Here is a 72,089-nt window from a genome sequence, read left to right on the forward strand (position 1 = left end):
ATGCGTAGCCGTTATCCCCATCTTTTTACCACTTCAGGTATGTCTCTATGCTCGTTCGAGGATGAACGATTATTTTAAGAGGGGAAGGATTTAACGACTCGGCCATTCCTTTTGAGTGTATTAGCCCTAATACTCTATTTACTGCTTCCCCCGTATCTTTTTCTACTTAGGTGACTTGCTGGGAGGTTGTATTTTTGGTTTTGGAGTGATTTAGGACACTTAATCCTTAAAACAAAAGCTTGAGTTCTAAAATTTTGACTATAGTTGGAACTGTATGAAGACGACTCCGAAATGGAGTTTCGTCGGCTCCGTTAGCTCCGTTGGGTGATTTTCAACTTAGGAGCATGTCCGGATTGCGTTTTAGAGGTTTGTAGCTGAATTAGGCTTGAAATGGCGAAAATTGATTTTTTGGGAAGTTTGACCGGAAGTGGACTTTTTGATATCAGGGTCGGATTCCAATTTCGAAAGTTGTAATAGGTCTGTAATGTCGAATATGTCTTGCGTGCAAAATTTGAGGTCAATCGGACATGGTTTGATAGGTTTCGGCATCGCTTATAGAAGTTTGAAGTTTCAAAGTTCATTAAGTTTGGATTAGAGGGTGATTCGTGTTTTTATTGTTGTTTGACGTATTTTGAGGGCTTGATTAAGTTCGTATGGTATTTTAGGACATATAGGTATGCTTGGTTGAGGTCCCGAGTGGCTCGAATATGTTTCGGGGTGGGTTTTGAGCGAGTCCAGCATTTTCGGTACCTTAATGTTGTTCTGGTACCTTTGGAAGTGCAAGGGCACATTTTGGAGTGCTGAGGAAAAGCCTCAAGTGCGGACCTGGGATGAAAAGTGCAGACCACAAAATTCTTCTCGTGGCTGCAGATCGGAGATTCTGCAGGTTCGATGGTCTGACTTCGGAAGCTTATATCTTTTAATCTATAAGGAATTTGGAGATGATCTAAAGACAAATGTTGTAACTCATTTGTGTCCAATTTCCAGAAAGCTATGGCCAATTTACTAAAGCCTGGTAGTGTAGATTTTGCTAAAGTGCGGCCGCTCAATTTGGATCACGGCTGCAGAACCTAGGATGTGCGATCGCACCAAAAAATGTGCGGTCAGCACATTGGAGGGAAGACCGTCTACTATATAAACGAGAATTAGGGTATTATTTCACATTTGGACTTTGGGAGCTCGGTTTGTGGTGATTTTTCATGGGTTTTCAATAAAATCATCGGGGTAAGTGATTCTAACTCAAATTTGGTTAATATACATGAATATGTCATTAGTTTCATCATTTAATTAGTACTTTGAGATGAAAATTTGGGAAAAATTGTAGAAACCTCATAAATATTTAAAGGCCGTGTTGTGATCAGATTTGACTAATTTTTGTATGGTTGAACTCGTGGTCGAATGTGTATTCAAATTTTTGTGACTTTTACCCGATTCCGAGACGTGGGTCCGGGTCGACTTTTGGGGCGATATTGTAATTTCTTGCTTAAGCCTTGATTTAATTAAGTAGATTAGTTTCTTATAGTTATATTATGGTATGTAATTGCTTTTGGCTAGATTTGGGCCATTCGGAGTCAGAAAATCGTGGAAAAGGCATTCTCACTGATTGATTGAGATTGGTTCAAGATAAGTGGCTTACCTAACCTTTGTGGGGGAATCCCGTTAGGATTTGTCACTGTTGTGTTATGTGAGTGTCGTGCACATGAGGTGACGAGTGCGTACACGGGCGAATTGTTGTAAGAATCCAATTTTTACCGAGTTGTAACCTGTTTTCATCTTAATTGAGTTATACCAGCATGTGTATTTATCCTATTTTGTTTAATATTGCAGGTCTACGTGCTTCAACTGTTTATTTGAACTTTGTGCAGCATGCCTAGTTGATTTCATGTCTTTCCTTGACCTGTATCAGTCTTAACTATAGAACTATTGCTGTTCATTGTTGTATTTAGCGACTTTAGTCGTGTGTTTACTTTTTGGGACTACGAGACAGTACCTCGGGAGATCCCCCTGCATCTTTACTTTTGAGACTACGAGGCGGTATCTCGGGAGATCTCCCTGCACATTTACTTTTGAGACTATGAGGCGGTTCCTCGGGATATCTCCTTGTATCTTTACTTTTTGGACTATGAGACGGTATCTCGGGAGATCCCCTATTGTGATATCCCTATGTGTTTTACTGTTATTTTGCTGTGTTTTCCTCTTTGTTAAATTCCAGTCTCTTATTATATTGCTATATTCTTCTGCTTTATTTATTATATACTAGTGGGCCCTGACCTGACGTTGTCACTACTCGACCAAGGTTAGGCTTGGCACCTACTGGGTACTGTTGTGGTGTACTCATGCTACTCTTCTGCACATGTTTTGTGTGCAGATCCAGGTACTTTTTATCAGCCACATCATCAGTGAGCAGTGACAGTTTGGAGACTTCAAGGTAAATTTGTCGCGTCCGCAGACCTTTGGAGTCCCCTTCTATTCCCTCCTATGTCATTTACCTTTCATACTTCTTTTCTTAAAATTTGGTGTATAGAGATACTGGTTTTTCTTGTGTAGCTTGTGACTTATGATATTCCGAGTTTTGGGAAAATAATGTGTATTACTAGAGTGTTAGTTATTGTACATACCGAGGGGCATTGTTATTAGTTATTTACTTATCTGTTGCAGTTAGTTGTTAAGTTTCTACTTCCATTTTTGTTATTTTCGCAATTGGTTAGGCTTATCTAGTCGTAAAGATAGGTGCCATCACGACGTCTTAGTGGAGGGAGATTTGGATCGTGACATATAATAAGCCAAATCCTGGCATGAATCAATAAAACTTGCTGCGACATGAATCCCGATACCATGAATATCACTCACAATAAACCCTCAGCCTCACTCAGTCATTTAATCTCTCCAGTCTCTCAAGCTCACATGAATCATGCTAATAAGCCCAAAAATGATGATGTGATGTATCAAATAAAGGACAACAGTGAGTAAGGCATAATAAGTAAATAATAACTGTGACTAATACAAAATGGCAAATTAAGCAAATAACTCAACATGTAACACGACCTCTGTGGGTCCCAACAGTACAAACACGTAGCCTAAGCAGGATTTCTAATATGATCGGCAGCTCAATTTCTCTAACACATGGTGAAAATATGGATAATTACAAGATTAATCAACTATACAGTTCACATAAAATCGACTAAGTCACAATTCCTATGCTGCACGCTGACACGCCCGTCATCTAGCATGTGTGTCACCTCAACACCAACCGCATAATAAAAAATTCGGGGTTTCATACCCTCAGAACCAAGTTTAGAAGTGTTACTTACTTCAAACTGTGTAAATCTCTACTCCAACACGCCCTTGTCTCGCGAAACAACCTTTGAATCCTTGAATCTAGTCACAAACAATTCAATACAATCAACCCAAGCTAAAGGAATCAATTCCATATGAAATTACTAAGTTCTTAATCAAAGTTGAAAGAGTCAACTCAAAAGTCGACCCCCGGTCCCACGTCTCGGAATCCGATAAAAGTTGCTAAAATTTAACACCTATTCAACCACGAGTTCACCCTTACAAAAATTACTCAAATCTAATACCAAAATCTCGATCAAATCCCCCAAAATTCGGCCTAAGAACTTTCCTATATTTTTCCACAATTTTCCAACCCAAATCACTAATTAAATAATGGAATCAAAGACAAAAACATGAAATTTAACCAAAACTAAGTAAGAATCACTTACCCCAATCACTCCATTGAAAATCACTCTAAGAATTGCCTCTAATCGAGCTCCCAAAATCAAATTTGTGATATGAACTCAAACTCTCATTTTGAAATATTTAAGTTTTGCCCACATGACACTTTATCGCGATCCCGGAAAATGCTTCGCAATCGCGAAGCACGACTCAGCTACCCAGAAAATTAACCTTACGCGAATGTGACACTACACCTATGCACGCGAATCAATGCCTCCTCAGACATGCGATCGCGAAGAACAAACGCGTGGACTTAGCTCTTACCTCATTTTCTCTTCGCGAATGCAGCCTTGCCCATGCATTCGCGATGCACTGCTTCTCTAAGCTAAGCGATCACAGACCTCTCTCACGAAAGCGTAGAGTAAATATTTTGTTTCCCACAACAAGCCTTCGCGATCACGGACCTATCCACGGGATCGCATATAAGGAAACCAGAACTAGACACAAGCAATCTTCAGCAGTCTTCCAAGTCCAATTTTCAGTCCGTTAACCATCTGAAATCCACCTGAAGCCCCCCCGGACCTCAACCAAACATAGAAACAAGTCCTAAAACATCATACAAACTCGCTCAAAGCATCAAATCACATCAAACAACGCTAAAACCACGAATCGTGCATCGATTCAAGTCTAATGAACTTCTAACTTCTACATTCGACGCCGAAACCTATCAAATCAAGTCTGATTGACCTTAATTTTGCACACAAGTTATAAATGACACAACTAACCTATTCCATCTCCCAGAACCCCAATCCAAGCCTGGTAACCACAAAGTCAACTCTTGGTCAAACTTCCAAATTTCCAACTTTCGCCATTTCAAACCTAATTTAACTATGGACCTCCAAATCACTATCCGGACACAATCCTAAGTCCGAAATCACTCAACGGAGCTAACAGAACCATCAAAACTTCATTCTAGAGTCGTTTACACATAAGTCAACATCTGATCAACCTTTTCAACTTAAGCTCCCTACCTTGAGACTATGTGTCTCAACTCTTTTCGAAACATCCCGGAAACTGAACCAACTACCCTGGCAAGTCAGATATCAACTATTAAACATAAAATGAGCAGTAAATGGGGGAATGGGGCTACAACTCTCAAAACGACCGGTCGGGTCGTTACATCCTCCCCCTTTTAAACAGACGTTCGTCCTCGAACGGGTCTAGAAACGTACCTGGAGTCTCAAATAAGGGTATATATCTGCTTCACATCTCCCACTCGGTCTCCCTAGTAGCCTGCTCGGTTGGATGACCTCTACATTGCACTTTTACTAAAGCTATGTCCTTTTACCTCAATTTTACCTGCCAATCCAAAATGGCCATGGGTTCCACATCATAAGTCAAATCACCATCCAACTGAACCATGCTGAAATCTAAAACATGAGACGGATCATCGACATACTTCCGGAGCTTTGATATATGAAACACTGGATGAACACTCAATAGACTAGGTGTTAAGGCAAGCTTATAAGCCACCTCTCTAATCCTCTGAAGCACCTCAAACGGCCTAATATACCGAGGGCTCAACTTGCCCTTCTTCCCGAATCTCATAACACCCTTCATAGGTGAAACTTTGAGCAGTATCTTCTCCCAAACCATGCAAGCAACATCGCAAACCTTTCGATCAGTGCAACTCTTCTGTCTAGACTGCGTCGTGTGAAGCCAATCCTGAATCAATTTAACCTTGTCCAAAGCATCCTGAACCAAGTCAGTACCCAATACCCTAGCCTCACCCGACTCAAACTATCCCACCGGATACCGACACTGTCTCCCATACAAAGCCTCATACGAAGCCATCTGAATGCTTGACTAGTAGTTGTTATTGTAGCAAACTGTGCAAGCAGCAGAAACGGATACCAAGAACCCCTAAAATCTTTGACACAAGTGCATAGCATATCCTCCAATATCTAAATAGTGCACTCGGACTGTCCGTCCGTCTGAGAGTGAAATATTGTACTCAACTCCACCTGTGTGCCTAACTCCTGCTGCACGACTCTCCAAAACTGTAGTGTAAACTACATGCCCCAATCTGAAATGATGGACACTGGCACACCGTGAAGGCGAATAGTCTCGCAGATGTAAATCTCATCCAACTGCTCTGAAGAATTAGTCCCACTTGGAATGAATTGTGCGGACTTGGTCAACCGATCCACAATCACCCAAATAGCATCAAACTTCCTCGAAGTCTGTGGGAGTCCAACTACAAAATCCATGGTGATACGCTCCCATTTCCACTCTGGTATCTCAAGCCTCTGAAGCAATCCGCCCGGCCTATGATGCTCATACTTCACCTACTGATAGTTTAGGCACCAAGCTACAAACCCCACTATATCCTTCTTCATCCTCCTCCACCAATAGTATTGCCTCAAGTCCTGGTACATCTTCGCGGTAACCGGATGAATGGAATACCGCTAATAGTGGGCCTACTCAAGAATCAACTCACGTAGCCCATTTGCATTAGGCACACAAATTTGGTCCTGCATCCTCAACACCCCATCATCCCCAATTGTAACATCCTTGGCATCACCGTGCTGAACCGCGTCCTTAAGGACAAGCAAATGGGGATCATCATACTGGCGCTCTCTGATGCGATCATATAAGGAAGACCGAAAAACCACCCAAGCTAGAACCCGACTGGGCTCCGAAACATCTAATCTCATGAACTGGTTGGCCAAGACCTGAACATCAACTCCAAGCGGTCTTTCACCAATAGGAATAAATACAAGGCTACCCATACTCACCACCTATCCAGTCAAGGCATCGTCTACCATATTGGCCTTCTCGGGATAATACAAAATAGTCATATCATAGTGTTTTAGCAGCTCCAACCATCTCTGGTGCCTCAAATTTAGATCCTTTTGTTTGATCAAATGCTGGAGACTCCGATGATCCGCAAATACCTCACAAGACACACCGTAGAGATAATGCCTCCAAATTTTCAATGCAGAAACGATGGCTACCAACTCCAAATTGTGAATAGGGTAGTTCTTCTCATGAGGCTTCAACTAACGGGAAGCATAAGCAATCACTCTACCCTCCTACATCAAAACACACCCAATACCAGTCCGAGAAGCATCATAATACATCGTATAAGAGCCAAAAGTTGAAGGCAAAACTAGAACTAGAGTTGTGGTCAAGGCAGTCTTGAACTTCTAAAAGCTCTCCTCACACTCATCCGACCACCTGAAAGGAGCACCTTTTGGGTCAATTTGGTCAAAAATGATGCAATAGACGAGAACCCATCTATGAAGCGGTGATAATAACCGACCAAGCTAAGAAAGCTCCGAATCTCAGTAGCTAAGGACGACCTGGGCCAACTCTAAACCACCTCGATATTCATAAGATCCACCTTAATCCTCTCACTGGACACCACGTGGCCCAAGAATGCTACCGAACTAAGCAAAACCTCACACTTGGAGAACTTGACATAAAGTTTCTCATCCCTCAGTTGCTATAGTACAACCCTCAAATGTTGGGCATGTTCCTCCTGGCTACGCGAGTATACCAGGATATCATCAATGAATACTATGACAAACGAGTCGAGTTATGGCTAAAATACATTGTTCATAAAATGCATGAATGCTGTTGCGGCTTTGGTCATTCCAAAAGACATCACAAGGAACTCATAATGACCATAACGGGTCCTGAATGTTGTCTTTATAATATACGAGTCCCAAATCTTCAACTGGTGATATTTAGACCTCAAATCAATCTTAGAGAACATCTTTGCTCCCTAAAGCTGGTCAAATAGATCATCAATACGCAACAAAGGATACTTGTTTTTTATTGTAACTTTGTTCAACTGCTTATAGTCCATGCATATCTACATTGTACCATCCTTCTTCTTCACAAATCGAACCGGTGCACTACAAGATGAACATTAGGCCTAATAAACCCCTTATCAAGAAGTTCCTGAAGTTGTTCTTCTGATTCCTTCAACTCAGTTGGTGCCATTTGATACAGAGGAATAGAAATGGGCTGAGTGCCCATACCAAATCAATACCAAAATCAATATCCCTATCGGGTAGCATGCCCGGTAGGTCTACAGGAAACACATTCAGAAAGTCTCCCAACACCGGCACAGAATCAATGGTAGGAGCATCAGCATCCACATAGGCCAAATACGACAAACACCTTTCCTAACCATCCGCTGGGCCTTTAAATAAGAAATTGCCCTACTGGGAACATAGTCTAAAGAACCTCGCCATTCGATCGTTGGAAAACTTGACATCGCCAACGTCACGGTCTTAGCATGACAATCCTGAATAGCATGAAATGAAGACAATCAATCCATACCCAAGATCATGTCAAAATCAACATACCAAGCAATAAGAGATCAACTCTAGTTTCCAATCCCCAATAGTCACTAAACATGACCGATATACACGGTCCATAATAATAGTATCGCCCACTAGTATAGATACATGAACAAATGAAACTAAGGACTCACGGGGCATATCCAACTAACAAGAAAAATACGATGATGAATATGAATAAGTGGAACCAGGGTCAAATAATATAGAAGTATCCCTATAGCATACTAATACAATACTTGTGATTGCTGTGTCTGAAGCAACGACATCCGACCTGGGAGGAGTAGCACAGAATCGAGCTTGACCGCCACCTAATTGGCCTCCCCATCTTTGGTGACCCCTAGCTGCCTGAGCCTCACACCGAGCTGGCTAGACGGGTGGTGAAGTAACTGGTGATGAAGTCTTTGCCTGACTCCTCTATTGAACTGGACCTCCCATAAGGCGGGGATAGAACTTCTTCACATGACCCAACTTTCCACACTCGAAACATCCCCTTCAAAAAGTAGTGGCAAATAGTGAGGTGGACCCTAAGAACCAGAATAACTACTAGAGGAACCTGGTGCAGATGAACCATGAATTGAAGGTGCACGAGATAAACTCTAAGTTGGGAGAGCATTGGAGATGACTGATCCAGTCTAGCACTGTAGGAACCATGGCTAGATGATGCACTACGATAAACTAGACGAGCCATCCAAGCGGGCCTATAAGGACGACGCATGTTATAGTAGGACTACCCTCCAGAAGGAACACCACTGAAACCACCCGAACCATGAGGCCTCTTTGCCTCCCTCTCCTCACGCTCCTGGCTACGAACCATCTCTAGCCTCCAAGCAATGTCAACCACCTCATCGAACATAGCACCTGATACACTCTCCCGAGTTATAATGAAACGGTACTGGTAGTAGAGGCCATCAATGAACCTCTTAATCCTCTCCATCTCAGTAGGAACCAACCAAACTGCGTGATGAGCCAACTCTGAAAACCTCATCTCATACTGGGTCACAGATATGCCATCTTGATGCAGTTGCTCGAACTACCTACACAGCTCCTCCCTGCGGGTTTATGGCACAAACTTCTCTAAGAAGAGAACGGAGAACTCATGCCATATAAGTGGTGCTGCACTGACTGGCCTGTGCCTCTCACAGGCCTCCCACCATCTAAAGGAAGCCCCAGAAAACTGAAAAGTAGTAAACGAGACCCCACTGATCTCCAAAATACCCGTCGTGCGAAGAATCCGCTGGCGCCTATCGAAGAAGTCTTGGGCATCCTCTGACTCAGGCCCCCTGAATGATGGAGGTTGGAGCTCCCAAATCTCTCTAGCCTCCTCTGCCAATCATCAACCATAATGGGACCCACTTGGGCCTGAGCAACTACAACCGGCTCGGCTGGTAGTACTCCCGGTGTCTGAAGTCTCTTCATCACCTACTCTAGAGTACGGGCGGTAGGAGTCTGAGTACCTCTCCTGGCCTGAGAAGTGGCCGGCGCGGTCTAACCACAAATCGCCTGAGCAACGCTAGTTCACATAGTTAATTTTTGAGCCAAAGCCTCCTAAAGGCTTGGAATCATAATGGGCACAACTAGGGATGTCAATGGTTATTTAAAAACCGACTATACCGACAGAACCGTACAATACTGAACTGATTTTTATGTTTCTTCTAATAAAATCATAGATTTTTAAATAAATTTATAATCATACCGATAATTAGAGTAGGCTTTTTATTTTATGAAAATAAACCAAAAAAATACCGAACCATATCGAATAAATTTACAACGTAAAAAATATATTTATATGTTATGTTTAAAAATAATAAAGTATTATATTTTTTTTGGGCCTTTAAATTATGAAACAGTTACAAGCCAATAAGTAATTAAACTCAACATCCTAATTCTCAAACTTATTATACAACTTCTATCGAAACTAAATTATTTTCATCATATTCACTAGCAAGACGCAAGGTGTTGTAGCGATTATGTGTAGCAAACTACAATGTATTGAATATGTTCCCTTTCGTATGATTTAGATTTATCTTTTTGAATGTTTAATCTTCTAAAGACTTTATTCCACATTTTTATGGGGATAAAAAAATTCTACAATATAGGGATTAATCCTACCGCAATTTTTTCCCAACCAAACATGTGATAAACTCTTCTGAAACTTAGTCTCGGAATTAATTATTCATTATCCCTCATACCAAACGAGTCCAAAAAATATCTAGAGAGTTTTGCTAAGACCTATAAAAGTACACATGTTATTGCATTCTACTTTTACTAGTAACTTTTACATGATATTTTAAAAAATTATCGAAAATTAACTGAATCGTACCAATACCGAAGAGAAACTGACATGATTGAGACGGTTTTGAAAAGTCTAATTTTGATTATACAAAATAGAATAACCGAAAAATTGGTATGGTACATATTTTATAAAATAACTGGCCGAACTGAACCATTGACACCCCTAGACACAGCTGATGCCTGAGCTGGCCCTACCAGCTCAACCACATCTGGAACTTGCTTATGAGCTGGAGCAACTGGTAGATCTGCAGGTGCTGCTCTAGCTATTGTACGAGCTGCACCTCTGCCCCTACCGCGGCCCCGACCTCTCGTCTCCCTAGCAGGTGATACTGGTGGTTGTCCGTCCTGTCCGGTAGCACATGTCCTCATCATCTGTGAGAGAATAGAATAACAGAAGTTTTAGTTCCCGGAATCAACAAATCCGCACGACAAGAATACAAGAATGTGATGTTTTAGCATCCTCTTGAAGATAAGTAGAGATGTCTCCGCATCGATCCATAAGACTCTACTAAGCCTGCTCATGACTCATGATACTCATATAACCTAGGCTCTGATACCATCATATCACGACTCAAAAACCAACCTATGGTGATGGCACCTATCATGGTACTAGGCAAACCGACTACTCAGACATTCCCAACATTTTCAAGTTTGAAATATACCAAAACAGTTTAAATAAATAAAAAATCTCATAAAACGGAATAGAATATCGTAACTCAATACGTAAGTTTTCTCAAAACCGTGTGGCACTGAGTATATGAGCATCTACATAATGACATAGTCTGGTACACTGTCTAGAAAGTAGAACTGAATAAATAAATTGAAAGATAGGGGAGGAGAGTCAAGGTCTATGGACACCAAAGCAATTACCCTGATTGTCTCCGAACGTCTGAACTCTGTGAATTAACAACCACCGTGACCGGAAGCACTTGGATCTACACACGAGGTGTAGAGGGTAGCGTAAGTACAACCAACTTAATAAGTAACAAATCTAACCTTTGGACTTAAAGTAGTGATGAGTTTTAGTATTACAACCTACATATAGCATTAACAGTACGAAAATTTATGAAAAATATGATAGTGATATCTCAGACATTCATAATCTACAAGTAATGATACAAGAATTTTGACATGCTTTCAGGGATTGCAATAAAACTCAACATAGAACAGGGCAGATCCATCCCAAATGCAAATAAACCAGGGCAGATCCAACCCAAATGTAAATAACCGTTAGCATATGTGCCCATTATGAATATGCAGACTTCGGAGGGGCCTATCCAGCCCAAGCGCTATAATAAGTAAATTCCTGGCATGAATTAATAAAACATGATGCGACGTGCAGCCCGATCCCACGAATATCATCACAATAGACCCTCAGCCTCACTCAGTTATTTAATCTCTCTAGTTTCTCGGGCTCACAAGAATCATGTTAATCAGCCCAAAATTGATGATGTGATGTATCAAATAAAGGACAACACTGACTGAGGCATAATATGCAAAGAGTAACAGTGACTGAGTACAAAATGGCCAATTAAGCAAATAATTCAACATGTAACACGACCTCTATGGGTCCCAACAGTACCACCACGTAGCCTAAGAAGAATTTGTAACATGATCGACGGCTCAATTTCTCTAACACATGGTGAATAAGGATAACGACGAGATTAATCAACTATACAGTTTAATGGAATCAACCAAGTCACAATTCCTATGGTGCACGCTCACACGTTCGTCGCCTAGAATGTGCATCACCTCAACAACAATCACATAACACGAAATTCGAGGTTTTATACCCTCGGAACCAAGTTTAGAAGTGTTATTTACCTCAAACTGTGCAAATCCCTACTCCAACATGCCCTTGCCTCGCGAAACGGCCTATGAATGCCTCGAATCTAGTCACAAAATATTTGATACAATAAACACGTTCTAAAGGAATCAATTTCATATAAAATTACTAAGTTCTTAATCAAAAGTCAAAAATTCTACTCAAAAGCTAACCCCTGAGCCCACTTCTCTAAATCCGATAAAAGTCGCAAAATTCAAATACACATTCAGCCACGAGTCCACCCATACCAAAATTACTCAAATTCGATACAAAAATCTCAATCAAATCCCCCAAAATTTGGCCCAAGAACTTTCCTCTATTTTCCCCTAATTTTCCAACCCAAATCACTAATTAAATGATGAAATCAAAGACATAAACATGGAATTTAACCAAAACTAAGTAAGAATCACTTACCTCAATCACTCCCTTGAAAATCTCTCCAAGAATCGCCTCCAACCGAGCTCCCAAAATCAAATTTGTGATATGAACTCAAACCCTCGTTTTGAAATATTTAAGTTCTACCCAAACAACCCTTCATCGCGGTCGCGGAAAATGCTTCGCAATAACGAAGCACAAATCAGCTGCCCAAAAAATTAACCTTACGCGAACCGACACTACACCTGCGAACGTGAACCAGTGCCTCCTCAGACCTACGCGATCGCGTCCCTCTTCAAGCGATTACGAGGAACAGATGCTTGGACTCAGCTCCTACCTCATTTCCTCTTCTCTAAGCTAAGTGATTGCAACCTTTCTCTCACGAACGCGTAGAGTAACAATCCAGCTATCCACAACAAACCTTCACGATCGCGGACCTATCCACACGATCGCATAGAAGGAAACCAGAACTGGACACCAACAATCTTTAGCAGTCTTCCAAGTCCAATTTTCACTCAATTAACCATCTGAAATCTACCCGAGGCTCCCGGGACCTCAACCAAACATAATAACAAGTCCTAAAATATCATACGAACTCGCTTGAAGCGTCAAATCACATCAAACAACGCTAAAACCATGAATCCCACATCGATTCAAGCCTAATAAACTAATGAACTTCCAATTTCTACATTCGATGCTGAAACCTATCAAATCAAGTCCAATCGACCTCAAATTATGCACACAAGTCATAAATGACACAACAGACCTACTCCAACTCCTAGAACCCCAATATGATCCTGGTACCGCAAAGTCAACTGTCCATCGAACTTCTAAATTTCTAATTTTTGCCATTTTAAGCCTAATTCAACTATGGACCTCAGAATCACTATACAGACACACTCCTGAGTCAAAAATTCTCCAATGGAGCTAACAGAACCATCAAAACTCCATTCTAGAGTCGTTTACACATATGTCAACATCCGGTCAACCTTTTCAACTTAAGCTTCCTACTTTGATACTAAGTGTCTCAACTCATTCCGAAATATCTCTTGAATCGAACCAACTACCCCGGCAAGTCACATAACAACTATTAAGCATAAAATGAGAAGTAAATGGGGGGAACTGGATATGACTCTCAAAATAACTAGTCGGGTCATTACTCTGCTGAACATTAAGTTCTAGGAAGATAAAGTTTGTGAGGCTTGTACAAGGGGGAAGCAGGTAAGATCCTATTTTAAAAGCAAGAAAATGGTAAGTACTACTAGGTCGATGGAACTGGTCCATGTGGATATATGTGGACCAATGAGGACAATGAGCAGAGGTGGTAAGAAATATGTTATGGTGCTTGTTGATGATTACTTTAAGTTTACTTGGACAAGGCTTTTAACATCTAAAGATGAAGTATTTGACATGTTCACTTCATTTGTTAGAAACACTTAGAAGTAACTAGGTAATCAACTTGCATCAACTAGGTCTGATCATGGTATTGAGTTTGAGAATGCTAAATTTCTTGAATTTTGTGATGAATATGGCATAGATCATAATTTTTTTGCTCCTAGAACTCCACAACAAGAATAGAGTAGTTGAAAGAAAGAATGGTACTTTGGAGGAAATAGCTAGGACTATGCTACTTGCTAGTAATTGCCTCAAAGCTTCTGGGCAGAAGCTGTGAATATTGCATGCTATATCATAAATAGGTGAATGACAAGACATCTGGTTGAGAAGATTCCCTATGAGTTAATTAAAGGGAGAAAGCCAAATATATCCCACCTTAGAGCATTTGAATGCAAGTGCTTTTTGCATAATATTGGAAAAGACTCTCTAGGTAAGTTTGATCCCAAAAGTGATGGGGGAGTATTCTTGGGATACTCTTCACATAGTAAAATCTTAAAAGATTTATAACAAAAGAACTATGTGGGTAGATAAAAGTGTACATATTATTTTTGATGAAACTAATATTCTTTCTGAGAGGCAAGAACCAGATGATGAAGAAATTGGGCTGGTATGAAACTCAAATGAAACAACAGTCCATCCTGAAGCTGCATCATAGGAAGGAACATGTGATGGAACATGTTCTTCCACCCTGGGCAACCTGACCAGAGGAACTGAACAAAGAGGAACTGATCTTTAAACCTCGAGGGAACCTGTCCATGAACCTGTTCCTCAACAACAAAACATTGAAGGAACATCTAGAGAAAACTAGTTGGTTGTGAAACCTTAAAAGTATCAAAGTTCTCATTCCATTGGGAACATAATCGTTGCTCCAACCTTTGGTATCAAAACCAGATCTTCTTTAGAGAATCTCTGTGCTTTTGATGCTTTCCTGTCTCTTATGCAGATTGGGTAAGTGCAATGTAGGATGAACTCAACTAATTTGAGAGAAGTCAAGTTTGGCTTTTGGAACCAAGACCCTAGGATGGAACAATAATTGGCACTAAATGGGTCTTCAGAAATAAACTTGATGAAGATGGAACAGTAACAAGGAACAAGGCATGATTTATGGTTCAAGGATATAGTCAAGAGGTGGGAATAGACTATGATTAGACTTTTGCTCCAGTTGCAAGATTAGAAGTAATTAGTCTCCTAATAGTCTTTGCTGCTTACGTGGAATTCACTCTACATGAGATGGATGTCAAGAGTGCCTTTCTCAATGGCTATTTAAAGGAAGAAGTGCGCGTCAAGCAACCTCCTGGTTTTGAAAGAAAAGAATGTCCTGATCATGTGTACAAGTCCGACATGGCACTTTATAGGCTCAAGCAGGCTCCAAGAGCATGGTATAAAAGATTATCTAAATTCTTGCTTGAGCATGTCTACAAGAGAGTCAAAATTGACAATAATTTATTTTTGAAAGAAAAAGGTAAAGATCTTTATGTAGTTCAGATATATGTTGATGATATAATCTTTGGAGCAACAACTCATAGGTTAAGTAAAAAAATTGCTAATCTAATGGGAAGTGAATTTGAAATGAGTATGATGGATGAGCTTAATTTCTTTTTAGGCTTACAAATTAATTAAAATTCAAATGGAACTATGATCCATCAGCAAAAGCATGTGAAAGAGTTGCTCAAAAGGTTTAAAATAGAAGATTCCAAAGAAATTGACACTCTTATAGCAACAACCACGAAATTGGATTTGGATGAACATGGTTTATCTATTGATCAGAAGATGTATAGGGGAATAATTGGCTCTCTGTTATATCTCACTCCTAGTAGACCAGACATTATTTTTAGTGTAGTCCTTGGTGCTAGATTCCAGGAAAATCCAAAGGAGTCTCACTTAAAGACTGTCAAGAGGATTTTGAGATGCCTAAAAGGCACCACTGATCTTTGCCTATTGTATCCAAAGGGTAGTGATTTCAATTTAGTGGGATATGCTGATACTGATTATGTAGGATTTCTTGTGGATAGAAAGAGCACTTTAGGTATGGCACACTTTCTTGGATCATGTCTTGTATCTTGGGCCAACAAAAAGCAAAACTCCATTGCTTTGCCTACTGTTGAAGCTGAGTATGTGGCTGCTGCCTCATATTGAGCTTAATTATTATGGATTAAGCAACAATTAATAGATTTTAGAATTGATGTAGGTTGTATCCCTATGTTTTGTGACAACACTAGTACAATTAGTATGCCAAGAACCCGGCTCATCATAAAAGAACTAAATACATAGATGTTAGGCATCATTTTTTGAAGGACAACTTTGAGAAGGGTTTGATCACTGTGGAATTTTGTACTACTAATAAGCAAATAGCTGACATCTTCACAAAAGCTCTAGGTAAAGATCACTTTGAAAGGAATAGGTTAGAATTAGGGATGACTAAGATCACCTAAAAGGAACCAGTTGAAACTCAATGACCGGTCAGATAATTTGTGAATTTTGTAAATAATTAGATTAGATATTGCTCAATATCGTACTTTTATTAGTATACTCTTGTTCTATGTGCTAAAATATCTCACTGATATCTAATGATATTACCTTTATTTTCTTGAAAAATTCAATTTTACACAAGAGAATTTTCAGTGAAGAACCTGGTTCATAAAAGTTATAAGGTATATATTCTCCACTCCGCATATTTTGAAATAACTGTATTTGGATCATGATCTAAAAAGAGTCCCACTTTATCCCAACCTCTTTATGAACCAATCTATTACAAACAAACAAGTTTCACCAAACAAAAACCCACGCGCCATAATTACCTAAATTTTTGGAGAAGAGTCCAACGTCTCTTCAAACTGACACTCCCAAGTTGATTAGACTTCTAGTCTTCAAAAGCAGCCATTATACACTCCATTTCTTCCCTCTTTAAATTTATTTGATCTTACTTGTTCCTTCACTCCTAATCTTTTAAAAATCAAGACTCCAAATTCTCTTATCATTCTCTCAACCCTTTTACACTAACCTAATGGCTAATACATCTGAGAACCCATCATCACCACCCAATGAACCAGCACCCACACCTTCAACCACCCAAACTCCCAAGAAAGGGCATGTCAAGATGCTTGCTCGTAAAATAGTAGATGGTAATGAACAAGCCAAGAAACTAAATGAGAAGTTTAAAGCCAGTCAAGCAGAGGAACCCCAAAAATCAAATGAGTCCTTGAAGTCTGCAACTAAGGGGGAAGAATCAGTTTCATTTGAAACTAAACATGTAATTTCTGGGCTAAAAGTTTCATCTGATGTTATTTCTGAAGTTGCTGAAAATCTTGAGAAAAGATTTTTTCTGGTTGGTACTATTGCTAATGTAGAATTGGAGTCTTGAAAAATAGGTGGTAAAAGGAAAAAAGAAAAAATAAAAAGTGAGTGAGGGTGTTAAAGTAGATGTGAGGGGAAAGGAAGAAGGAGGAGTGGCTGAATCTTCTTCACCCACTCCTGTTCGTCTGACTGAAGAAACATGAACTATGTTGTTATAGAGTGAGAAAGTTGTTGAAGAAGAAGAGAGTCTGAGAGATGAAGGAGGAAGTGGGTCTAGATATTCTAGTGTAGCATAGGGGTTGGTTAGGCTGAGGAAATGGTTCTAAGAACATGTACCATCAAGGAAGGAATCCCTTCATGGCCTACTGAAGAAAGTGTCTGATAGCTACATTCCAAATAAGAAGAAAAGTTCAGGAGTTAAAATCCCTGGAACTGCTTTGGATTGTAGGAAGAGAAAGGTTGTATCTTCTATCCATATAGAGACTCCTCCCTCAAGAGGAAGAACTACAAGGAGTCAGAGAAAGCAGAGTGAGGCTGACCTAGAAAAGGCCTTAGTTGAGAGTAAAAGAAAGTTGCGGCTAAACGAAAGAAAAATATGGGTGAACCAAGTGAAACTATTGAGATATAGGAGATAAACTTGGTGCTTCATGATGAGGATGAGCTAGAGAAAGCGGAGGTTGTGATTCCAAGCACCAAAAAGTAAAGACTTCTAAAAAGAAGCCTCCTGCAAAGTCTGTTGATATAGAGAGCTCTGCCTTGGCAAAAAGAACTTGGTTTGTTAGGAAATCAAGAAAAGTGCAAATTGTGCACGATGAGAGCATATAAGAGGAGGCTGATGAAGAAAAGGACAAGGTGGTCAAGTTTGGAAAAGAACAATTCTGAAAGGGAGGCTCCTCACTGATTTAGAAGAGGAAAGAATGGTGTTGCTGCTGGAGAAGTTGGAGATTCGGGGCTGGAAGGACATGGTCCTTCAATTGGAAAAAAGGTTAGATTGATCTGAAATTGTGGAATTCTTTGCTAATTATTAAATCGAAAATGAAAGGGTCAGCAGTGTAGTGAAAAGTGTGAAGGTGAGCTTTGATGATAAAAAGCTAGGAGAGATTCTAAGGATACCTGTTGAAGGTTAAAATGACTATAAAAAGTTGAAGTTTCCTAGTCTAGAGAATCTATCTACCTCACTTGCCATCACCAAAAAAATTGATGATAGGGACTTAGAGCTACAAATCAGGGTTGTTTATAAGAGTGAAAGTGCTCTTTGAATTTGTCAACAAAATGATTCTGCCCAAGCACATTGCTACCTTGATGGACCTGGTCCTTATGGAGTTCTTTGATAGTGGGAGGCAGATAAATTGGTCATGGTTCATCATCTAGCTCCTTAATAGGGTGGTCTATGGCATTAAAACTCATGTCATCCCCTATACATTCACACTCACTGATGTGCTTGCTCACTTTAAGGTTCCTCTCAAGAAGTGGGATGTTAGCACAAGTAAAGATTACTTTGGGGCCAACACCTTGACTGACTGTGACTATGAAGTCCTTATTGCTCCCAAAGAACCTAGTTCATCCAAGAGGGTGCCTAAAAACAACAAAGTGAGAGCATTTGAACAAGAGACTTGGGCTAAGGTTGCTGAAATTGAGAAGCTGAAGAAGAGGCTGGCTAAAGTAGAAACCCAGAGGGGCTCTCTCAGTTCTGAGCTTGCAAAGGAGAAAGAAAATAATGAGGGCATTCTTCAAGAAGTGTTAAAGTTGCTTCAAACCAGAAACCAAGAACCTGGTGTTTCCAGTCTTAAACCCTTCCTAACCTAGTTTGTAACCAGTGACCCCAAGACATGGTTCAATACTTTTATTTCATTTTATGCCTTGTGGAAGAATCTTATCAATAATAATCATTGCTTTTGCTCTTATTGTTTGTTGATATTTCTTAGATGGTAATATCCTTAGATTGATAAGAGAAAATTTGAATTCATGATCGCATTTGAAGTAGCCTCAGTGGCCATGAGTAAGATCTGCTAAAATTTAGTTACATAGCTTAAGTATGAAGCTTTTCGATGATGCCAAAAGGGGGAAGATAAGTTGTGCTTTTGTTTTGGACTGTGATGTTTATAACCTAATAAACCTGGTCCTTGATGATTTGTGACTTTAAAATAGAAAGTGTTCTAACATTCTATTGATGTTGAGCTCAGTTCAAACATGTTCCATGCTTATGAAGAGTACATAGTTTGTCATTATCAAAAATGGAGAATTTGTTGGCCTTAGGGTCTTGTTGTTTTGATTATTAATAAAGAAACATATGCATGAACCAGGTCCATGGACAGTGTGCACAGGGCATGGGCAGATTCAAGCACAAGGCATGTACGTGAAGGGGATAAGTATAAGTCATTATATCTTATATTCTCTGAACGAAAAGGTTGCATAATTGATAAGGAGCATGACTCATTACTTGAAGAGAACTCTCTCCTAGATAAGGGAAGATATAGAGATTGAAGTTAACCAGAGCTCTTCCACCAAGGAAGAGTAAAGCATTAGAACTCTAGTTAATCCTAATCCTATTAACTCTATATATTTCAGTTGGGTTCTCTTTTTTAAATGAGGCACAAATGCTGAAGTTAAGCAAGAATTGAGAGCAAAATAGCAAGGCATTTTGCAAGTAATTCCTGTGTGTTTCAAGTGTGCGAACCTAGATCTACATGAAGTAGATAGAAGAACCAGTTCCAAGTGTCTGTCTTTTATTCTAGTTCAATTGTTGTAGGGCTTTTGAGTTGTACCTTTCAGCTTCCTTAGAAGCATTTGTACTAGGTACTTTGAGTTGTATTGTTCAAGTTAGAGTTATCTTGAAGCTATCGCAACAGCCTGAGACTGGTTGCCACAAGGGTCAGAGGTAATCCTTAGGTTTACAGAGTTTTCTAAACATTGTTCTTCTGCTCAATGTTTCAGTGAAGTGTTTGGAAAAATCCTACTGGGAAGTAGGTTATGATTTTTTCACCTTTTGAGCCAGGTGTTTTCCACGTAAAAATACTTGTGTTCTTTACTTTTTGCTTGATTTATTTCGCACTAGTAGAATAAGGAACGCATAGAAGAACCAGGTCCTTCTATAATTAGTGCACGCGAAAAAGTGGATACCACACAAATCACCCCTCCCCTCTCTTATATGGTATTGAAGTATAAAATATCAGTCTCCATCGGATTGCTACCACTTAGGACAAAAAGGGACAGTTCAGTGCACAAAGAATCTAATGTTCATGCAGGATACGAGGAAAGGCGGAAATCCAAGGGGGTGTAGTATAGGAAACTAACCTGATGCAAGGATCAATGGCTGATTTCATGGCTCGAACCCGTGACTTCTAGGTCACGGAAAGACAAATTTACCATTACTCCAAGGTTCCCCTTCTCACTTAGGAAGAGCTTAATTACATTTGAGTACAAAGCTAATAATAATTTATTGCCATATGAAATGGGAACAATAATGTCGTGCAATAACACCCTGTTTTTATCACGACCCAAAATCCATTAGTCGTGATGGCACCTAACTCAACCCGCTAGGTAAGCCAACTAATAACTATCCAATTCCAATGAAGTTAATCAAACAATTAAATAGAGAAGTTAACTGAATTTTATACATTTCCCAAGGACTGGTGGAATAAATCACGAGCTTCTAAGAATAGAGTTTACAAGCTGATATGAAGTAAATACATCTTCTGTTTGAAAAGTACATAAACAAAGTTTCATAAATCCTATGGCTACCATGAACACGAGGCAGCTACAACAGGAACGCAGGTACATCTTCAATCCGACAACCATCGAGCACAACAACAACAACAGCCAACATCTGCACGCAATGTGCAGAAGAGTAGTATTAGTACAATCGACCCCATGTAATGAGTAAGTAATAAACCGAACCTTAGGTTGAAAGCAGTGACGAGCTGGAACATTGGTCAGGTCCAACAACAATAACCAATAGTAGTTCATAACAACGTAAAGCATATAAGAAAGCAACTCAGAGATATAAATGCTAAGCTTTTTTACAGTTTTCCGAAAATAGTTCTACTTTTCAAGAATATCAGTGAAAACTCAACTCCTATACCAAAATCGTCGTAAAATATGAGATAGTTTGAAAACTTTAATTTATCTAAAAATCCTTTTCACAGTAAAGAAGATGTTTTATTTTCTTTCCAGATAGCAAATGTGAAATACCTCTTTTTGCCCACATATCAATATGTATGAAGAATCATGAATGACGTGATACCGTACAGCATGAGGAAAAACGCACCTCTATGCTTGTATGTCATATGTGCATGCAAATACCATGTATCTCAGAGATGAATCATATACCCACACTTTTAGAGTACTGAATCTTACTGTCGCACACTTTCCACTCATCATGCTCAACCACCCGGTACTGTATATATCGCCCATACGGCCCACGGAAATCCATCCCGGAACATATACAACATTGACTATAAGTCACCCAGTATCGAGGAAAAAGGGCAATCCAACCCTGTAGAGAAATCCATCTCCAAGTATGAAGTACTTCGGACAAATCCATGTCGAGGAAAATCCATCCCTCAATAATATTATTCGCGCTCACTGGGGATGTATACAAACTCCGGAGGGGCTCCTTCAGCCCAAGTGTTATCATAATCATCAATATAACCACTACAACGTGCAGCCCGATCTCATAACTGTCTCTCATAATTAGGCTCTCGGCCTCACTCAGTCATCAATCTCTCAAGTCTCACCCACGGACTCACAATGTCATGAAAAATGACCCGGGATAATGATATGATGTATTAATAAGTAACAACTGAGACTGAGACATGATATGAATGCATAAATGTGACTGAGTACGAAATATCAATGAAATCGATGAGATGACAGCATGAAACAACCACTATGGGTCCCAACAATATCAGCATAAAGCCTAAACAGGATATCTAGCATGGTGTACATATCAATTACTTAATCACATGGTGAAAACACAGATATTAACAAAATAGGGCCACTAAATAGTGTCATTAAACAATGGACTCACAAATTCATAGGGTGTACGCCCACATGCCCGTCACCTAACATGTGCGTCACCTCAACATCAATCATATAGCATATATTTCGGGGTCTTATACCCTCAACACTAGGTTTAGCAGAGTTACTTACCTCGAACGAGCCAATACCAATGCCGAGCAAGCCAAGCGATGCTCCAAAGATGCCATCCCGCACATCCCGACCTCCGAAAGACTCGACACTAACCAATAACAATTCAAATACATCAAACAACGCTAAAGGAACCAATCTTGCTCGTAAAAGATCAGATCTATACAATCGTAAAAGATCAGATCTATACCCAAAATTGGCCCAAAAGCCCAACCCAGGCCCGCCCCTCGGAACCCGACAAAACTCACAAAATCTGATAATCTATACAATTATGAGTTCAACCATACTAGTTCCACTCAAATCCGACTCAAATCGGTGTTCAAAACTCAAAAACTCCTATTATGAAACTTTAAGCCAAAACCCCAAATTTCTCCTTATAATTCATCGACCAATTGCCAAAAATGAAGATAAATTCATGAAATGTGATAAAAACAATGAGTAGAAAATACTTACCCCAATTCTTCTGATGAAATTTGCTTCAAATATTACCTCAATCCGAGTCCGACATCTCAAAATATGAATAATGACCAAAACTCTCGATTTTTATAACCCTGCCCTACTATACTACATTTGCGGTCAAATTGTCGCATCTGTGACCATTGCTTTTGCGGTAATTCCTCGCTTCTATGAAACAACCTCACTTAGCAAGACCTCACACCTGCAGTCCTTGTGCCGCTCCTGCGATCGCGCTTTTGCGCACTCTAACCGCATCTATGGTTGTGCATGTGCGTCCAAGCACCCGCACCTGAGATCCTCACGCCCAACTCCTCTCTTGCTTCTGCGATGGAACTGCCTCTTTTGCGGCTCCGCACCTGCGCTCAACACTCTGCAGGTGCGGTTATACCAGAACTAGAAAATCTTCAGCAATGCAACATAGAATGAAAATGATCCGAACCTCGTCTGAAACTCACCTGAACCACTCGGGACCCCATCCAAATATACTAACAAGTCCCATAACATAACATGGACCAAATCGAGGCCTCAAAACACACATAACAACATCGAAACGGCGAATCACACCTCAATTCGAAATTATTGAACTTCGAAACTTCAACTTCCACAACAGATGCCGAAACCCATCAAATCACGTCTGATTGACCTCAAATTTTACACACAGGTCACATTTGACATTAGGGACCTTCTCCAACTTCTAGAATCGAAATTTGACCCCGATATCAAAAGTTCACTCCCGGTCAAACTTTCAAAAATTCCAACTTTCGCCATTTCAAGCCAAATTCTACTACGGACCTCCAAACCATAATACGAACGCACTCCTAAGTCCAAAATCACCCAACAGAGCTAACAGAACCATCAGAAATCTGATCAGAGCTCAAATACTAAAAAGTCAAAACTTGGTCAAACCTTTCAAATTTAAAGCTTCTAGCTGAGAATCATCCTTCCAAATCAATTCCGAATAACCTGAAAACCAAAACCGACGATTCACATAAGTTATAATACATCATACGGAGCTACTCATGCACTCAAACAACTAAACAAAGTGCAAATGCTCAAAACGACTGGTCGGATCATTATATCTTCCCTCACTTAAACATATGTTCGTCCTCGAACGTGCCTAGAGTTGTTCCAAAAGCCATCAAATCGCCGTGTAACCTTACCAAGCACATACCCGGGGGTGATGCCACGTCATCCTATCCCATATAGGTCTGAAAACACAATATAACTGAAATTTCTTAATCCAACCTAGCCCACAAGCCTTAGAATCCAATTTTCACGTTCGGAATTTTCTATAAGATCAGAATCTCGCATCTACACATTGTATAAGTCCGAACAAGCTGTATCCAGCCATAGCCATAACGCAAGATGAAATCACATGATACACCCCATAACTCAAACACTCATAGCGATAATTTTTAATCATAGTAGCTGCTCAAAATACCCAATACCGGTAATAAACCACTTATCAAACAAAGTATCGTTCTAACTCCTTCATATATTGACCACGATGAAAGAAACACGCAGAAACTCATAACCATTCGTCAGATCAAGTTGTGGAACTCCCTCTCCTTTGATAGAAACTATAGCAAATTTCTAAGCCGATCAGCAACAATATTCTTCCAATCATGTTGTAATCAATTCCGATAGTATCCATTCTAAGCCCAATGACCTCATCCAAATGCTGGTCCATATTATATACCTCGAGCGACCCTGCTCAAAATCCATAACCACTAAAAATTCGACATCAAGTACCCAAATTGCATAACCATAATCACGGAGAGCAAATAACACAATGCCACTATCCAAAAAGAACATAGCCAACGCGCAATCAATCACACGGTACTCAAATACCCATCTTGCTCAAATCTTCACTATAAAGCCCAAATAGAACTGCACCATGTGTGTATGTAACCAACGAATCACAACTCCTCGTAACATAGAAGGGTAACTCACAGATCATTTCAGAACACAAATAAGTTCAACAACAACTGAATGGAACATCCCTCAACAATAGCAGTTTGGAGCTAACCAATCTAACTAGGTGCAGAACACACATCCGTATTGGGCCTACCAATGGACCCCAAATCAACTCCGGCCACCCACAATAAATAAATAACCCTCCGAAAGTCCACAATGACTGAATCACAACACATACTACTCTCTGACTAACATTGGCTACATTTTCACAATCCACAACCACAAAACAATCCACTCATGAGAACTTCCAGTCTCCAAATCCATAGAACCCACAAATCATCATATCTGATCCCGACTCCACCGCCTGAATGTCTAATATTTCTCCAATACACGATCATCCTATAAGGAATACTTCTATAATTCTTCTGTGCCACATCATAAATCTAACTGTCAGCAGTCGATCAATTAGATGAGTACCACAATACCAATGAAGTGTCCATAAATTAAAACACAGTGCACCTCCTGAAATGTATACTCTCAAGTAATACCAAATTGTAATATCATTTGCCTAGTCACCTGAGATCTCCTATGCTGCCTAAGAATTCAAGTCTTTCCCTCTAAAACTAAACTGTGACCTTACACATGCAAATCTCAATCCTACCCAATATACCGCATATACCATGCCACCCTATTAAAAATACGAGAACTTCGTAATCCACTCTGAGACACAAGCAACTACATACTCAATTATCCAAGGACCTTCCATTTGATTTCACACATCATATGCTCCTCACGCCAGTAGGAAATATACATCTCTAACCATGGTAGGAACCATCAAGAACTCTCCAAATCCAATTTGCACAAAACTAAATTGTTAGGACTGAATCCCTCTAATTCAACCAAGCTACATAGCTCACCAAAACCCAAGAGCATTTCCATGAAACACCGGTAGAAACCCACCACATCATAAGCACCCAAAGAACCGATTATATCCATTACCATGCCGATCCAACCTACTACCAAGCTGTCCCATTTCTCTGAGTTCATTCTGAATTACCTTCAAATTGAAACTTCTCCTTGCCATAACACCACAATCATCAACCAAGACTCACCACACGAGACCCTAGCATAAAACCACATCGCCCTAAGGGTCATAAGCTATTGAATGCTCTCTTAAGCACCCCAAAAGTACCACAAACCGAGATACCCACTCTGAAGAGACCTTCTATGAATTTAAAGTTGTTCATCTTACCTTCCTAGTCCTGAATATAGAATCCATAGTGATATAAAAATATTGCGAGTCTCGACACCATCCAATGTAACTCTCAGCTTCTCGCCATATATAAATCCGCAACATTCTCAATTGCCATGTATAAACCTTGATTTCATTAGAACCATCCTCGAGAGTCATCCACTCCACTCAAGTCTCAATTGCATCGCCCAAACGGACCGAACGACCTATGTTCCATTTGCACACCAACACCCTAAGAAGTAATCCACACTTCTAAGCAACCGAGTAGATTCCTACTCTATGCGCACTACATCTTTCACCAATAACACTCAAATCATTTCATGATTCTTATATACCCATGAAGCATAATACAACCCGTATCCAGAAATTCCTTTACTCGAGTCATCCTCGATCTCACCCTCTGCAGAACATAACTTATTCGCAAGTATACCTCAAACTGAAACCAATACGACACATAGTTGTGCAATCAACTTATCAATAGCAGACTCCCCTACTTGGCTCAAAGCCATAGATCAAAACACACAATAACTCACGATGCCCATACTCTATTACTGCCAAAATACCGCAGTGAGATCCAACTAAATCCTTTATAATCTCATGTGACCCAAACCATCTAATATCTCGAATTGTCCGCAAATCTTGCATTCCCCCTTGTAACAGTCAAGCCAACTCTATCATAAGTGATCCAAACTCAAACTGCAACACATAATTCGTTGGTAAACGAGAACTCGCTACAAGACAACATAGGGATAACACAACCTCAGGACACCCCGTAAGAGATTACCCACCTGCTTAGCCTTAAACTGACATCTTTCCATACGCTTTCACAGTCACAGCTACTACGCAATTACTTAATCGTCCTGATTTTGAACTTATCAACAAGTCATAAGAAATTAATTTGTTCCACAATTAAATAACATGAAGGATCCTTCAATACACTCATAACTCGAGACTATGCATCACAACAAAACAGAAATCAAGCACCCGATAGCCCTTTCCATACCCCAAGAAAACCCTTCTTGTCACCTTCAATCCATATGAACACATCTCGCAGTCACATCATACTCGTCACGTATTCATCCAGCCACAAATTCCACTAATAGGGACACTACTGGACATATAAGTCAAAAAGCACGTGCTCACACAACCAAAATCCCTGCGCTCAAGATATAGTCAACACCCGACCTCAAGTCCTCCCGACAGGCCCATCATCCGCACACAGAAATCATATCTCGCACCTCGTCTATAAAAATCACAAGTCGTCAATGCACAGCTGATACGGAGCGCTCATGGGCGCATATGAATGCATGGAAGGAATTCAAAGAGTTACGTTTCAAGCTAAATCAATGCCGCACAATTAGGAAAAAAAGATGGGAAGTATATCCTAAATGTACTGTAGCCTCTCGAAGATAGGTATGGAGGTCATCATACCGATCCACAAGACTCTACTAGACACCTGTTCATGACTTGTAGAACCCATGAACATAGAGCTCTAATACCAATCTGTCACAACCCAAAATCCACAAGTCGTGATGGCCCCTAACCCAACCCGCTAGATAAGCCAACTAATAATTACCCAATTCCAATGAAGTCAATCAAACAATTAAATAGAAGTTAACTGAATTTTGTACATTTCCCAAAGTCTGGTGGTACAAATCATGAGCTTTTAAGAATAAAGTTTACAAACTGATATGAAGTAAATACATTTTCTATTTGAAAAGTACAAAAACAGAGTTTTATAAATTCTACGGCTATCACGAACAAGAGGCAATTACAACAGGAAGGCAGGTACATCTTCAATCCGGCAACCATCGAGCACACCACCAACAACAACCAACATCTGCATGCAATGTGCAGAAGTGTAGTATCAGTACAACCGACCCCATGTACTGAGTAAGTAACAAACCTAACCTTAGATTGAAAGCAGTGACGAGCTGGAACATTGTTCGGGTCTAACACCAATAACCAATAGCAGTTCATAACAACGTAGAGCATATAAGAAAGCAACTCAGAGATATAAATGCCCAGCTTTTTTACAACAACAAAACAACAACAACAACCCAGTAAAATCCCACAAGTGGGGTCTAGGGAGGGTAGTATATACGCAGACCTTACCACTGCCCCGAAGGAGTAGAGAGGATGTTTCCAGAAGACCCTCGGCTCAAGATAATAAGAAAAACAAAAATGAGAGAATATTAGTTTCACCATAGAGATCATAGAAAAAATAAAATCATAAAATACAGAAGGAAAAATGCAAAACAAAAATGATGGCTAGTAAATAGCTCCAACACCGAAAAGAGAAAATAGTAAGACACGACAATGCCCCTAGCTATTTCAAACAAAAACCCTACCATACTAGGCTCACAATAGTACTAGGTAATGCAAGACTCAACTACCTCCCAGTCTACAACCGTAATACTTGACCTCCACAACTTTTGTATCAAGTGTCATGTCCTCAGAAATCTGAAGCCTCGCCATATCCTGTTTGATCACTTCTCCCTAATACTTCTTAGGCTACCATCTACCTCTTCTCCTGCCCTCCACAATCAATCGCTCACACCTCCTTACTGGAGCATCTGGGCTTCTCCTCTGTACATGTCTAAACCATCTGAGCCTCGCTTCCCACGTCTTGTCATCAATGGGAGCCACGTGCACCTTTTCTCGAATATCATCATTTCTAATCTTATCCATCCTAGTGTGCCCGCACATCCACCTCAACATCCTCATTTCTGCTACTTTCATCTTTTGGATATGTGAGTTCTTAACAGGCCAAGACTCAACCCCATACATCATGGCCGGTCTAACCACCGCTTTATAGAACTTACCTTTGAGTATTGTTGGCACTCTCTTGTCACACAAAACTCCGGATGCTAACCTCCACTTCATCCATCCTACCCCAATACGGTGTGCGACATCCTCATCGATCTCCCTTCCCCCGTGGATAACCGACCCAAGGTACTTGAAGCTACCTCTATTTGGGATAACCTGTGATTTAAGCCTCACATCCATACCCACTTCCCTTGGCTCAGTGCTGAATTTACACTCCAAGTATTTCGTCTTCGTTTTGCTCAGCTTGAAAACTTTAGACTCAAGAGTCTGTCTCCAAACGTCTAGTCTCTCGTTAACACCGGCCCATGACTCATCAATTAGAACTATTTCAGCGGCAAATAGTATGCACCATGGAACCTCCCCTTGAATATGGTTTTTTATGCATCCATCACTAGGGCAAATAAGAATGGACTGAGCGCAGAGCCTTGGTATAACCCCAATTCAACCGAAAAATGCTCAGAGTCGCCTCCTACTATCCTAACCCGAGTCTTAGCCCCATCATACATGTTCCTAATAGCCATAATATAGGGAACCAACACACCTTTTCCGAAAGTTTCGCTTTTCAAAAATATCAATGAAAACTCAACTCCTATACCGAAATCGTTGTAAAATATGAGATAGTTTAAAAACTGTAATTTATCTAAAAATTCTTTTCACAGTAAATAAGATGTTTCATTTTCTTTCCAGATAGCAAGTGTGAAATACCTCTTTATGCCCACATATCAATATGTATGAGAATCATGAATGACGTGATACTGTACAACATGAGGAAAAATGCACCTCTATGCATGTATGTTATGTGTGCATGCCAATGCCATGTATCTCAAAGATGAATTATGTACTCACATTCTCAGAGTATTCAATCTCACTATCTCACACTTTTTACTCATCATGCTCAACCACACGGTGATGTATATGGCCCATACTGCCTAGGGAAATCCATCCCGACACATTTACAACACTGATTATAAGTCACCCAATACCGAAGAAAAAGGGCAATCCAACCCTGTGGAGAAATCCATCTCCAAGTATGAAGTACTTCAAACAAATCCATGTCCAGGGCAATCCATCCCTCAATAATATCATCCGCGCTCACTTGGGGTATGTACAGACTCCGTAAGGGCTCCTTCAGCCCAAGCGCTATCATAATCATCAATATAACCCCTGCAACGTGCAGCCCGATTCCATAACTATCACTCATAATCAGGCTCTCAGCCTCACATAGTCATCAATCTCTCCAGTCTTACCCACGGACTCACAATTTCATGAAAATTGACCTGGAATAATGATATGATGTATCAATATGTAACAACTCAGACTGAGACATGATATGAATGTATAAATGTGATTGAGTATGAAATATCAATGAAATCGCTGAGATGACAGCAAAAAACGACCACTATGTGTCAAACAATATCAGCATAAAGCCTAAACAGGATATCTAGCATGATGTATAGCTCAATTACTTAATCACATGGTGAAAATGCAGATATCAACAAAATAGAGCCACTAAATAGTGCCATTAAACAATGGAGTCACAAATTCACAAGGTGCATGCCCACACACCCGTCACCTAGAATGTGTGTCACCTCAATATCAATCACATAGCATGTAATTCAGGGTTGTATACCCTCAGCACTAAGTTTAGAAGAGTTACTTATCTCGAACGAGCCAATACCAATGCTGAGCAAGCCAAGCGATGCTCCAAAGATGCCATTCCGCGCGTCCTGACCTCTGAACGGCTCAAAACTGATAAGTAACAATTCAAATACATCAAGCCACGCTAAAGGAACCAATCCCGCTCGTAAAAGATCAGATCTTGAATCAAAGCCCGAAATTGGCCTAAAAGCCCAACCTGGGCCCGCGCCTCATAACATGACAAAACTCATAAAATCTAATAACTCACTAAATTACGGGTCCAACCATACTAGTTACACTCAAATCCGACTCCAAATCGGTCTTCAAAGCTCAAAAAATCCTATTATGAAACTTTAGGCCAAAACCCTCAATTTCTCCTTAAAATTCATCAACCAATTGCCAAAAATGAAGATAGATTCATGAAGTGTAGTAAAAAATGAGTAAAGAACACTTACCCCAATCCTTGTGATGAAACTTGCTCCAATAATCGCCTCAATCCGAGTCTCACATCTCAAAATATGAATAAAGACCAAAACCCTTGATTTTTATAACTCTGCCCCAGCTATACCGCATTTGCGATCAAATTGTTGCATCTGCGACCACCACTTTTGCGGTAATTCCTCGCTTCTGTGAAACAGCCTCACTTAGCAAAAACTTGCACTTACGGTCCTTAAGTCGCTCCTGGGATCGCACTTCTGCGCACTCTAACCACATCTGCGGTTGCGCAGGTGCATCCAAGCACCCGCACCAGCGATCCTCATGCCCAACTCCCTGTCTAACTTCTGCAATGGCACTGCTGCTTTTGTGCCTCCGTACCTGTGCTCAACAATCTGCAGGTACGGTCATACCGGAACCAGAAAATCTTCAGCAATACAACATAGAATGAAAATGATCTGAACCTCGTCTGAAACTCACCCAAGCCACTCGGGACCCCGTCCAAATATATCAACAAGTCCCTTAACATAATATGGACCTACTCGAGGCCTCAAAACACACATAACAACATCGATACGACGAATCACACCTCAATTCGAAATCATTAAACTATGAAACTTCAACTTCCACAATCGATGCTGAAACCCATCAAATCACGTCTGATTGACCTCAAAATTTTCACACAAGTCACATTTGACATTACAGACCTGTTTTAACTTTCGGAATCGGAATCGGAATCCAACCCCGATATCAAAAGTCCACTCCCGGTCAAACTTTCCAAAATTCTAACTTTCGCCATTCAAGCCAAATTCTACTACGGACCTCCAAATCATAATCCGGACATGCTCCTAAGTCCAAAATCACCCGACGGAGCTAACAGAACTATCAAAAATCCGATCCGAGGTCAAATACAAAAAAGACTAAACTTGGTCAAACCTTTCAAATTTAAAGCTTCTAGCTAAGAATCATCCTTCCAAATCAATTTTGAATAACCTGAAAATCAAAACCGACGATTCACATAAGTCATAATACATCATACGGAGCTACTCATGCCTCAAACAACCGAGCAAAGTACAAATGCTCAAAACGACCGTTCGGGTCGTAACAGTTTTGTACACCTTACAATCTCCCTTCTTTCTCTGCATTTTTGCATTGTTTTCAAACCAAAAGTAAACATTAGTGTGGTTTACCTCCGTTTGTTGAGTTCTACAAAGTTTTGTAATTTTTATTACTGATATTACAGAATAGTTGTTATGTTCTATCTTGGGAGAAATTAATCAAATAACCTTGAGCAACAGTGAGAGGATTAAATTCCTTAAGGAAACACAGTTTTCTGTTGGGCTCGGAACTTTTAATTCTTCTATTTCTATTTCTGTTTCTATTTTACTTGTGGAAAAATTATTAGAACATATATTAATAACATGCGTACACACTATCTTTCTTAGACTCTACTTATGGGATTACACTGAATACGTTATTGTTAGTGGTGGTGGATCTGCCTCTACAAAGAAACACATACACTAAACAAGAAAGAGACTAATAACAGTGTTGAACGGTATCATCCATACAGAAATTAGGGACCATTGCATTTTGTCTGATGTCTCTAGAGATATTACTGTCATGGGCTGCTTTCCAGACATGCCCCATGACCCCTTGGCCGCGCCCCATGGCGGCCTAGCAAGCCTCACAATGCCTAGCGCCATGGTCGGCCCCGTGGTCTTGGCTGCGCCAAGTGACAAGCGCGCATGTGCCTCTGTCGCCCCACCGATGCCTCTCGCCAGCGCCCAAGGGCTGGCCAATGACAACAGCGCCGCGCGCCCTGACAATGCCGCGCGCGCAGATCCTGATGCCTCGCCAGCGCCCAGCTGCAGGCCCATTCCAGCAGCGCCTCGCGCACAGACCCTGATGCCAAGCACCAGTGCCCAGCCTCAGGCCAGCACATCAAGTGTCGCGCGCGCCCACAGCAACGCGCGCGCAGACCCGCAAGACAAAGATGCTGCCATCGGACTTAGTTTTTCCTTGTAATAATCTAAGTCCTTTTCATTGTAATCATAGACTAGTTTTCATCATTTTCATTTCAGTGTGCTTCTACAGCTTTATTAGGACTAGTCTTGTCATGTTGGTTTATTTTTTTTAAGCATTATTAAGGGGGACCAAACAATCAAACATTTCAATCAGCATTTTCTGGTGTCTCTCCCCCTCGACACCACATCATTGTAATCATCATTTTCAGTCATCAATAAAATCATCATCAGCATTCAAAACCCAATTCTCTCTCAAGCTTCCGCAATTGCCCACGACATTGGTTTTCCCGCACGGCACTGACAATCTAGTCTAGCGTGCGGCGAGGACCTCATTGGCGGACAGCAACCGCACTGACATCGGTTGCTTAGCCTTACGTTGCCCTTCCAAAGATCATCAGGAAGGCGTTGCGTAACAGTTGGTATCAGAGCCTAGGCTCGACATCGGACGAGGGAACATTTGCCATCATCACCATTTCTGACCATGGTGAATCATGGGGAGCGTCTAGCATCCCTAGAAGAGACGGTTGACCGATTACGACCCATCGTAGAAACGGTGCCTGATCAAAGCAACAACCTAGTGCAAAGGTTGGACGACCTGGACCGCCGAATGCGGCAGGCCGAAAATGACATTGCAAACATCAGTCGTGACTCCGACGAGGACCGACAAACGGCAGCCATTGAAACTGCCAACATCCATGGCAAATTTGAGGACCTCCAACAGGAGCGTGCCGACGATTTAGCCCATCAGCAACATGAGGCAGACAGACTAACTGCCATGCAGCAAACCATAAACGACTTGACTGACAAGCTCAACGTTGTCAATGCTGCCTTACAGAGCCTACTTCGAGAAGGCGACCATCACATCAGGGGTGCAGCAAACCTCACCCCCATTCCACAAAAGCTTAAGATACCGGAGCCAAAGCCATACGACGGATCCCGGGATGCTAAAGAAGTGGAAAACTTCATCTTCGACATCGAACAATACTTCGATGCCGTGGGCCATTTGGAGGAATCCAAAAAGGTAGCGACTGCTGCCATGTATCTTCAGGGCGATGCCAAACTTTGGTGGCGGGTCAAACACGAAGCCATCAAGGCCGGTGAAGATACTCTTCAGACATGGGACGAATTGAAGGTAGCCATACGCCTGCAGTTCTTTCCCGAAAATGTGGAATACAACGCAAGGAGAAAGCTACGGGACCTCCGCCACACCAGATCAGTGAGGGAGTACGTGCGCGAATTCTCCGCACTCATGCTAAACATACGCGACATGGGGGACAAAGACAAACTCTTCGCATTCATAGAAGGTTTGAAACCTCATGCCCGTATGGAACTACAGCGACAACGGGTAGACACCCTGCCCAAGGCCATTCAAGCTGCAGAATGCCTTGGCGACTATCATTTGGGAACTCAGAATGACAGGCCCCAGCCGTCTGTCCGAGGGGGATCCAACGGGCACCATCCCAGCAATGGTGGCCCAAGCAAAAGTGGGGGAGATCGGAGTGCATCCAAAACTAAGACTCCTCCCTCCAACAGCAACAGTGCTGCATCCATCAACAACAATCAGGGGAGAAAGCCTCCCTCAGAATGCCGTCATTGCGGCGGGGCACATTGGAACAATGAATGCCCAAACATCAAGGTCAATGCTCATCAGACGGTCGAGGGTGAGTTAGACACATCAGACTCATCAGACGACGACCAGGTAGGCGCCTTCAATGCAATTGTTGGCTCTATCCCTCATGCCTTAGCGGGGACCAGTGCATGTCCTCCTAAGAAAACATCAGTCCCGATCACCAGGAAAGGGAAAGAAAAGATGGACGAAGGACCTCCTAAGCAAGCGAGGACCCTAATGTTCGTCGAATTGAAAGTGAACGGCAAGCCCCTTCACGCATTGATAGACACGGGTGCCACCCATAACTACTTGTCATCAACGCAAGTAGAGCGCCTAGGTCTTGTGGTACAAAAGAGCAAAGGCCGCGTCAAGGCTATCAACTCACCACCTCAGACATTGGGTGGAACAGCTACAAATGTCCCAGTGAAACTTGGCCCATACAAAGGAAGCATCGACCTGCGCATCGCAATCATAGATGACTTCGACATCATAGTGGGTTTGGATTTCATGAGGCAAACCAACACCATTCCAGTACCATTTGCCAACATGCTCCTGATGATGGGAGAAAACGGGGCCAAGCCCTGCACCATACCATGCTTTCCCATAAAGATGGCCGCTGAAAACATCTCGGCCATGCAGTTGGAGAAGGTAGTCAACAGACATGAACCCCAGGTTCAGGCTACCCTTCGCAGCAACAATCAGCCATCATGTCATCGGCCTCAAAAGACTGGTGACGCTCATCATCGTGTGAAGACTTGTCAGCCATGCCACAAGGACAAGTCGGATCACTCATCACAGCCGGGACCCTCGCAGCCATCACATGTCCCTCAGAGACCATGGGAAAGTGTTTCCCTCAAGATTCATCACGGGATTGCCCCAAGTTGGCAATCTTGCATCCATCATGGTTGTCATAGATCAGTTCTCAGACTATGCAACTTTCATAGCAGCCCCGCAAAACATCTCAGCAGAAGATACAGCTCGACTCTTCTTCTCGCACATTGTCAAACATTGGGGCCTGCCCAAAAACATTGTTAGTAGGCGCGACTCACGCTTTACTAGCAACTTCTGGACCCATCTCTTCAGGTGCTTTGGGTCAACATTGAGTCACAACACAGACATCCATCCACCATCGGATGGCCAGACAGACCGGTTCGATGACATGCTGGAGGAATATCTCCGCAACTTCGCAACCGGATCACAGAAGCATTGGGTGAAGCTCCTGGATGCTGCTCAACTGTGTTTCAATTCTCAAAAGAGCCATCATACAAACAAGAGCCCTTTTGAAATTGTTACCGGACAGCAACCGCTTCTCCCGCAAACGGTGAATGCATCAACCATGCCGAAATCTCCTCGAGCTGCCAACTTCTCGAGCGAATGGGAGCGCAACATGGAGATAGTGCGGAGCTATCTCATCAGGGCCCAAGAGCGGGCAAAAAGGTTCACCGAACAAAAGCGTTGCTTTTCCCAACATCAACCAGGGGATAAAGTAATGCTACGCATCCCAAAGCAGTACTTGTTTGCAGAAAGGACCCATGACCCTCGGCTGCAACAAAAATACATCGGGCCCCTGCCCATTGAAAAACGCATTGGGAAGTCCACATACCAGGTCAAAACTCCATCCTGGTGGAAGATCCATCCAGTCTTCCATGTCAGCCGCATGAAATCATTGCTTCGCTACAACAGCAAGCTCACAGAACAGAGGGGCGCAGACCTCCCATCCAACAACCATCAGAATCATCATCATCATCATCATCATCATAAGGCTCCGAGGACGGCGCCAACTCAGGTGGGGGAGAATGTCATGGGCTGCTTTCCAGACATGCCCCATGACCCCTTGGCCGCGCCCCATGGCGGCCTAGCAAGCCTCACAATGCCTAGCGCCATGGTCGGCCCCGTGGTCTTGGCTGCGCCAAGTGACAAGCGCGCATGTGCCTCTGTCGCCCCACCGATGCCTCTCGCCAGCGCCCAAGGGCTGGCCAATGACAACAGCGCCGCGCGCCCTGACAATGCCGCGCGCGCAGATCCTGATGCCTCGCCAGCGCCCAGCTGCAGGCCCATTCCAGCAGCGCCTCGCGCACAGACCCTGATGCCAAGCACCAGTGCCCAGCCTCAGGCCAGCACATCAAGTGTCGCGCGCGCCCACAGCAACGCGCGCGCAGACCCGCAAGACAAAGATGCTGCCATCGGACTTAGTTTTTCCTTGTAATAATCTAAGTCCTTTTCATTGTAATCATAGACTAGTTTTCATCATTTTCATTTCAGTGTGCTTCTACAGCTTTATTAGGACTAGTCTTGTCATGTTGGTTTATTTTTTTTAAGCATTATTAAGGGGGACCAAACAATCAAACATTTCAATCAGCATTTTCTGGTGTCTCTCCCCCTCGACACCACATCATTGTAATCATCATTTTCAGTCATCAATAAAATCATCATCAGCATTCAAAACCCAATTCTCTCTCAAGCTTCCGCAATTGCCCACGACATTGGTTTTCCCGCACGGCACTGACAATCTAGTCTAGCGTGCGGCGAGGACCTCATTGGCGGACAGCAACCGCACTGACATCGGTTGCTTAGCCTTACGTTGCCCTTCCAAAGATCATCAGGAAGGCGTTGCGTAACATTACTTTTGAGTTCAGATATTTATCTTTTTGAAGTCTGTTCATCTCCATCTTAAATCTGGAAAAGCGTCCATAAACGTACGATATTGTCTTTTAAAATCTAAAACTTGAGGTTGCTAATTCATGGCTAGTGATGATCGGTGGCTGGTAAATGCAACATTGTTGTCCCACATATTAATTGGTACAAACAAACTTAACAAATGGTGATCTGAATCAGATTACTGTTCTTTGTACGTACGGTGGTACTGAAGTTGTCCCATATGTTGGTTGTATTATTCTTGATATTTACAATCCGTCCTCATGAGATCTTTTCGAAAAATTCGTAGTTATTAGTTTCCACTGCTTAAATTCGTAATCTCCTCATCTAATGAAAGCAAGTTCTATCTGTGTTAAGTAAATTAGCACAGACACATGCACGCATGCGCATACATGTAAAACTGATACACATATACATATTGTATATTTGCATAGGCGGAGCTAGGATTTAAATTTTATGGGTTTGGGATTATAATCCTTTTAAGTTATTGAGTTCTAAATTAAGAATTTGTACATATTCATTAGATTTTTTTATACAAATACAAAATTTAAACAAAAACTACTGGATTTTAGCGAACCCGCAACCTGTAATGAGGCTCCGTCCCTGTGTATTTGTATTGTATGTAGGCAAGTGAGTGTATTTATATATTTTACCTACTTATTATGATAAGATTCAACTAAGTCTGGCGTCTCAGAATTCAAAAACAAAACAGAGAATGGACAATGATTATTTTGTTTCGAAAATCTAAATCATTGAATTGATTGGAAAGTCGAGGAATATAGTCATAGGGGTCCTAGTAGCATGTGCTCAGAAGAATATTGTGAGTTCAACAATGCCTCAACATCTGGTCAAACTAACATTTTATCCTATCAAATAATTAGTTGATTACATCATTGAAACTAATAATTCTCTTTTTCTTTTTTGTGTGTGTGTGTTTATATATTATCAAATTGTTTAAAAAATAATATTAATATAACGTAATATTTTCATTCACTTAAAATTTAAAAGTTAGAAGGAATAAAAGAAGCATAAGAAATGTACGACAATAGAAGCAAGTCGTTAGCCGTCATGGCAGTGGGTATAAGGCAATATAGGACCTATTTGTAACCAAAATTTCAGCAGAAATTCTCCACATTGATGGCTTCAACTTGTTTATAAGAGTTGAGATAGACAATACATCTTTGCTGTTTTGACAAGTGGTGTTTATATTAGTGGAAGTATACATCTTTTCGGTTAATTGTAAATAATTAGTGATCCGCTTTTAATTTGATAAACAAATATAATGGTCATTAGAGGTGGATTTAGAATTTAAACTTTGATAAATTCAATGTTTAAGGCTTTTAGCATAAAATAACTTTTACGCCTAAAATTATGGATTCCAAATTTGATATTTGTTGAAATTTTAATAATTTCTTAATAATTTATATTTATGTTTTTGTGTCGAAGGTTCTGGATTCAGTTGAATTTGAACCCATTGTATGTAGGTCGAATCCGCCTCTTCCATGTGATTATTTACCTTAATCAAGTTGCATTCATCTTCTAAAAAATTTTGGTGGAGAATCTTAGTAGCTCGGTTGGATGAATAGATGAATTTTTACCTTATTGGTAAGGGTTTGACTCCCTATCTTATAAGCCCCTCATCTATTCTTCTTTTTCCTATATATCCCCTATATAATAAAACTAAAAAATGAAAAAAGATAAAGAGTTTTGATAGTGTTATGCTTTCTGTTTTGGGTGAAAAGGGCGGTTAGAATGTAATACAAATAACTTTGGAAAACTAACATTCTATAGCCGCTCTAAAAATAATATCCAAAAAAAAATATTTTTTGTATTATATATATATATATATATATATATATATATATATATATATATATATATATAATACAAACAATATATAATTTTTGATTGCGAGCTAAAAATGATCTTTGCTCAAATAACTTGGCATAAGGGGAATCCTTTGTAACAATTCGGCCGGTCATTTTTTAGAGCTGTAGCCTTGTTTCCCCTTTTACTGCTCATTTTGTGCTTTACTATTATTTTATGACTTACCGGGTTAGTCGGTTCGGATCCGGAGGGACTTTGAAGTGAATTGAGACACTTAGTCTCATAATGGAAAGCCTAAGTTGGAAAAGTTGACCGGATGTTGACTTATGTGTAAACGATATTTCGATGGTTCCGTTAGCTCAGATTGTGATTTGGAGGTCCGTAGTGGAATTAGGCTTGAAATAGCGAAAGTTGAATTTTTTGGAAAAATTTGACCGGGAGTGAATTTTTTGATATCGGTGTCAGATTCCGTTCCGGAAGTTGAAGCAGGTCTGTGGTGTCATTTGTGACTTGTGTGCAAAACTTGAGGTCAATTGGACGTGATTTGATAGGTTTCGGCGTCGTTTGTAGAATTTGGAAGTTTTAAAGCTCATTAGGCTTGAATTGAGGTGTGATTCATATTTTTTTATATTTATTGAGGTGATTTGAAGGTTTGACTAAGTTCATATGATGTTATGGGACCTGATGGCATGTTTTGGTTGAGGTCCCGGGAGCTTCGAGTAAGTTTCAGGTGGTTAACGGATCAAGAATTGAAGTTGGGAGACTGCTGAAGTTGAGTTTGCTGGTTTTTGGTTGATCTAGTTTCCTTATACGCATGGGCAGGTCCGCAATCGCGTAGGCTAATTGGGTCACTGATGGAATTTGCTCTACGCGTTCGTGAGTAGAGGGCTGCGATCGCGTAGCTTTGGGTAGCAGTGTATCGCGAACGCGTGGGCTAGGCCGTGTTCGTGAAGAGGAAGTGAGGTAGGAGCTGGGACCATGCATTCATCGCGAACGCGTGAGGTCGTTCGCGATCGCGTAAGTCAGAGGGTCAGTTCACCGCGTTCGCGTAGGGTTAATTTGTGGGGCAGCAGGGTTGTGCTTCACGATCGCGAGGTATGTTCCGCGATTGCAATGAAGGCATATCTGGGAAGAATAACAGATTCAAAAACGAGGGTTTTGAGTTCATAACATAAAATTAAATTGGGAGCTTAGTAGAAGGTGATTTTTGGAGAGATTCTTGCGTGAGTGTTTGGGTAAGGGGTTCCTATCTAATTTTGGCCAATTCCCATGATTATGCCTTTGATTCCATCATTTAATTTGTGATTTTGGGTGGAAAATTGAAAAAAATGAAGAAGTTCTTAGGCTAGATTTTTGAGGTTTTAAATGGGATATTAATATCGGATTTGAGTAAATTTGGTATGTTTAGACTCGTGCTTGAATAGGCTTTCGATTTTCGTTAGTTTTATTGAATTTCGGGGCGTGGTCTCGGGGGCCGGTTATGAGCCGATTTCGGATTTTAGATTAACACTTCATATTTTTCTTATGGAATTGATTCCTTAGCTCGTATTGATCGTATTTTTTTGTGGCGAGATTCGAGACGTTCGGAGGATAATTTGCGAGGCAAAGGCGTATTGGAGTAGGGATTTTGCTTAGATTGAAGTAAGTAACAGTTCTAAATCTGGTTTGGAGGGTATGAAACCCCGAATTTGTATGTTATGTTATTGGTTTGGAGGTGACGCACATGCTAGGTGACGGGCATTTTGGTGTGCACCGCAGGAATTGGGAATTGGTCCATTCCATTGAAATTGTAAAGTTGAATAACTTGTTGCTAGCTATATATTCTCCATGTGTTATAGAAATTTAACTATAAATTATGTTAAAAATCATGTTTAGACTATGTGTTGATACTGTTGGAGCCCACAGAGGTCGTGCACGTGTTGAATTACATGTTATTTGTTGTTTGCACTCAGTCTCAGATTTTTCTTGTATATCATATCTCAGACTCTATTATTCCTTGTTGATACTTCCTGTTATTGATGTTTGGGCTGATTTTCATGACTTTTGAAGGTCCGAGAGACTGGAGAGGTTGGTGACTGAGTTAGGGCCTAAGTGCCGAGATGTGAGCGATATGTATATATGTGGATCGGGTTGCACGCCGCAAAAAGCCTCAGGGATGTGTATATGTGGATCGGGTTACATGCCGCAATGAGCCTTAGGACTGTATATATGTGGATTGGGTTGCGCGCTGTAAAAGCCTTATGGCTATTTATATATTTATGGGATTGGGCTGCACGGCACAGCAATATAACATTTAGGGCGAAGGAGCCCCTCTAGAGTCTGTACATTCCCAGTGAGCGTAGGTACCCATTGAGTACGAGTGTTGAGTTCCGAGTGCTGAGTGTCGAGTGCAGAGATATTGAGAAAGATTGACTGATTGTTACTCTAAGAGGATGCTCTTGATGTCATTATTATTGCACTTAGCTACCATATATCACTGTTTGAAAGTTTTCTAAAAGATATTATATTCCGTTTTACTCGAATTCGATACGAGATAGCTGATTTGGCTTAAATTGTCGAAATTGAAAGCATGCCTATTTTTCCTATGTTGAAAATTACTGAAATTTGAACTATAACTGTGTAGTTTGTCACTATCTTTCAGTTCTTTATTTAGTATTATTATTTACTAAGTTGGTAGTACTCATGCTACACCCTGAACTTTGTGTGCAGATCCAGGTATTTCCGGACACGGTGGGTGTTGATACCTTGTGCAGCTGATAATTGGAGACTTCGAGGTAGCTGACCGGCGTTCGCATCCCTTGTTTTCTCCTTCCCTATCTTTTCTTTTCACTGTTTTTCTAGCTTCAGACTATGTTAGCTGTGTATTCCAGACTTGTAACACTTAGATGCTCATGTACTCTATGACACCCCAATTTGGGAGTTTTTCCGCGTTGTGTTTGGATCTTTTATCTTGTTTATGAGAAATTGATATTTAAACTACTTTAAACCCATTTTTGTCAAAAGAGTTAGAATTTTTCATAAATGTCAGCTTGCCTAGTACCACGATAGGCGCCATCACGACATGTTAGAATTTTGGGTCATTACAAATTGGTATCAAAACCTAGGTTACATAGGTCTCACGAGTCATGAGCAGGTTTAGCAGAGTCTTGCGGATCAGTATGGAGACGTCTGCATTTATCTTCGAGGGGTTGCCGAACCTTTAGGAAACTTCACATTCTTGTATTCTTGTCGTGTGAATTTTTTGATTCCGGTAATAAAACTTCTGTTATTCTATTCTCTCATAAATGGTGAGGACGCATAATACTGAGCAGGATGGACAGCCACCAGTACTACTAGCTAGGGCCGCGAGAGGCCGAGGCCGCGATAGAGGCAGAGGTGCAACTCATATAGTACCACACCAGTAGACCCACCAGTTGCCCTAGTTCCAAAGTAGGTTCCAGTTGCGGATGAGCCAGTGGGGCCAGCTCAGGCACCAGCTGTGCTTATTGTAATTTCGGGCCTTCAGGAGGCCTTAGCTCAGGTTCTGACCGTGTGTACCAATCTTACTCGGGCGGTCTCCGTTCCGGCTGCAGTAGCCACTTCTTAAGCCGGGGAGGTACTCCAGACATCGGGGGCACTCCCAGCCCAGCCGGTCGTACCTGCTCAGGCCCATGTGGTTCCTGCTATGACTGATGATGAGTAGAGAGACTAGAGAGGGTTGGGAGGCTCCAACTCCCATCTTTCAGTGGGGCAAAGTCGGAGGATTCCTAGGGCTTCTTGGATAGATGTGAACGGGTGCTTCGCACAGCCGGTATTTCTGAGACCAGTGGGGTCTCATTCACTACTTTTCAATTCACTAGGGTTGCTTTTAGTTGGTGGGAGGCTTATGAGAGGTGCAGGTCGGTCGGTGCAGCACCACTTACATAGCAGGAGTTCTTCGTTCATTTTTTGGAGAACTTCGTGTCGTAGTCTCGCAGAGAGGAGCTGCGCAGATAGTTTGAGCAGTTACGTCAGGATGGCATGTCCGTGACGCAGTAGGAGATGAGGTTTTCTAAGTTGGCTTGTCATGCGGTTTGGTTGGTTCCCACTGATAGGGAGAGGATTAAGAGGTTCATCGATGGCCTCACATATCAGTTGTGATTGCTTATGACTCGAATGAGGGTATCTGGTGCTACTTTTGCTGAGGTAGTCGACATTGCTCGACAGATAGAGATGGTCCGTAGTCAGGAGAGCGGTGAGAGAGATGCCAAGTGGCCTCGTGGACCGGGTGGTTTTGGCGGTGTTCCTTCTGGGGGTCAGTTCCACCACGGCACGAGGAGTCCTTAAAGGCATTCTCAGACAGTTTGTCACCATAGTGCGTCATCCGGCCATGGATCTTATAGTTCTCATCAGGGCGAGTCATCTCTCAGTGCCCTTCTAGCTCAGAGATTGTCCCGTGCTCCATCGGTTCAGGGCTCATCTATGCCAGGTCCTTCTAGTAGTTATCTCGGTGCTCGAGGCTCCCTTCAGTCCCCACTACCAGCCACGGGGAGTTGCTATGAGTATGGATAGTTTGGTCATATCAGGAGATATCGTCTCCGCCTTACGGGAGGTCCGGCTCAGCAGAGGAGTCAAATTACGACTTCAGCGCCAGTTACGCCACCACCCGCATAGCCAGCTCGGGGTGGGGCCCAGTCAGCTAGAGGTCGCCCTAGAGGGAGAGGCCGATCAGGTGGCGGTGAGGCTCGATTCTATGTTGTTGATACCCAATTTTTCCCTCATATTTTTTCAAATAGTATATGTATTTTCAAAAAGTCATTTTGCATCATTATTTAATTTACAAGATTTATTCAAGCATTTTTCATAATATTTAGAGCCTTAAAATTAATTTTCTCGCATTTAAATTACTTGTATATTTATTAATTATCCTTTTAAATTATTAGTGATGACTTAATCATCCAAATTTATCATTTTATATCCACGTTTGTGTTTAACAATATTTTACTTTATTTTATATAATTACAACTATATTTTAGTTATTTATGTAATTTTGCAATAATAGCATATATTCATGCATAATTGCGTTTTATTACATTATTTGTGCCAAAATAATATTTTATATTTTTATAATGCTAAGTTATTATATCCAATCATTTTATTGCATAATTAATATTTTTACTATTTATTAATTACTTTTATAAATTTGTTTTTTATAAATTTTGTGTATTTAAACTATGGCCCAATTTTAAGCCAATTTCGGACCAAACTTGGCCCAAATCCTCAGCCCAACAACCCCCAGCCCAAGCCAAATGACCCTTTACTAAAACCAGGTCGCAACTCACTTCAAACGACCCCCTCGTACAATTTTTAATCCTGGCCGTTGATCTTGACAGATCAATGACCCTCGTTCATTTTCTCCTTTTAATTAACCCAACCCAAACCCTAATCCTCATTATCCACCTAACATTCGCCTCTGAAACCTCTCCACTCCACTCGTCTTTGAGAAACCCTAGCTGCAATACCCTTACTCCTCTTCGTTTCCAACCTAATCATGGAATCAATCCATGATCTACTTACCTATTTTGTGATACCTTACTATTATGTGCATGTCTATGGTGTTACTTAGTTCTTGCCCTATTTTTGGCAAGAATTACCTTTCAAGAACGGGCCTGATTTACTCTAATTTTGTGAAGATCTGGACGATCTTTCGTCTGTATATACTGTACAATGGACGATTCTTGCATTATTGGTTCGATTTAAGGTCGTTGGACCCAACTAGGTTTGGGATTTTCCTTTCTCCTTACTGATTTTGATTGCATGTGATATATTCTTTCCTTTCTTGTGTTTGACTGATGATTTTCATGTTCATCCGCTCAATTTGAACACTATATAAACCCCTCCCCAATTTCCCCTTGAAAGAAAACCTAATTTCCACTACTATTACACTCACTACACTCTTCTCTCACTCGTTCACTTCTTCTGAGACATTTGAATATTTTCTGAAATTGTTGAATCCTTGACTGGCTGAAAGACAAGGCCATAATATTGTAAAACAGCCTCATCCGGTGCGAGCACTGCTCGGAGCCATTCTCGAGGCTCTTGTGAACTCTAAAGCACCGGGGATCTGGGTTCTCTTGCTACCAGTATTCTAACTCCTCATTCTTTTGTTTGTTTAACTTTGCTACTGGTTAGTGTCCTTGACTCTTACAATGTCAACTATTCTCTTTTCTATTTGTCTATGACGTATGTTCTATGTGCTAATGTTGTTTAAATTCTATAAGTATGATTCAATTTTCTTGTTATTCATGGATCCCTGTTACTATATGTCATGATATTGTTTTATAATTAATCCCCGGCCATTCCATGTTCTTTATTAGTTGAGTTTAGTAGATATAAGATGCTTTCATTATTGGAATAGATTCCGACTTTCTTAGGTATTTCTAGACTAATGTGTGTTCTCTATCTTGTCATGTATTTCTATGTTTGTGTTCTAGACCTTATTGAGTTCTTCTTGCCCAATATGATAGATCTCTGAGGCTGTATTGATTAGCTAAAGCATGTTCCCATTCCATTTAAGTATTGTTGCGTGTTTGGTTTAGAATGGCCTCTAGGGCAAATTGCTATGTTAGTTTCCCTTCTATCTAAGCAATTAGTGCAAATAGCAATGCTTTCCTGTCTCATTCCCCTTAAGTGCTATATATTATCATGAGTAAACCTTGCCATTAGTTTATTGTGATGCCGCTTATGGTCATTTTCATGTGCAATTGTATATCCCTCTAACTATAATTATTTCAAATAAGGCTCACTCGTTTAAAGTCTTTTTCTGACCTATTTTGGTTAATGTCTCGTGCTAATCTTGGTTTCTGGTAAATTGACATGTGTGTGTTTGTCCTGTTAACTCAATAGATTTGCCTTTTCAACCTTCTTAATGAGTAATTGTGTCAGTATGCTATACCCTTCCCTTTGTCGAATGATAGTTCAATATGGTTGTTAGTTCTTCTATGTCGAACTAGCTATGCCAAAGTTGTCTATCCAGTTGGTATGCTCAAGTCCTTTTATTTAACTAGTATTGTTCCCTTAGCTTCTAAGAATTATAATCATTGCTAATAGACTTTAGAACTGCCAATTGGTTACTATATATGTTTCTCCTGTCTAATTCTGGTAAGATTTCGTGTAGGGCCATGAGAGTGTAGTTGATACACTCTCACACTTTAGATATGATGGGTCTTGGGTTTACTATTCGTGTGAAAGGTGAAGCTCGCTGAAGGCCCAGGTGTTACTGGGTTATATTCTTTTGGGTCTACTATGTGTATTGCACCTGTAATCTTCTAATATGTAATGTTCGCACTTGTATTCATTATTTTTTGGGTATTTAATAATTTATGAAAAAAACATATGAGCAAATTAGTAAAAAGGGGGTAGGGTACTCTAATTCTCGCATAAATGGGTAGAAAGCATGCCTATAGGATCTATGTGGTCTATTCGCTCTTTGCTTTACATGTTTTTGATTTAATGAGTAGAAAGCCTGTCTATAGGAGTCACACACAGACACATCACTTAAACATATTCTCTTTCAAGTATTTTTCGTACCAGTTTCCACTACTATGTTTCCTTAGATAGCATGTGTATAGGACGTAACAATGCAATATTTTACTCACCTAGATGTCATGCCTATAGGACTTCGAATGACTAATCTATTAGTTGCGTCAACTATCATTGCACTGCTCATCTAGATATCATTCCTATAGGATTAAAAAATCAATCAACTGCTCCATTCATTTGTGTTGTTCAGAAAGCATGCCAATAGGGATAAAAACAATAAAATCAATTGCCAACGATTAGATATCATGCTTCTAGGACATTGTCGCCCCACCTAAGGAATTTTCTATAAAATAAGTGTTGGTAGTTCAGGGTTCTGGAGTTGTTTCACTGCCTCTTTGCGCCAGCAATCTAGAAATCATGCATATAGGTTTGTAATCTGCAAATATGTTGCCCGTACATTGCTAGAAATCAGAATCACTTAGAAACCATATCTATAGGACTTATAATGATTTAATCTATCCGTACATTGGCCTAAAAAATGCAGCATTGCCTATTTGATATTGGAATCATATAGAGATCATGCCTATATGAACAAGGATTTCAAGTCTCAGAGCTCAAAATATTCTATTACTTAATCTAAAAATCAGTCTGCGTGCTTCTTTGTTTATGTGCGGAGGCTAATATGAGCCACTCTTTGCTATTCTATGCAGTCCTCTTTGTTTTTTAATGCACGATTAGTTTTATCATTTTTGAGCAGCCTAAATAAGTCTAGAGACACCCAAATAGAGTTCCAAAGCCTCCTGGACCATAGGCATAGGACGAGTAGTGCACACATAGGACGCGACTAGAATTGAATTAGAATGCTTTAGGTAAACAACTTCAACATAGTAATCGGGTAGCATGAGATGATAGTTTGTACTCGCTGAATAATATGAGCAACTCCTATCTAAAAGGAGTTGCAAAGTATTATTTATGTTGCACGGGGTGATCCTTCAGGCTAATAAACTTAGGATTCCCCCTCCTTTATATACTTTTTATTCACACTTAGTCATTTATGTAGACTATTGTAGTCGCATCCTTGTAATATTAATGATTTGTACCAATTCTTACTATGCTATAATGAGATTTTTTATTTTTATATTCTCTTTGTTTATTTGACCACTTAGACTAATTACATAATCCGCATAGTCTTAAGTTCGGCCGGGACCCACAGTTATGGACCTCGAGGAGTGCCTAACACCTTCTCTTTGAGGTAATTTGAGCCCTTACCCGACCTTTGGTGGCATTGACTATTCAAACAGAGATATTTTCATAATAGGTGCCCTAACGCCTTAAAAATCGTCAGGTTGTGACTCTTCTCTTTTAATACCCTCTTCCTTTAAAAGAGTTGTCACACGTCGAAACCCGCTTTCGTGAGAAAATGGGGCGCGACATATGTTATTCTTGCCAGACCAGATGTTGTTGCTTTAGATGTAGTGATCACAGGTATTGTCTTAGTTTGCCATAGGGATGCATCTGTTTTATTTGATCCTGGTTCCAGTTATTCATATGTCTCATCATATTTTGCTCATTATCTGGATATGCCCTGTGAGTCCTTAGTTTTATCTGTTCATGTCTCTACACCGGTGGGCGATACTATTATTGTGGACCGTGTATATCGGTCGTGTGTGGTGATTATTGGGAGTCTAGAGACTAGAGTTAATCTCTCGTTGCTTAGTATGGTTGATTTCGACGTGATCTTTGGTATGGATTGGTTGTCTCCATGTCATGCGGTTTTAGATTATCACGCTAAGACCGTGACATTGGCAATACCGGGGTTGTCGAGGATTGAGTGGAGAGGTTCTTTACACTATGTTCCCAATAGAGTGATTTCATATTTGAAGGCCCAGCGGACAGTTGGGAAAGGTTGTTTATCTTATTTGGCCTTTGGGAGGGATATTAGTGCTGATACTCCCACTATTGATTCTGTTTCGGTGGTACGGGAGTTTCAGCACGCGTTTCCTGCAGACTTGCTCGGCATGCTGCCCGATAGAGATATTGACTTTGGTATTGACTTGGTGCCGGGCACTTACCCATTTCTATTCCACCATATCGCATGACACTAGCTGAGTTGAAGGAATTGAAGGAGCAACTTTAGGAACTCTTTGATAAGGGGTTTATCAGGCCTAGTGTGTCACCTTGGAGTGCACCGGTGTTGTTTGTAAAGAATAAGGATGGTACTATGAGAATGTGCATTGATTATATGCAGTTGAACAAAGTCACAATCAAGAACATGTATCCTTAACCGCGTATTGATGATCTATTTGACCAGCTTCAAGGAGTGAGGGTGTTCTCCAAGATTAATTTGAGGACTGGTATCACCAGCTGAAGATTCGGGACTCGGACATTCTAAAGATAGCATTTATGACCTGTTATGGTCATTATGAGTTCTTGTGATGTCTTTTAGGCTGACAAATGCCCCAACAACATTCATACATCTGATGAGCAACGTGTTTCAGCCTTAGCTTTACTTGTTTGTTATTGTATTCATTGATGATATCCTAGTGTACTCTCGTAGTTGGGAGGAGCATGCCCAGCATTTGAGGATTGTGTTGCAGCGGTTGAGAGAGGAGAAACTTTATGCCAAGTTCTCCAAGTGTGAGTTTTGGCTCATTTCAGTGGCATTCTTGGGGCACGTGGTGTCCAGTGAGGGCATTCAGGTGGATCTGAAGAAGATAAAGGCAGTCTAAAGTTGGCCCAGACCGTCCTTAGCTATGGAGATTCGGAGCTTTCTCGGCTTGGCCGATTATTACTGTCACTTCATGGAGGGTTTCTTTTCTATTGCATCTCCCTTGACCAAATTGACCCAGAAAGGTGCTCCTTTTAGGTGGTCGGATGAGTGTGAAGAGAGCTTTCAGAAGCTCAAGACTGCCTTGACCACAACTCCAGTTCTAGTGTTGCCTTCAGCTTCAGGTTCTTACAAAATATATTGTGATGCTTCTCGGATTGGTATTGGGTGTGTCTTGATGCAGGGGGGTAGAGTGATTGCTTATGATTCACGTCAGTTGAAGCATCATGAGAAGAAATACCTTGTTCATGATTTGGAGTTAGCTTCCATCGTTCATGCATTAAAGATTTGGAGGATTATCTCTACAGTGTGTCTTGCGAGGTGTTTACGTATCATCGGAGCCTCCAACACGTGTTTAAATAGAAGGATCTAAATTTGAGGCAGTGGCGATGGTTGGATCTACTAAAGGACTATGATATCACCATTCTGTATCACCCCGGGAAGGTCAATGTGATGGTCGATGCCTTGAGTAGAAAGGGTATGGGTAGTCTTGCATTCAATCCCATAGTGAGAGACCTCTTGCAATTGATGTTCAGTCCTTGGCCAACCGGTTCGTGAGACTGGATATTTCGGAGCTCAGCCGGGTCCTAACTTGTGTGGTTTCTCAATCTTCCTTATTTGATCGTATCAGAGAGTGCCAGTATGATGATACTCATTTTCTTGTCCTTAAGGATAGGGTTCAGCACGGTGATGCCAGAGATATTACTATTGGGGATGATGGGGTATTGAGGATGCAGGGTCGGATTTGTGTTCCCAATGTGGATTGGTTATGTGAGTTAATTCTTGAGGAGGCCTATAGTGTGCGGTATTCCATTCATACGAGTACCGCGAAGAAGTATCAGGACTTGAGGCAGCACTATTGGTAGAGCAAATGAAGAAGGATATAGTGGGGTTTGTAGCTCGGTGCCTTAACTATCAGCAGGTGAAGTATGAGCATCAAAGACCGGGTAGATTGCTTCAGAGGATCGAGATTCCAGAGTGGAAGTAGGAGTGGATCATTATGGATTTTTTAGTTGGGCTCCCACGGACTTCGAGGAAGTTCGATGCTATTTGGGTGATTGTAGATCGGCTGACCAAGTTCGCGCACTTTATTCCAGTTGGTACTACCTATTCTTCAGAGCGGTTGGCTGAGATTTACATCGGAGAGATTGTCTGCCTTCACGGTGTGCCAGTGTCCATCATTTCAGATCGATACACGCAGTTTACATCGCAGTTTTGGAGAGCCGTGCAACGAGAGTTGGGCACTCAGGTTGAGTTGAGTACAACATTTCACCCTTATACAGACGTACAGTCTGAGCGCACTATTCAGATATGAGAGGACATGTTACGCGCTTGTGTCATTAATTTTGGGGCTTCATGGGATCAGTTTCTGCCACTCGCGTAGTTTTCCTACAACAATAGCTACCAGTCCATCATTCAGATGGTGCCGTATGAGGATTTGTATGGGAGGCGGTGTAGATCTCCGGTAGGTTGGTTTGAGCCGGACGAGACCAGGCTATTGGGTACTGACTTGGTTTAGGATGCATTGGACAAGGTTAAATTGATTCAGGAGTGGCTTTGCATGGCGCAGTCTAGACAAAAGAGCTATGCCAACAGGAAGGTCTGTGATGTTGCTTACATGGTTGGGAAGAAAGTCTTGTTGAAGGTTTCACCCATGAAGGGTGTTATGAGATATGGGAAGAAGGACAAGTTTAGCCCTCGAGTTATTGGGTCGATTAAGGTGCTTCGGAGGATTGGAGAGATGGCTTACGAGCTTTTCTTGCCACCTAGTTTCTCGAGTGTGCATCCAGTATTTCTTGTTTCTATGCTCCGAAAGTATGTCAGCGATCCGTCTCATATTTTGGATTTCAGTACAGTTCAGTTGGATGGTGATTTGACTTATGATGTGGAGTCTGTGGGCAATTTGGATGGGCAGGTTCGAAAGTTGAGATCAAATTATATAGCTTCACTAAAGGTGCAGTGGAGAGGTTAGCCCGTTGAGGAGGATACTTGGGAGACCGAGCAGGAGATGCGAATCAGATATCCACACCTATTTGAGACTCCAAGTATACTTCTCGACCCGTTCGAGGACGAACGTTTGTTTAAGAGAGGGAGGATGTAATGACATGGCCAGTCGTTTTGAGAGTTGTAGCCATGTTTCCCCATTTACTGCTCATTTTATGCTTTACTTTTGTTTTACGACTTATCGGGTTAGTCGGTTCGGGTCCGGAAGGACTTCAGAATGAATTGAGACGCTTAGCCTTATAATGGAAAGCTTAAGTTGGAAAAGTTTACCGGATGTTAACTTATGTGTAAACGGCCTGGAATTGAGTTTTGATGGTTCTGTTAGCTCCGTTGGATGATTTCGGACTTAGGAGTGTGTCCAGATTGTGACTTAGAGGTCTGCAGTGGAATTAGGCTTGAAATAGAAAAAGTTGAATTTTTTGATTAAATTTGACCGGGAGTGGACTTTTTGATATCGAGGTCGGATTCCAATTTCGGAAATTGGAGCAGATCCGTTGTGTCATTTGTGACTTGTGTGCAAAATTTGAGGTCAATCGGACGTGATTTGATAGATTTAGGCGTCGTTTGTAGAAATTGGAAGTTTCAAAGTTCATTAGGCTTGAATTGGAGTGCGATTCATGTTTTTGATTTTGTTTGAGGTGATTTGAAGGTTCGACAAAGTTCGTATAATGTTATGGGACTTGATGGCATGTTTGGTTGAGGTCCCGGGGGCCTTGGATGAGTTTCGGGTGGTTAACGGGTCAAGAATTGAAGTTGGGCGACTACTGAAGTTGAGTTTGCAAGTTTTTAGCTGATCTAGTTTCCTTATACGCGATCGCGGGGGCAGGTCCATGATCGCGTAGGCTAAATAGGTCACTGATGGAATTTTCCCTACGCGTTCGCGAGTAGAGAGCTACAATCGCGTAGATTTAAGTATCAGTGCATCACGAACGCGTGGGCTAGGCCGCGTTCGCGAAGAGGAAGTGAGGTAGGAGCTGGGACCACGCGTTTTGCTCATCGCGAATGTGTGAGGTCATTCGCGATCGCCTAAGCCAGAGGGTTAGTTTACCGCGTTCACGTGGAGAATTCTGCATTCGCGTAGAGTTAATTTGTGCGGCAGCATAGTTCTGCTTCGCGATCGCGAGTTATGTTCCGCAATCGCGATGAAGGCATATCTGCGCAGAATAAAAGATTCAAAAACGAGAGTTTTGAGTTCATAACATAAAATTGAATTAGAAACTCGGTAGAAGGCGATTTTTGGAGAGATTCTTGCATGGGTGTTTGGAGTAAGTGATTCCTATCTAATTTTGGTCAATTTCCATGATTATGCCTTTGATTCCATCATTTAATTTGTGATTTTGGGTGGAAAATTGGGGAAAATGAATGAAAGTTCTTAGGCTAGATTTTTGAGGTTTTGAAAGGGATTTTGATATCGGATTGGAGTAAATTTAGTATGGTTAGACTCGAGGTTGAATGGACTTTCGATTTTTGTGAGTTTTGTTGTATTCCTAGACGTGGGTCCGGGGGCCGGTTTTGAGCCGATTTTGAATTTTTGATTAAAACTTCGTATTTTTCTTATGGAATTGATGCCTTAGCCCGTGTTAATCGTATTGTATTGTTTGTGGCTAGATTCGAGACGTTCAAAGGCTGATTTGCGAGGCAAAGGAGTATTAGAGTAGGGATTTTGCTCAGATTGAGGTAAATAACAATTCTAAATTTGGTTTTGAGGGTATGAAACCCTAAATTTGTATGTTATGTGATTAGTTTGGAGGTGATGCACATGCTAGGTGACGGGCGTGTGGACATGTACCATAGGAATTGAGACTTGATCTATTCCATGAAAATTGTGAATTTGAATAACTTGTTGCTAGCTATATATTCTCCATGTGTTATAGAAATTTAACTGCAAATCATGTTAGAAAACATGTTTAGACCATGTGTTGATACTATTAGAGCCCACAGAGGCCGTGTATATATTGAATTACCTGTTATTTGTTATTTGCACTCAGTCTCAGGTTCTTCTTGTATATCATATCTCATACTTATTAATCTTTGTTGATACATCATGTTATTGTTGTTTGGACTGATTTTCATGACTTTTGAGGGCTCGAGAGACTGGAAAGGTTGGTGACTGAGTTAGGGCCTGAGTCACCGAGATATGAGTGATATGTATATATGTGGATCGAATTTCACGCCGCAACGAGCCTCAAGACTGTATATGTGTGGATTGGGTTATACGCCACAACGAGCCTTAGGGTTGTATATGTGTGGATCGGGTTGTACGCCGCAACAAGCCTTATGGCTATTTATATATTGATGGGATCGGGCTGCGCGCCGCAGCGATATAGCGCTTGGGCTGAAGGAGCCCCTCCGGAGTTTGTACACCCCCACTGAGCGCAGGTACCTATTGAGTACGAGTGTTGAGTGCCAGGTGCTGATATATTCAGAAAGATTGAGTGATTGTTGCTCTGAGAGGATGCTCTTGATGTCATTATTGTTGCACTTAGCTGCCATATATCACTGTTTGAAAGTTTTCTGAAAGATGTTATATTCTGTTTTACTCGAATTCGATACAAGATAGCTAATTTGGCATAAATTGTCGAAATTGAAAGCATGCATATTTTTTCCTATGTCGAAAATTAGTGAAATTTGAACTATAATTGTGTAGCTTGTCACTATCTTTCAGTTTTTTTATTTAGTATTGTTACTTAGTAAGTTGGTTGTACTCGCGCTACACCCTACACTTTATGTGCAGATCCAGGTATTTTCGGACACGATCGGTGTTGATACCTTGTGCAGCTGATCTTTGGAGACTTTGAGGTAGTTGCCCGGCATTCGCAGCCCTTGTTTTCTCCTTCACTATCTTTTCTTTTCATTGTTTTTCTAGCTTCGGACTATGTTAGACAGTGTATTCCAGACTTGTGACACTTAGATTCTCATCTACTCTGTGCACCCCGATTTAGGAGTTATTCCGCATTGTGTTTGGATCGTTTATCTTGTTTATGAGAAAATTGATATTTAAACTGCATTAAACCCATTTTTGTCAAAAGTGTTAGAATTTTTCAAAAATTCCGGCTTGTCTAGTAGTACGAGAGATGTCATCACAACAGGTTAAGATTTTGGGTCGTGACATCCTTCCATTGACTGAAGTGGAGAGTCAACGTTCCGTGCAAGGCAATCTTTCATTAAAAACAAAACAAAAAAGAAAGCCTGATCATAAACGTTACAATATCTTTGCTATACAACGAGATGCGCTGATATTACAAAGGCTTTTTTGCCACACAATATCTTTGACCAAAATGAAGAAAGAAGGAAGTAATTTCAATCTTATCATGAATTCATTAACGTCACATTGAAATTTATGTTTTCTACGTTAAAATTTAGCATAATTTGCAGGTCGCTTGCATTAACGATTTTCCAAATTAATTTGCCATGCTATTCATCTAGTTTGTGCCATTTATCGTACCATTGTTTTTGAGTTCTTGCGCTCGTTTTAAATTGTTCGTGAAGAAAGAGTAAAACAAGGTGCAAACTCTAACCCAAACGGACAGTTGCATAAAAAATATTTGTGGGATATCTCTTTTTGCTCATGAACAGTAACTCCAAGAATTTTTAACGGGTGCAAATTTAACACCATTGATCAAAATATTAAGTACTTGTGATTGTACAAACTCACCCCCTAAAGAGTAATTAGATGGGGTTTCTTTCTGATTTATTAAATTTAACTATCCACTTAATGGCCTAACTTAGTTGCTCAACCAAGCTTGGTCATCATCATCTTCAGTAGTGTCCGATTAAATAAAGACTAGCTCGGCGCACTAAACTCCTGTGCAAGTGATCCAGAAGGGCCAGCTCAGCACTATAAGCTTATTGTGCGCGTGATCCAGACTCTAGAGAAGGGTTGGATAACATTAGGGCTTTTGTACGTAGTCTTACTTTTTATCTCTTCGGTGGTGGTTCACTGATAATTTCCAAGTAAAAAAATATATAAGAAAAGATCATCAACTCAAGTCCTTAAATTGTTTTATCTGAACATTGATATTAGGGAGCAAAAATCCTCTTCATCACAAGGGATAGTAAGTCCCATATCATGGTTGAATCCAAATTCTTCTTCAACCCTTTGAAGCAAATTTTGAAATTCATGATATGTCAACCAAGAAATAGGAATTATGTATCTGCTCCTATTTTCACCCACATACACTACAAAGTGGCCTTTTGGGACATCTTGAGGGTATCCATTCTCATTCTTTCCAAAGCTTGAACACCTTATCATAATTTGTTTGAAGGCTGCAGTTTGAGTAAACTGTTTGCTTGATTTCTTTAGAGCCATTTTGGTTCTAGCTATGAGAAGAATTAAGGGGGGAAAAAGGTTCAATTGGTGTGGCTTAAAGTTTTGTTTTTTGAATTGTGTGGGGAAGAATTGGAAGAAAGGAGAGTATTTATGGGGAGAGATGGAAATACAAAGGCACATGGAGTGTGTGGGAACAAAGGAACTAAATAGGTTTGTTTAGGGATTAGTCTTGTATAAGGGCATTGAGTCTTTTTTGTTCTTTCTTCCATTGGTCCTATGCCCTACTTTTGTCACCCCACGTAAAAACACTAGATTGGACCACTCACCTCCCTATAGCTAACCTAACACCAAAAATGCAGCCCTGGTGACCTTTTCTTTAATCTTTAATAAAAGGCCAGCTCGGTATACTTAGGCTTTCGATGTGTGTAGTGTTTGGAGAAGGGACGAATCACATTGAATGTATTGTATGTAAAAGTGTTTTGCATGTTTTGTACAAAATTATTTTCATGACTTGATTCTGTAACCTTACATAAAAATAACTTTTCTAGTTGCACTAAGGCTTTGATTGGTAAAAGGTTTTAATATAATCTAAATAACAATGGTGAAGTTCTCTCTGTATAATCTATAGGTCACGAATTCGAGTCGTAGAAGCAGTTATTAATTTTTGTGTTATATTAGGTTGTCTACATCACACCTTTTTAAAATATAGCCCTTACCCGTTCCTTACGTGAATGCAGAGTATTTTGTGCACTAAACTGTTTTTTTTTTATAAATAGCAACGAAGTTATGAAGAATTATTTTGCAAGTAAGTAGTCGTGGTAGGAGCCACGATAGTACATAGAGGGTAATGAGGGTACATTTTGTACCTGCATATATAATTATATTTTAGTTACTTTGTTTGGAACAACTTGAAATAAGAATAAGTATCTAGAAAGGAAAGTGTAAAAATGATCAACAAAAAAATCTATCTATACTGGATTTTATAATGTTTATTACCCTTTAACGTAGGACCTTCTCGGTTCTTTTTCACCTCTGTTCTTATACTCCTAAATAATGATGCCCAATATTTTAATCATATAATTAACCCTCGGGTATATAAATCTTGCTAGTTTGAATAATTCAACTTTGCGATGTTAAAAGCGGATGCGATTAATTTGAATTCGCATTGAATAAGTTCTTTAATGAGAGTAAATCATTTTCTACTGAAAGGTTTTTTCATTTCAAAATCCCATATAAATCTTATGAATAATTCAACTTTGCGATGTTAAAAGCGGATCCGACTAATTTAAATTCGCATTGAATAAGTTCTTTAACGAGAGTAAAGCATTTTCTACTGAAAGGTTTTTTCGTTTCAGAATCCCGCATATTCCACCGCACCTCTCGGTTGCTCCAAATTTTTAACTAGTATCGTATCTATCCTACTAGATTACTAAAACATTCTGTGTTAAGATCACAATAATAAAGTGTAATGCGAAAGCTAATAAAGTATACTTTCAACGACGATAAGTCAGACAATTGAAGAGTACGCTATACCAAAGAGTCACAAATATTTAACGTGCTTTGGTCAATTGACCTACATTCACATGCTGAGATGAACAATCAAATAAATAAAAGAGAGTACTCCCTAAGTTTCAATTTAGATAAAACGCTTTTCTTATTAGTCCGTTCAAAAAAGAATGACACTGTGATGACCCGATAGGTCATCTAGAGTTCTAAATCTTAATTCTATATTTTGAAGCCTCCAATAGCTTCTTTAAGACTTCCTTGGTTTGCGTGCAATGTTCGGGTATTTTTTTTGGAAGGCTTTTATGATAAAAATTGATAAAATATGAAATTTTTGCCTTAACAATCTATTTGAGTTGACTTCGATCAACGTTTTGGGCAAACGTCCCAGATCTATGTTTTGACGGTCCCGTGGGTCTGTATCGTGATTTGGACATAGGCGTATGCCCGAAATTAATTTCGGAGGTCCCTAGCTAGAATTACCACTTTTGTCGAAAATTGAAAGTTTAAAGGTTTAATGACTTTAAAGATTTGAGCAATATTTGACTTTGTTGATACCGGGTCCTATTCTGGTTCTAGATCCCGATATAGGTCCACTACTATATTTATGACCTGTCTGCCAAATTTGGTGAGAAATGGAGTTGGTTTGATGTGATTCGGACGTCTAGTTGTTAAAATAGAAATTCTAAAGCTTCATTGAAAATTTTATTTGATTTGGTGTCTGATTCATAGTTCTAGGTGTTATTTTGGTGTTTTGATTGCGCGAGCGAGTTCGTGTCATATTTTCGGACTTGTGTGCATATTTGGTTTGAATTCCCGAGGGCTCGGGTGAGTTTCGGATAGCCTAAGGACCTTTTGAACTTAGAAGATTTGCTAGTATTTCACTTCTACTGGTTTCTGGTGTTTCCTTCTTCGCGACAGGGAATGTACTCCTGCGATCGCGGAGGGTAAACTGGGCTGGGGGAGATTTTATTTTACGCGAACACGAGATCATGGTCATGAATGCGGAGCGTTGGGGGTCTTGTTCTTCGGGAACGCGGTCAGTTAATCGTGAACGCGTAGTGAGATAAAGGTGGGGGATGGGAACTGGTTGTTACTCTATCCGAATGCAATACAAGGATTGCTAACGCAGAGGCTAGGGGGGGTAAGCCTACACGAACACATGTAGATTAACTCGCGATTGTGTAAGCCAATGAGGTTTTGCACTTCGTGAATACATCAGGTTTCACGCGAACGCGATGAACACCTGGCGCTAGTGATTAAAACAATCCCAAAAATGGGATTTTGTTCATTCTTTTAAATTTTCAAATCTAGAAAACCTAGAGGCGATTTTCCCAAGAGATCTTCTCCCTAATTTTTTTGTATGTGATTCTAACCTACTTTCTTTCAATTACCTATTACATTTCATAGGATTTTCATGGTAGAAATTGGGGATTTGGGTAGAATTAAGGATTTTTGTAAAATTGGAATTTAGACCTCAAATTGGGGTTGGATTTCACAACAAATTACATAATCGGGCTTAGAGGTGAATGCGTAATCGGGTTTTGGTTCGAATTTTGGGTTTGAATCAAGCGGGTCCGGGGCCAATTTTATACTTTTTGGGGAAAATGTGGGAATCCTAAATTTATGCATTGTAATTAATTTCTTTAGCAGTATTTGATATTATTGAGTCAATTGTGGTTAGATACGAGTGGTTCGGAGGCGGATTCTAGAGGATAGGCCCAAGTAGAGCTCTGAGTTGACTGCGAAGTGAGGTAAGTGTGGAGTTTAACCTTGATTTGAGGGAATAAGGAACCCGCCGACTATGTGCTATGTGAATTTCATGTGTTGCGGCGTATATATGAGGTGATGAGTGCTTATACGGCGCCGAATTACTTGTTTCCCTGATTTTTTCCGTTTTTCCTTAATTATCTCCTTTCCTGCCTTAACTGCTATGTATTCTAAATGCCTTCCATGCTTTATTTGTTGCTTGTTAATCATTGTTTCTCCTGTTAAAAATGTTAGTCCTTTTCATGCTTTTATGATTCACTGCTATTTTCCTTAATTGACTTACTTGCACCTTCTAATTGTTATTTACCAGACTTGTCTTGCCGTGTAATATTACGTATGTGAATTTCCAAGTTGGTACAAGGTTTCCTTTCTGATTCAGCTTTATATTCATCAATCATAGAGGTTCTTGTGATTTGAATTATAGATTTAAGTGTACTCAGTAAATATTTGTACTATATGGTGGGATCGAGTTGCACGTTGCAACATGTAAAATAAAAGTAGGTTGATATGGTGGAATAAGAGTTAATTTGTACTGATATGGAGGGATCGGGTTGCACGCCGCAACATGTGAAACAAGGGTGGATTGATACGGTGAGATAAGGGTGAATTATGATACTGATCTTGTTATATGGTAGGATCGGGTTGCACGCCACAACATGTATTTATTTGTTTATGATTGTTGATATTATTACGGTGGAATTAGGGAGGATTGTGTTGTACGGTGGGATCAGGTTAGGCTTTGCGACAACCTATGTGTTTCTATTTCCCTGTATTGTGTTGGTTCTCTATATTTTTCATACGAAACTCTAAAGATTTTGTAATTCTGATCGGCACTGGTTTTCTTTAAGGATTTAGCTATTTTCTTCAGTTAACTGTCTTGTTTTGTTCTTTATTTTCTTCTCCTATCTCTATTATATACTGCGTATAAGATATAGTGTAAGTGACTTGCGCTCGTCATTGCTTCGTCGAGGTTAGGCTCGGCACTTACAGAGTACATGAGGATCGTTTGTACTCATACTACAATCTGCACTTCTTGTGCAGATTTTGGAGTCGGTCCAAGCGCTGTTATTAGAGTGCTCGAATTGGCCAACTTTGCGGAGACTTGAGGTACAACTACTCAGCGTCCACAACTCCTAGAGTCCCCTTTCCTTTTTATTAGCTGTGTATTTTTCCTCAGACAGCTTTATGTTTTATTCAGACCTGTATTTGTACTACTCTAGTAGCTCGTGCACTTGTAACACCTGGTCCAGGATTGTATCAGATATTTCAATTGTTATGGCTTCTGCACTTTACTTTATATTATTACAGTTATTTCAGCTTTTTTTTATCATTTAATTTGAACTGTTGAAAATGGATAAATTGTTCTAACATTGACTTGCCTAGCAAGTGAAATGTTAGGTGTCATCACGGTCCCGAAGGTGGGATCTGGGTCATGACAGACACATTTCTATAATTGGAAACAATTCAACTTTAAACTATTCATTTTTCCATTATATCCGTAATAACAAGTTTTTATAACTACACAAATGTCATGGTCTCACAAAGCTTTTACTCCTTATGTTTTTAAGACTACAAATTTCAAAAAGAGGCATATAAAAGTGGTAGTCTATATAACATTTGTCTCAAAAATTTCCCCATAAACAAGACTCTCAAACCTCGTATGACTACATTATGGATGCTACTAAATGAGAAGGAAGGATCCTCAACTTTTAGAAGTCTAAAATATTTTCCTCCAAAAAATGACTAGCCAAATATCAAAGAATTATATTTTTCTTTTTGTAAAAGGCAAAATTTTATGGTAAATATGTTGTACTTCATTCAAAAGATAAAAAATCAAATATAGTAAAAAATCTAGACAAATACCTAACACTTTGTTCATACGCAGATTGTTCCCATACTTTATATTTTTTTGGAAGTCTTTGATTGTTGAAGTTTCGAAATGTTATGAAATCATTGATGATAACTGTTTAAATAGGTAGTAAATAACTGCAGATTCTGTCCGAAGATTGAAACCTGACTCAAATATTTTCGAATAGAAAAAGGTCCAAATATACCCTTGTACTATGAGAAAAGATTAGTTCCAAATATATTTTTGTCATTATACTATTGGTTCAAATATATTTCCTCTTTCGTTAAATTTGTCTAAGTTGGACAACCAATCTTATATGACACTGATATTTGATGAGGTGGATGCAACATGGCATGCCATCTCTGCACCCCTAACACATTTTACCCCTCCTTTCTATTTTTTTTTCACCACTAAAATTTCTTTCCTCTCCACCACCATTGCCACCATTACCGCCACCATCAACAATATTGTATTTCAAAGTTTAGTCTTTTACATATGTGTGTTCCGTTCATCGCTCACATTCGATTCAATATAATCCTAAGCTTCTCGAATTTCAGGTGAAGTTTTCTTCCTCGAGAAACTAGATAATCTCTTTATGTACTACTAGTATGCATGATATTGGGGTGACGAATTGAAGTATTATTTTGCAGACTCGGGTTCACGAAGCATTTACAAATGGTACTGTTCAGATACTTCGATTTGGTCTGAGTTGACTAGCTGAAAATTCAATATTGTTCTTGGAGGTGGTTATGAAGGCAATGGTGGTGGAGAGAAAGAAAATTTTAGTGGAAGAAAAACAAATAGAGGGGAGGGGTAAAATGGGTTTGGGGCGCTGAGGTGGCATGACATGTGGCATCCACCTCATCAGATATCAGTGCCACGTGGGATTGGATGTGCATCTTGGACAAACTTAACAAAAAAGGAGTATATTTGAATTAATAGTATTACGATGGAGGTATATTTGGACCCAAAACATTACGAGGGATATATTTAAATATTTTCTTATATTACAGGGATATGTTTGAACTCAAAATATAGTGAAAGGTATATTTAAACAATTTCTCGTACTATGGAAATATATTTGGACCTTATATTTTGGACCTTTTCCGTTTTCAAATTTGTGTGGCTTGTAGGAAAACACTACCAATATGAAGATATTTTTTTGGTATCTTAGTACCTCTATAGCTACAGTTGTGTTTTCACATATAACCAGGAAATAGACTTGTAATGATAGACTTGTTCACTCACTCCTTTTTCTAATTTTGGTATATGAAACGTTTAACTCTTTTAGTTAGTTGGCCCGTTTACTAAGCTAGTACTAATAGATAACCTGTATCTTTACAGAAAGGAAAATATCCACTTATCTTTTCTTTTTATTTTAGGGGTAGGGTAGAGGGTGTTTTAGCCTAGCTACCTCACGTATACTATATTTTTTTCAAAGAGTTTAAAGTACATGCAATGTCCCTACAAAAAAAAATTATACACTATCAGGTCATACTAAAGATATCTACTGATAAGTATACATAAAATATGAGATTTGTAATTTTAAAAATAAGACAAATTATTTGCTAGAACAAGCAAAAGGTTACCTGATGATGTTAAAATTTTCTTATACTAACGGTGTATATAAGTTAAACTCATTTTCAAAGTCATAAATCCATTTTCATCATATTTTAGAGGAAAAGAGAAGGCAACCTTAGCTTTTTCTCTCTGGCATTGACTATCCTTGTAATTGCAGGCATTACAATTTCAGAAGGACAAAAGATCTAAAAGCTTTTGTGCCGATACTTAATTGAGTATTAAGTTTTCTTTTGTGTTTAATTAAGCATTTCCATGTGCATGCATATATAGCATAGATTCTCTTTTAGGTTACTCCATTCAACTTTATTAGGAGTTTTGGCTCATTTCTGCACGAGTTTTATTATTTTTCATTGAATTTTATTATTTACTGAACACTTGATGAGAGAAAAATAATCTTTTTAGTACCAACAAATCAAATTTACCAACTAATCAAGTATACTCGTGTTTATTTCCAATTCTGTCCAAGATTTTTCAGAAGTTTATAAAATGGAAAATGATCCATGAACCAATAAAGTATTAGTCAATTTATTTTTTGAATACACAAAATCCTTTCAAATTTGTCGTATGATGCACACCTTCCATTTATATCAAATCAAGCATTAACCATAAGACTCCCAAATACTGATATGAGTTTTCTTCTACGCAAGCGTTTCATCGGATTGCTACCACTTGGTTCAAAAAAGGGAAGTCCGGTATATGAAGCATCCCATATTCACGCATGGTATGAAGAAGGGACGCACCCCAAGAGAGTGTGATGTAGACAGACTACGCTGATGTATCAATGGCTAATTTCATGACTCGAACTGTGACCTATAGGTCACTGGAGACAATTTTACCGTTGCCCCAAGAGTCCCTTTCTCGCATAGGAAAAGCTCAACTACAATTTACGTGCAAAGCTAATAATAATTGATTGCCAAATGAAATGGGAACATTAATGTCGTGCAATAACACCTTGTTTTGTACACCTTACAATTCTTGTACGACATTATCCACATGGTTCTCATCAAATTTTTAAAGACGACAGTTGTCGAGGAGAAGACAATATAACTATTAGAGTTAAATTTAATTTGGTGTTCCATGTTTCTTACGACCAAAAGTAGAAGAAAACCACCACAAATTTACTTGACATTTGAGTCCTAGCTAACTAACAAGTAATAACTAGTATACATTGTATTGCAAGATTTGATTCTTATCAAGCTCTTCTGTGCCTCCCCCTCCCTGGAACGGAAAGATAACCCGATGTACTAAGCTCCTGTTATGTGCGGGGTTCAGAAAAGGATCGGACCACAATCGTCAAAACATAGGTCCCCCTCCTTGAGCCTCACCTAAAAGAAAAATTAGAAAGGAAAAACACAAATTTACTTCCAAAGAATTTGGAAAATTAGGTATTTTTAACTGTCGTCATAGTTGTTATCATATCCACATGGCAGTTCTAACCGTATAATATTTATCCACATGTCTGCTAACTGACAACAGGACGTACAGCTTTAAATAATTGGTCTACGTTATAATACGCAACACCAAAATAGAGGCAGATTCATAATTTTAATTTGATAAGTTTGTATACTGTTGAAATCGAAGAGCTCGATTTCGAGCACTTGACGGTACCCCAGACTCGAGTTCGGGCGGCACCAAGTAAGGACCAGATCTGACTGGAAAATACATACCTCGAGGGAGCAAATCGGAGACCCATCATGATCTGCCTCGAGGGCAGTACAATTTTGATGACACTCAAGAAAGAGCGGAAATTTCTCAAGGGCACGTGAATCAGGGCATAAATTATAGGATAAGATTTGTACGAAATAGTACAAGTCTGTACTAGGTTGTTATACAGTTGTACCAATATTATCCTTTACCATAATTGGGAATGTACCATATTAGAGTTTCCCCTCCTATATAAAGGGGACCCCAATTATTTGTAAAGATCATCTCATTCACTGCAATAGAGCATTCTGCTCTACTTTTCTCGTTTACTGTGCTCCACAATTGTTCTTCAGCTTTATTGCTTTTTACTTCATTGTTCATACTTTATTTGCTCTTAACTCACCTCGAGGCCCCCGAGATAATCGAGCTCGAGGTCCCCTTTGCTCTAACAACACTGGTTTGATTCATCAATTCTTCTTACTTAAACCTAATATTACTTATATATTCACTAGTATTAGAATAAATCATATATCTTTAAAACCACAAATCATATTTAATTGTTACTCTCATTTTTTGAGCTAAACAGTTTGGCGCCCACCGTGGGGTCAAAGATAATAATGATTATTTTAGTGCTAGTTTTCTGATAACACACATTATTCTTTACACTTTTTCTTGTCAAAGATTCTTTGATTTCAGGCTAAGATATGTCTAGCTCAGCAAACGCACCCGTGCATGGAAACGATGGTCTCGGATCCCATGGAGAAAACAGTAGTATAGGGGTTGGTGTACCATGAATCAACCCTGAAGAAGTGCCAAATACGGAGCCAGTTGATATCAGTTCACATAATGCTCTAAACGCGGACTCAGGCACTGATCCCATAGGGAATGAAAACAGGGAAGCTCGATTTGGTGACCAAAGAGCACGAGAAATGGAAGATGGGGGGATCAGCCTCCAAGTGATATTTGAGGTGCTGCAGGCTCAACAAATCGCCATTGCTCAACTTCAGAGTCAAAATAAGTCCCCGAGCGTAGCTGAACATGAGAATATTCGGTCTGCTGAACTAGAACCGGAGAGATCAAACAGAAATAACTCGGGGACTGACCCCACCATCATGAGGATGCTCGTAGAGCTCATCAAAAGGATCGAGACCGGAGAAAAGAAGATTGAATAAAAGGACAAAAAGGTGGAGGCATACAAATCAAGGGTCGACCAGATACCAGGAGAACCTCCGATTTTGAAAGGACTGGACTCGAAGAAGTTCGTGCAAAAACCATTCCCCTAGAGTGCGGCTCTGAAGCCCATCCCGAAGAAGTTTCGGATGCCAGATATCCCGAAATACAACGGGACCACTGATCCCAATGAGCATATCACCACATATACTTGTGGAATAAAAGGAAATGATTTGGAAGATGATGAGATTGAGTCTGTTTTGCTAAAAAATTTTGGGGAAACTCTGTCTAAGAGTGCCATGATTTTATTCCACTCAGGGGCTAAATGAACGAAGTTCGATAGCTTCGAAGCAGCTGAAGTAGAACTTGATCGACTATCCCGCTTAGACTTGGTCGGATGTGCATAACAGGTACCGACCAAAAATTAGGGTCGAGGATGACCAGTTGGGAACCCCCTCGGGCTAAGTTTATCCAAGCAGGTTACTAACAAAGGAGTCAGGAAATGCAGACAGGGGGTCAAGGTCGAATAAGGAAAGATATCAGCCATACGTCGAGGATCGAAGGAACATCTCAAAGCGTAACATACCACGGAATGATCAAAGAACAGATCGAGATCAAAGTTCCCGGGGACTCATGAGCAAAACCGGGTTTGATAGGCACTCGGGACCGGCGGAGGCACCCCGATTATCGGAATACAACTTCCATGTTAATGCCTCGAGTATCATCTCAGTCATTGGAAAAATTAGAGATACTAGATGGCCCAAGCCTATACATACCGATCTTTCTCAAAGGAACCCCAACTTGATGTGCAAGTATCATGGTACACATAGGCATAAGACCGAGGATTGCAGGCAGCTTAGATAGGAGGTAGCCCGGTTGTTCAATGAGGGGCATCTTCATGAATTTATCAGCAACCAGGCTAAGAACCATTTCTGAGAAAGAGATGCAAACAGGAATAATGAACCTGAAGAACCTCAACATGTCATTCACATGATCATCGGTGGAGTCGACATCCCACTGGGACCTATATTCAAACGAACTAAAGTATCCATCACAAGGGGGAAGCGAACTCGGGACTATATGCCCGAGGACACCCTCACATTCAGCGAAGAAGACATCGAAGCCTTATCTCAGCCTCACAACGATGCATTGGTTATTTCTATCCCTTTAAATAAAGTTCAAGTTAAATGTGTTCTTGTGGATCCAGGTAGTTTGACAAATATAATCAGTTCAAGGGTCATGGAGCAACTTGGGTTGCTCGGTCAAATCATCCCAGCATCTCCAGTCTTAAATAAATTTAACATGGCAAGTGAAACAACGAAGGGAGAAATCATCCTCCTAGTCAACGTAGCCGGAACCATACAAGACACCAAATTTCATGTCAACGAAGATGACATGAGGTATAATGCTTTGCTTGGAAGGCCGTGAATCCATAGCATAACGGCGGTGACATCGACCTTTCATCAAATGATGAAGTTCCCAACAAACGATAGCATGAAAACATTATACGGGGAGCAGCATGCAGCTAAGGAAATGTTTGCAGTGCACGACTTGGCACCGGTATCGACACCATCCACATCGGAAAAGTCAAAGGAAGAACAGGTGGCCAAATAGCAATCACAGACCATACCCTCGATTGAGCCCGAGGGACAAGTGTTCGATAAACAGGTACTCGAGGACGAAGAAGAAGATTTCCTCATCCCCCGAGCTTTCTTTGCCCCCGAGGAATCGGAGGCGACGAAGTCCACGGTCGATGAACTCAAGAAGGACATATTGATTGAGCGTCTTCCAGAACAAAAGATATACCTGGTCATTAACCCCGAACTCAGGGAGATAACTACCCATCGACTAAGTGTCGATCCCAGATTTAAACCGGTGAAGCAAAAGAGGAGACCTCAGTTCGAGGTAAAGCATACATTCATCAAAGAAGAGGTAACCAAACTTCTCAAAATAGGATCCATTAGGAAAGTAAAGTATCCCGAGTGGCTAGCTAACATAGTAGTAGTCCGTAAAAAGGGAAACAAACTTAGAATGTGTGTAAACTATAAAGATTTAAACAAATCATGCCCTAAAAATGCTTTCCCACTGCCCAACATCGATCAATTGATTGATGCTACGGCTGGCCACGAGATCCTTACTTTTCTCGATGCCTACTCCGGGTATAATCAAATTCAAATGAACCTAGAGGACCAGGAAAAGACTTCGTTTATCATGAAGTATGGTACGTATTGTTATAATGTAATGCCCTTCGGGCTAAAAAATGCAGGAGCCACATATCAACGCCTAATTAATAAGATGTTCGAACATCAAATAGGAAAATCCATGAAATTTTATATTGATGACATGCTAGTTAATTCCCTACGTGTAGAGGACCATTTGACCCATTTGCAGGTGACGTTCGATATCCTAAGAAAGTACAACATGAAGCTTAACCCCAAGAAATGCGCTTTTGGAGTCAGCTCGGGCAATTTCCTAGGCTTCATAGTGTCGAACAGGGGTATCAAGATCAACCCCGATAAAATCAAAGCCATCGAGGAAATCACCATAGTGAACAATGTGAAAGCCGTACAATGGCTGACCGGACGGATAGCTGCCCTAGGCCGATTTATCTCGATGTCATCAGATCGGAGCCATCATTTCTTTTCCCTACTCAAGAAGAAGAACAACTTCGCATGGACTCCAGAGTGCCAATAAGCCTTGGAAGAAATAAAACAGTATCTCTCTAGCCCACCCCTGCTCTATACTCTGAAGGAGGATGAAACACTCTACTTGTATTTAGCCGTGTCCGACGTGGCGGTAAGTGGCATGTTGGTTTGAGAAGAGCAAGGTACATAATTTCCTATCTATTATGTGAGTCGGACCAGGAGATGCTGAAACCAGGTACCCGCATTTGAAAAAATTAGCTATTGCATTAATAAGCGCATCTAGGAAATTAAAACCATATTTCCAATGCCATCCTATATGTGTATTGACTACATACCCACTTCGAAGTGTCTTGCATAACCCCGAATTATCAGGTAGATTGGCCAAATGGGCTATCGAACTTGGAGGTTATGATATCGAATATCAGTCTCGAACGACTATCAAATCTTAAATTTTGGCAGACTTCGTGGGAAAGTTTTTGCTTACCCTCGTAGCCGAAGTAGAAAAACAACTCTTGCTAAAATCGGGTACCTCTTCGGGGGTGTGGACCCTTTTCACAGACGGTGGCTCGAATGTGAAAGGGTCCGGCCTCAGTATTGTTCTAAGACCGCCTACGGGCGGTATCATTAGAAAATATATCAAAACTTCTAAATTAACTAACAATGAGCCCGAGTATGAAGCCATGATTACAGGTCTCGAACTGGCCAAGAGCCTAAGAGCAGAGGTCATCAAAGCTAAGTATGACTCACTTTTGGTGGTAAACCATGGAAATGGGAGCTTCGAGGTTTGAGAAGATCGAATGCAAAGGTACCTGGACATACTACAAGTGACGTTACATCGTTTTAAGGAATGGACACTAGACCATGTACCTCGAGAATAGAACAGCGAGGCTGATGCGCTTGCAAACTTAGGGTCGTCAATTAAAGAAGATAATATTATCCCGGGGACTGTCGTCCAACTATCAAGCTCGGTGGTCGAGAAAGGCCATGCAGAAATTAATTCAACAAATTTAACATGGGATTGGAGGAATAAGTACATCGACTACTTGAAGCATGGGAAGCTCCCCTCAAACCCAAAAGAATTGAGGGCTCTTCAAGCCAAAGCAGCTCGATTCTCACTCTATGAAAACTAAATTATATAGGAGGACCTTCAACGGGCCACTGGCAGTGTGCTTGGGACTTGGGGACACCGACTATATGCTACAAGAAATCCATGAAGGCACTTGTGGGAACCATTCTAGTGTCGATTCTTTGGTCCGCAAGGTGTTCAGAGCGGGGTATTACTAGGATAGCATGGAAAAGGATACCAAGGAGTTCATTCGAAAGTGCGATAAATGCCAAATATTTGCACCGATGATCTATCAACCCAGGGAACAGCTCCATTCAGTCCTATCTCCGTGGCCATTCATGAAATGGGGCATGGACATCATCGGCCCCCTACCAATGGCGCCAGGTAAAGCTAAATTCATCTTATTTTATGACTCACTACTTCTCAAAATGGGTATAAGCGCAGGCGTTCGAGAAAATAAGAGAAAAAAGGTCATCGATTTCATATGGGACCACATCATACATTGGTTAGGGATACTCACCGAAATAGTATGTGATAATGGGAAACAGTTCATCGGCAGTAAAGTGATGAAATTCCTCGAGGACCATAAGATCAAAAGGATTCTGTCAACACCTTATCACCCAAGTGAAAATGGTCAGGCTGAGTCCACAAACAAAACCATCATTCAAAACTTAAAGAAAAGGTTAGATGATGCAAAGGGGAAATGGAGAGAAGTACTGCCCAAGGTGTTATGGGCATATCGAACGACGTCGAAGTCAAGCATGGGGGAGACCCCATTTTCTTTGGTGTACAGGTCCAAGGCATTGATTCTAGTTGAGGTCGGGGAACCTAGCATTAGGTTTCAGCATACCATCGAGGACTCGACCCACAAAGTTATGAACACTTCTCTTAAACTACTAGATGAAAAACTTGAGGCCGCATTAATTCAAATGGTCGCGCAAAAACAAAGGATCGAAAGGTAGTACAATAGAATGACAAACCTTCGACATTTCAGAGTCGGGGACTTAGTCCTAAGGAAAGTCACTCTCAACACTCGAGACCAAATGAAGGGAAACTAGGCCCCAATTGGGAAGGACCGTAACGTGTCCTCGGAATCGTAGGGAAAGGATCCTACAAACTTAGCACAATGGAAGGCGAGCAACTACCAAACAATTGGAATGTATCGTTGCTCAAACACTATAACTGCTGATGTATAACCTTCTCCCCTTTTTTCGTCTATATTTAAAACTAACTCCTTACAGATGTTCGATTGAAAACATCAAGGCACTGTTCTGCTCGAAGAACTTGGGTTTTAAAGCACGCATTGCACTCTTTTCTCCTTATATCGGGTTTTATCCCAAATGGGTTTTACTGGCAAGGTTTTTTAATGAGGCAACACATATATGCTACCTAAGGAATATTCAGCAAGTACTCAAGGCTTCTTTTAAATCAACCTCGAACACTGGGAGGTATCACCCTCGGAGGACACATCCTCGAAGAAAGAAATCCATGCAAAAGAGGGTCTCGATATGGGAATGTTGTAATCGGCCAAACGGTCAAACGAACAGTGTCCATGTAGAATAGTCGAGCCCCCAGCGGCAAAACATGTACGCATGTATCAATTATTTGAAGAAGCATTCTTATTATATCAAAACATTTTGTGCCTAAAAGAAGTCCGCATTTATATTCCTACATGAAATGGCTCAAGGGCCAAAATTGCACCTGGATATTCGGGGACTGCCATCAACAGTCGACATATCGAGTCATCAAACACTCGAACTCATAAGACCTCAAAGAGGCACACTCGAACTTATAAGACCTCAAAGAGGCACACTCGAACTTATAAGACCTCAAAGAGGCACATTCGAGCTCGCAAGACCTCAAAAAGGCATCCCATCGATATTAAGGCTAATGTCATCACACTCAGGGACTAAAGGCTACGGTCATATGAAAAGGATATGGCCAAAATAATGCGGCTTAAAGATGTCCGACTTCCGCCATAAAACTAAAGGCCTTCAAATACTTCAAAAAATGGGTTAAATCAGGCTACCTTAGGCAAAAGCAAATTATAAGGGGCTTCGATAAAATTATCCCTCAAATAATACGAAGGCTTAGATAACATCAGCCCTTCGAAAAAACCTCAAGAGGTATTTGATTAACGTTGCATATCAAATTACAAACGAGGTTCTAATCAGTCAAACCTTCGAAAAATTTGAACTAATATGAATACAATAAATACATGTTAAGGCATACCAAAATTTTCACTAAGTCTTTAGCTAGAAAGAGGGAAAAATTTATAGCCATTTTTAGAAGCTGAATTGGCCCTACCTAAAGAGCCTAAGGGCCAACCCAAAAGAGCCTAAGGGCCAACCTAAAGAGCCTAATGTCCAATATTTAAAAAGCTTAAAGGCCGAAGCACACCATGCTTAAGACCTTACCCGGCTCGGACTCTAAAATCCCGAGCTAAAACTTGGCTTGAAAATAGAACCTTAAGTGGTAACCTATTATCGATCGCTGATCAAAACACAAAACTTGAGGGTCTACTCTACCCCAAATTTGAATCAACGCTTAGAAATTGTAGCATCAAAAATCAAGCAAACTTTGAAGAAAAATTGAAGGCAAATGATCAAGGAAACTCCTTTCCTTTTTATATATACAAAAAAGATATTATACAGGAGTCCTACAAAGCAAAAATTACAAAAAGAAAGAAAGAATTCTACCTACACCAGAGGGGCATTCCCCCTAGACCTATCACTAACCCGAGACCAGCCTCTTCCCCGGGGGTAGCTTATTCGACAACCTCCCCCTCTTCGTCATCTTCGACATCATCATCGTCGTCGAAGGAAAGGACAAATTTGGCATCAGCCTCAGTTTCCTAAGCTTGTTTTATCTCTTTAGAAAGATCGAACCCTTAGCATGGACCTCTTCGAGGGTCTCCCTCCGGGATCGGCATCGGGCATAGTCATTGCTTCTTTTATCTCGGTCGGAAGCCCCCCTCAACTCCATCTGAGCATCGGTAGCATCCTTCAAATAGATGGCCATCGTTCTATCGGCCTTGGCTTGTATTTCTCTGGCTTCGGCCCGGACTTCCACAACTTCGGCCCTCGCCTTCGCAAGACTAGCCTCGAGCTCAGCTTTTCTGCTAGCCTGAACCAAGTTGCTCCTTTGAGCATTCTGAAGTTGAATCTCGAGAGCCGATACCTTCGCCAGTGCATCATTTTTATCCACAACGAGGGTGTCCATCTTCTCCTTCCATTCA

General features: G+C 40.5%; 3 protein-coding genes across 3 annotated transcripts; 2 read left to right on the top strand and 1 right to left on the bottom strand.

The window, feature by feature from the left end:
- Positions 1-15,573: 15,573 nt before the first annotated feature.
- Positions 15,574-16,074, top strand: LOC138878606 (secreted RxLR effector protein 161-like). Its single transcript, XM_070158298.1, has one exon. It carries the CDS (start codon positions 15,574-15,576, stop codon positions 16,072-16,074), a length of 501 nt encoding a protein of 166 aa, XP_070014399.1.
- Positions 16,075-50,910: 34,836 nt separating this feature from the next.
- Positions 50,911-51,321, top strand: LOC138878607 (uncharacterized). Its single transcript, XM_070158299.1, has one exon. The coding sequence runs from the start codon at positions 50,911-50,913 to the stop codon at positions 51,319-51,321; it is 411 nt and encodes a 136-aa protein (XP_070014400.1).
- Positions 51,322-55,356: 4,035 nt separating this feature from the next.
- LOC104217018 (protein SMALL AUXIN UP-REGULATED RNA 9-like) lies at positions 55,357-55,662 on the bottom strand. The gene has a single exon (XM_070158300.1). It carries the CDS (start codon positions 55,660-55,662, stop codon positions 55,357-55,359), a length of 306 nt encoding a protein of 101 aa, XP_070014401.1.
- Between the last annotated feature and the right edge of the window lie 16,427 nt (positions 55,663-72,089).

This window comes from Nicotiana sylvestris, chromosome 9 (assembly GCF_000393655.2).
Source record: "Nicotiana sylvestris chromosome 9, ASM39365v2, whole genome shotgun sequence".
Taxonomy (NCBI): domain Eukaryota; kingdom Viridiplantae; phylum Streptophyta; class Magnoliopsida; order Solanales; family Solanaceae; genus Nicotiana; species Nicotiana sylvestris.

What these genes read in the sequence shown, in the direction of transcription:
- LOC138878606 (XM_070158298.1), top strand. Translation starts at nt 15,574, where the DNA reads ATGATCCATCAGCAAAAGCATGTGAAAGAGTTGCTCAAAAGGTTTAAA.
- LOC138878607 (XM_070158299.1), top strand. Translation starts at nt 50,911, where the DNA reads ATGGCGCAGTCTAGACAAAAGAGCTATGCCAACAGGAAGGTCTGTGAT.
- LOC104217018 (XM_070158300.1), bottom strand. Translation starts at nt 55,662, where the DNA reads ATGGCTCTAAAGAAATCAAGCAAACAGTTTACTCAAACTGCAGCCTTC.